General features: G+C 38.3%; 3 protein-coding genes across 3 annotated transcripts; 1 reads left to right on the forward strand and 2 right to left on the reverse strand.

Moving 5' to 3' along the window:
• Positions 1-8,733: 8,733 nt before the first annotated feature.
• Positions 8,734-24,334, reverse strand: LOC132552965 (cell division cycle protein 27 homolog). Its single transcript, XM_060217166.1, has 19 exons — positions 24,299-24,334; positions 22,648-22,723; positions 21,461-21,611; positions 19,983-20,111; positions 19,589-19,686; positions 18,298-18,473; positions 17,709-17,846; positions 17,464-17,492; positions 17,032-17,074; positions 15,414-15,462; positions 15,058-15,165; positions 14,352-14,524; positions 13,815-13,967; positions 13,044-13,124; positions 11,329-11,456; positions 10,508-10,625; positions 9,915-10,043; positions 9,090-9,164; positions 8,734-8,853 (listed from the first exon to the last, which is right to left on the reverse strand). Exons 1-19 carry the CDS (start codon positions 24,332-24,334, stop codon positions 8,734-8,736), a joined length of 2,010 nt encoding a protein of 669 aa, XP_060073149.1.
• Positions 24,335-38,126: 13,792 nt separating this feature from the next.
• On the reverse strand, positions 38,127-38,708 carry LOC132552966 (uncharacterized). Its single transcript, XM_060217167.1, has one exon. It carries the CDS (start codon positions 38,667-38,669, stop codon positions 38,127-38,129), a length of 543 nt encoding a protein of 180 aa, XP_060073150.1. The 5' UTR covers positions 38,670-38,708.
• Positions 38,709-42,920: 4,212 nt separating this feature from the next.
• On the forward strand, positions 42,921-51,040 carry LOC132552967 (uncharacterized). The gene is made up of 5 exons (XM_060217168.1): positions 42,921-43,031; positions 43,712-43,996; positions 47,824-47,956; positions 50,230-50,438; positions 50,775-51,040. The coding sequence occupies exons 1-5, from the start codon at positions 42,921-42,923 to the stop codon at positions 51,033-51,035; spliced, it is 999 nt and encodes a 332-aa protein (XP_060073151.1). The 3' UTR covers positions 51,036-51,040.
• The last annotated feature ends 11,857 nt before the right edge of the window (positions 51,041-62,897 follow it).

Consider the following 62,897-nt stretch of genomic DNA (forward strand, 5'->3'; position numbering starts at 1 on the left):
GTACTTACTTCTACTAATGCCTTATTGGTGGTACTTACTTCTACTAATGCCTTATTGGTGGTACTTACTTCTACTTATGCCTTACTAATGCATTATTAATGGGTTCTTGTTTCCTTATTGTAGGGTATGAACTACAGTCTTTGTTGATAAGTTAACATGACAACAGATACTTATTGGTGAGTACTTTTGATAATTGATAACAATATTGACCTGGTGGGACTTCTAACATGTCTGACTAGTTGGTTTATCCTGTTTGAACTGCAACCAAACTTCTTTTACAAAAACTTGTTAAGAGCTCTTCCTTCACATGTAAACATCACAGGTTTTCATATTTTTAAAGATTTTTACATTTTCTTCAGTGGGTAAATCCAATTATGTCATAAAATAATTTCCTTCTGTCATTCGAATAAAATTGTTGAAAATAGCTACTTTAAGATTGTAGGAGACTGTAGTCATGGACAGTACAGTGTGATAATCATTGTTGATGCAGATAAAGGATTATTCCATGTCATGTTTCTTTATACTTGTTTTTGATTAAGAAATCAAAGTTACACCTACATGTTTGTTAACATATCACATGTTCAGTAATCTGGAACAAATATTATTTTAATGAGAAACAAAGAACATGCATACTATTAACATATCTTAACTTCTGTATCTTGTACAGGATTTACCATGCTACATATACAAACAAAATGGCAGTCACTTAGTTAGTATATATGGATCAATCCAACAGACTCCTTAGCACTGTTTACTGTATACAATCTATTTTGAGGGTTATCGTTCTTGAAATATTACGTCACAGTTAATAATGTAAATTTGCCCGCCCTAGAAGTACTTTAGGTGTCAAAATTTTATGGTAAAATTGTCCTGATGAAGCCCGACTTGTAGGGCGAAACCGGTAGACGAACTACCTTAATAAAAATTGAAGAACCCGCCTGGAGTCTGTTGGATTGATCCATATATACCTAAGCTCACCCCTTCTTATCAATCCCCTGCATACCTTCGGGTATCCAGGCGAAAGGCGAAATACCTTAATGCCTCCATTGACTTCACAACGGTGTTGGCTCTAAATATCGTTTATAATATACAAACAAAATGGCAGTCACTTTGAACTTTAACAAGAATGTTTCATTTGGACAGTTACACTCATCCTGAGACACACTCACCTATACAGTTTCAAGAGCAGTGAAGTTTTTTAAATTGTATATTGTCAACCCCCAAGGATCAGTTAAAGAGCTAGTGCTCAGCCACCATAACTCTTTAATGTTTAACGCTGAACTTTTTATGGTACATTTTCAATATGTTTGACGTAGCAATGAATTTGTATTTAACTTTTTTGTATATATTTTTTATCAAAGCTCAGTCAATCAGAGAAAAGAGTAGTGATCTGTGATCATTCAATAAATGAACAACAAAGTACAAACACACGGTTTATAACTTTTTTAATTTCCATCAGCATGTTATCTCTTACCCCAATAAATAACTGGTTACATGTGATCAGTACACACATACATCCATACAACTACACACATGTGATCAGAATAACTACACACATACATTCCTACCTATACACATGTGATCTGTATAACTATACACATACATTCCTACCACTACACATGTGATCTGTATAACTACACACATTCATTCCTACCACTATACATGTGATCTGTATAACTACACACATACATTCCTACCACTACACATGTGATCTGTATAACTACACACATACATTCCTACCACTACACATGTGATCTATATAACTAGACATTCATTTGCCCAAATAATATACTAACAACCCCATCCATACGACAACACATTATCAGAGTAGTCCTACTGTCAAACTGGTGATGAATGTTTGTGTGGTGGCTGGTGATAAATTCCTGAACTGTTTTAGCATGAGGTTTAATGCCCTTTACAGCATGAAATATTTATCTCTGGTTTCAGAATGAGTTCTAGGAGGCTCTTCCCAAAGAATATTTAGCATCAACAGGACACCACAGGTTCCCGTAGGTGTTTTTACTGCATCTCGCTACTAAAGCATTAAAACAGATTCATAATAGATTCATCATAAATTTAAAAAAACATACTTGGAAGCTGTTATGGTTGTTTATGTTGAATTACTCTACAATACTATATACACTAAACCTCACTGATTGTTGTTTGAGAATAATTTTTAGTGCCATTTATGGCAACTTTCAAAGTATGTCAAGGTGAAAAAACAAACAGATCATGTAAGAGTTATTCAAACAACCAATAGGCTAACAAATATACCACGAGGCCTTATTTTCCAACTAAAAATAACTTGAAAAAAACTAAAATATCTCACACAGGAATGTCATAGTCCTCTTGTATTTAGTACATGTATCATTATTTAAGGAATTTGAAAGAGTTATCAAATGTGACCTTTGACCCTTTAACCTTGAGTGATGACTTATTTAATGTGATAGGGTGTAAAACTTGACATCATGATATGGGGTAAATATAATCACATCCATCAAGAGCCTCTCAAGATATGACAGAATGGGTCATGATGTGACACAACATGAGCCAATGGACAGACACAGGTAACATTATATGGGACACCAGCATGTAACAGCATCCCTCACAAAACTTTCTTATCAAGGAGTGGTGGTCACCTTAAATCTGTCCAAAAGCAATCACATTAGAGTTCTAATTGATAAAAGACTGCACGCAAAGTTTCATTAAAATTTGTTCATATCAACTCAAGTTTGTATCATATTCACAAGGTCCAATGGAAATAAAACTGCAAAGGCCCTCCCAGACATGGCCATTACATCAAACAAGTCCCTACCCTCCCAGACATGGCCATTACATCAAACAAGTCCCTACCCTCCCAGACATGGCCATTACATCAAACAAGTCCCTACCCACCCAGACATGGCCATTGCATCACATACCCACCGCACACATGACAATTACATCAAACAAGTCCCTACCCTCCGCACACATGACAATTACATCAAACAAGTCCCTACCCACCGCACACATGACAATTACATCAAACAAGTCCCTACCCTCCCCACACATGACCATTACATCAAACAAGTCCCTACCCTCCGCACACATGACAATTACATCAAACAAGTCCCTACCCTCCGCACACATGACAATTACATCAAACAAGTCCCTACCCTCCGCACACATGACAATTACATCAAACAAGTCCCTACCCTCCCAGACATGGCCATTACATCAAACAAGTCCCTACCCACCGCACACATGACCATTACATCAAACAAGTCCCTACCCTCCCAGACATGGCCATTACATCAAACAAGTCCCTACCCTCCCAGACATGGCCATTACATCAAACAAGTCCCTACCCACCCAGACATGGCCATTGCATCAAACAAGTCCCTACCCACCGCACACATGACAATTACATCAAACAAGTCCCTACCCTCCGCACACATGACAATTACATCAAACAAGTCCCTACCCACCGCACACATGACAATTACATCAAACAAGTCCCTACCCTCCCCACACATGACCATTACATCAAACAAGTCCCTACCCTCCGCACACATGACAATTACATCAAACAAGTCCCTACCCTCCGCACACATGACAATTACATCAAACAAGTCCCTACCCTCCGCACACATGACAATTACATCAAACAAGTCCCTACCCTCCCCACACATGACAATTACATCAAACAAGTCCCTACCCTCCCCACACATGACCATTACATCAAACAAGTCCCTACCCTCCCCACACATGACCATTACATCAAACAAGTCCCTACCCTCCCAGACATGGCCATTACATCAAACAAGTCCCTACCCTCCACACAAATGACCATTACATGTACATCACACTGTACAATAGCTTCTGCATAACAAGTTACTCTCCCATCAACATAGAACAACCACCACACAACACACCACATTCTTATTGTAAGACAACCTCACACACAACCAGCATACCTTATGACTTCCACACAACACACCATTTTCACATTTTATGACAATCTACACACACTAACCAACATAGCTTATGACTTCCACACAACACACCATTTTCACAACGTATGACAATCTACACACACAAGCTACATACCATATAACTCTTGAAATAAAATACTATCATGTCGGACATTGTGGCACATCTACCCTTATGTTATATGGCCACACAACACACTCCTTCTACATACTCAAGACCACATGACATATCTGCTTTATCACTTGGAACTATTTGCACACATCACATGACAACAGCTAAGGTAATGTTTGACTTCCAATGTCAAATTAAAATCTCACACACTGTATTATTTAAACTATAATAAAATATTTGGCAAAGGTATGGTAGTGTCTCCCTGTAGGATCAGTAGAGCCATAACTGTCAATAGATGCTTCTCACAGTACACCTGGACACCACAGTACTGGAACTGTAGTGTCTCCATGTAGGACCAGTAGAGCCCTGTCAGTAGGTGCTGGTGTCAGACACCTGGACAACAACAGTACTGGTATCTAAGTGTCCTCTGTAGGACCAGTAGAGACTTGTCAGTAGGTGATGGTGTCAGACATTTGGACAAAAACAGTACTGGAACTGTAGTGTCTCCATGTAGGACCAGTAGAGCCCTGTCAGTAGGTGCTGGTGTCAGACACCTGGACAACAACAGTACTGGTATCTAAGTGTCCTCTGTAGGACCAGTAGAGACTTGTCAGTAGGTGATGGTGTCAGACACCTGGACAACAACAGTACTGGAACCGTAGTGTCTCCTTGTAGGACCAGTAGAGCCCTGTTAGCAGGTGCTGGTGTCAGACACTTGGACACCACAGTACTAGAACTGTAGTGTCTCCATGTAAGACCAGTAGAGCCCTGTCAGTAGGTGCTGGTGTCAGACACCTGGACAACAACAGTACTGGAACCGTAGTGTCTCCTTGTAGGACAAGTAGAGCCATGTCAGTAGGTGATGGTGTCAGACACCTGGACAACAACAGTACTGGAACCGTAGTGTCTCCATGTAGCACCAGTAGAGCCCTATCAGTAGGTGCTGGTGTCAGACACCTGAACAACAACAGAACTGGAACCGTAGTGTCTCCTTGTAGGACCAGTAGAGCCCTGTCAGTAGGTGACGGTGTCATACAACTGGACACCACTGTACTGGAACTGTAGTCTCTTTGTAGGACCAGTAGAGCCCTGTCAGTAGGTGATGGTGTCAGACACCTGGACAACAACAGTACTTGAACCGTAGTGTCTCCTTGTAGGACCAGTAGAGCCCTGTCAGTAGGTGATGGTGTCAGACACCTGGACAACAACAGTACTGGAACCATAGTGTCTCCATGTAGGACCAGTAGAGCCCTATCAGTAGGTGCTGGTGTCAGACACCTGGACAACAACAGTACTGGAACCGTAGTGTCTCCCTGTAGGACCAGTAGAGCCCTATCAGTAGGTGCTGGTGTCAGACACCTGGACACAACAGTACTGGAACCGTAGTGTCTCCTTGTAGGACCAGTAGAGCCCTGTAAGAAGATGCTGGTGTCAGACATCTGGACACCACAGTAATGGTATCTAAGTGTCCTCTCTAGGACCAGTAGAGTCTTGTCAGTAGGTGCTGGTGTAAAGACACCTATACAACAACAGTACTGGAACCGTAGTGTCTCTTTGTAGGACCAGTAGAGCCCTGTCAGTAGGTGCTGGTGTCAGACACCTGGACAACAACAGTACTGGTATCTAAGTGTCCTCTGTAGGACCAGTAGAGACTTGTCAGTAGGTGATGGTGTCAGACATTTGGACATAAACAGTACTGGAACTGTAGTGTCTCCATGTAGGACCAGTAGAGCCCTGTCAGTAGGTGCTGGTGTCAGACACCTGGACAACAACAGTACTGGAACCGTAATGTCTCCTTGTCGGACCAGTAGAGCCTTGTCAGTAGGTGGTGGTGTCTGACACCTGGACACCACAGTAATGGTTTCCACCTGTACTGTACTTGATTAACATGACTGACAACTGCTTCCTATAAATCTTACCACTCCTACTGACCCTGACAAGGCTAGACAGACCACTGCTCCAACTGACCTTCGCTAAGGCAGACTGACCACTGCTCCTATAGACCCTGACAATGCCAGTTTGATTTAAGCTCCTACAGACCTTACCAAGGCCAGATTGACCACTGCTACTACTGACCTCGCTAAGGCAGACTCACCACTGCTCCTACTGACCTTACCAAGGCCAGATTGACCACTGCTCCTACTGACCTCGCTAAGGCAGACTGACCACTGCTCCTACTGACCTTACCACGGCCAGATTGACCACTGCTCCTACTGACCTTACCAAGACCAGACTGACCACTGCTTCTATAGACCCTGAAAACGCAAGACTGACCACTGCTCCTTTCCAACATGACATGGCTAAACTGATGTTTGTTTCTGAAAACCCAGTAATGGATCCCTAGGATAAGTTCTGATTCTTCCTTACTGTTTTGCCACTGTTGGATCAGTTTTGGTGTACTGGTCAGGTATCTGTAATAGAAATAAAATTGGTAGGTTATAATCACGACAGCATGACCAATCAGATTGAAATTAACAAAAAGTTCTCTTTATGATTAAATTTCAATATTCTTGAATGTTTCCAAGATGGAATAAAAATAGCAAAATCAAAAACTACGAAAAACAAAGAAAACTAGAATCTAGTTCATTAAAATGTGTCAAATCTGCTCAAAGATCTCAAACAGTTGAATCATCAATGATTTTACAGCATTTTCACTCTTAGGTCAATTATCTTGAAACAAGAGATCCAAGATCCAAGACAGACTTTCATTCCCACCATTACTTGATCTTTATTTGTTCCTTTGACCTTTCCCTTCTCTCCTCTGTTTTTGCTCTTAATAATACAAAATCTGAAAATTCCTTCCTAGCGATAAAATATTCAAATGCCACCCGTCAGCAATTTTGTTTTTCTGATCAGCTCCAACAGACACAACTAAGGACAAAGAGGAACCTACAAATAAAATTTGAGAAAAATCCTCCAAAAGAAATAGTGATAACAAAAATTGTTTACGGAACGACAATCAACTGACCATGGACGAAAGGCCTTTAGAATAGTCCATCACCTGATGACCGTGGGCTAACAAAAGAAAGTGTACAGGTTCTCCGTCAGAATGTAGTTTCAATAGGTTATACTGTTTGAATCTTACCTGTAATTTTATCTGTTTAAACTCTTCAGTCAGGCCCTAAAGTGAAAAAAATCAACATATTGGTGAGAGGCTTTCTAAACATCAACATATTGGTGAGAGGCTTTCTAAACATCAACATCTTGATAAGAGGTTTTCTAAACATCAACATCTTGGTGAGAGGCTTTCTAAACATCAACATCTTGGTGAGAGGTTTTCTAAACATCAACATCTTGATAAGAGGTTTTCTAAACATCAACATCTTGGTGAGAGGCTTTCTAAACATCAACATATTGGTGAGAGGCTTTCTAAACATCAACATATTGGTGAGAGGCTTTCTAAACATCAACATATTGGTGAGAGGCTTTCTAAACATCAACATCTTGATAAGAGGTTTTCTAAACATCAACATCTTGGTGAGAGGTTTTCTAAACATCAACATCTTGGTGAGAGGTTTTCTAAACATCAACATCTTGATAAGAGGTTTTCTAAACATCAACATCTTGGTGAGAGGCTTTCTAAACATCAACATCTTGGTGAGAGGTTTTCTAAACATCAACATCTTGGTGAGAGGTTTTCTAAACATCAACATATTGGTGAGAGGCTTTCTAAACATCAACATATTGGTGAGAGGTTTTCTAAACATCAACATCTTGGTGAGAGGCTTTCTAAACATCAACATATTGGTGAGAGGCTTCAACATATTGGTGAGAGGTTTTCTAAACATCAACATATTGGTGAGAGGTTTTCTAAACATCAACATCTTGGTGAGAGGTTTTCTAAACATCAACATCTTGGTGAGAGGTTTTCTAAACATCAGCATATTGGTGAGAGGCTTTCTAAACATCAACATCTTGATAAGAGGTTTTCTAAACATCAACATCTTGGTGAGAGGTTTTCTAAACATCAACATCTTGGTGAGAGGTTTTCTAAACATCAGCATATTGGTGAGAGGTTTTCTAAACATCAACATCTTGGTGAGAGGTTTTCTAAACATCAACATCTTGGTGAGAGGTTTTCTAAACATCAACATCTTGGTGAGAGGTTTTCTAAACATCAACAAATTGGTGAGAGAATTTCTAAACATCAACATCTTGGTTGAGAGGTTTTCTAAACATCAACATTGGTGAGAGAATTTCTAAACATCAACATCTTGGTGAGAGGTTTTCTAAACATCAACATATTGGTGAGAGGTTTTCTAAACATCAACATATTGGTGAGAGGTTTTCTAAACATCAACATATTGGTGAGAGGTTTTCTAAACATCAACATTGGTGAGAGGTTTTCTAAACATCAACATATTGGTCTAAACATCAACATCTTGGTGCGTGGTTTTCTAATATCAACATATTGGTGAGAGGTTTTCTAAACATCAACATATTGGTGAGAGGTTTTCTAAACATCAACATATTGGTGAGAGGGGAGAGGTTTTCTAAACATCAATATCTTGGTGAGAGGTTTTCTAAACATCAACATATTGGTGAGAGGTTTTCTAAACATCAACATATTGGTGAGAGGTTTTCTAAACATCAACATCTTGGCGAGAGGTTTTCCAAACATCAACATATTGGTGAGAGGTTTTCTAAACATCAACATTGGTGAAAGAAGATAAAATCCAAGTCCATGTCTTTTGGCTGTTTCATGAGGAAGTCCATGGCCCAGGAAAAATTCATTAATGCTAAATCAGAGTTACCTAATTTCTTGTGTACCTGTAATACAGAGTATTATTAACGTCAAACTATGTGTCAATCAGACTGAATTTCATAGTAAAATTCAACATGCTGTTATATCATTTGTCAACAAGATATTTCAATAAATCCATTGAAACAAAGAGGTAAAATTAACAAATTTTTTCTGCATTTTCAAGATGTCTACTTCAGATTTTCCCCCAGGTTTTATAAAAACGATCCTCAGAATCACAACTACTGTCCACTACACTACTTACCTTGCCTATTAAGAAATACACAAGAGATTCTTTTGGAACAATTTGTTTCAGCTCCTCTAGTTCTTGAAGAGCTTCCTGTTAAAACAATTCAATATCATAAGTTACAAAACACAACAGCTTCCTGTTAAAACAATTCAACATCATAAGTTACAACACACAGGTGCTACTAGTTATTTTTTAAGCGTGAAATATTATTTGTTTGCTGGGTTTATCACCATGTGAACAAGTAATTTTGATTCAGGATCTTATTGCAGTAACTGGTTGCTTTGTCACTGAAAGACAAACTGAAGGTCCTCCACATGCTTTCCAAAGCAATTAGGATAAGGTGTCTTACCCAAACCAAGCCACTGGTGGCCTTTACCTGAGAAACACAAACTTGCCCTAGGTTGAAACCAAGTCTCTGGTGGTCTTCACCTGAGAAACACAGACTTGCCCTAGGTTGAAACCAAGTCTCTGGTGGTCTTCACCTGAGAAACACAGACATGCCCTAGGTTGAAACCAAGTCTCTGTTGGTCTTCACCTGAGAAACACAGACTTGCCCTAGGTTGAAACCAAGTCTCTGGTGGTCTTCACCTGAGAAACACATATCTGCTCTAGGTTGGAACGAGGGAGTTAGCAAAGACTGGTCTGTTTCAGTTTCTCAAAACAAAAAACTACTGTTGGTAGGTAGTGTTGAACCACGAACCTCAGATCTTCACCCGAGGTTGCATTCACCATTGCTCTCACCACCGGAGCTATCACAACCCTATTGAAATTGATAGATAAAATTTAAGTTCAATTAAACATGACACATACAAAATGTGTAGTATACAAAAGAAAACTTACTTTGTGTCTTTCACTGGCAAATAAGATAGATGCCCGATGGAATTTACAGAGTGGATTGCTAGGGTCGGTTTCTATGGCTTTATTTAGTGTCACCAGGGCACTCTCTGATTTCTGCTGAGAATGCTGCACCTGTAAACACAGATTTACAGTTCACAAGTCAAAATGATCACTTCAGATACATTAATATATATATATATTGTTGGGTGCGGGGGATGGGGGAGAACTTGTAAGATTAAGAATGCTTGACCAATCAAATTGGTCCATGATTTTCTACTAATGGTCCACCATGACATTTCTTTATTGAAGTTGGTAGAGTTGTTAATGTCAGTTCTGGACAGTGGATAAGGACAGATGAAAAGATTTTATAAAAAGAAAATTATGTGAAGGGCATTTTTCAATTTTATTTTGTATAGTTACAGTATATACCAAAAGACTAGAGGTAACAGAAAAATTTTGAGAAAGAGAAAGAAAAATATGTTTCTACATATTTCATTAACCAACTCTAATTCAGCTGGTCAAAGAGATCAGGATTCTCGAAATGACCGAGGTCGCTGTCAACAGGGAGACAAATCAGCCCTGTGTTTGCCACTCACCACTCCTATATGACAGAGGAGAGCAGGACTTTGTGGGTTGATCAGGAGAGCTTTCCGGTAGTGAACCTCAGCAAGTGTGAACTTCTCTTGTTTGAAATAGATCATACCAACGCCGTACCTGTCAGAAGAACACAAAGTAAATGTATGTCATTCAATGATGAGTACATAGAGGATTCCAACCTTTTCTCTGTATGGTAAACATTTTTATTCATTTAGTTTGCATTGAAATGAAAGATTTCACAGTTGAAATATGAGTGAAAATAATGATTTTTGATATTTCCAGTTATTTTGGACCAATCAGATCTGTCACACTATTTGCATTTAAAATATCATTCCAATATGGTGCATTGCAGAGTTCAAGAACAGCAACTCAATATTAAAGTAATCATACCACTCAATGAAAAAATCTTGGTAATTCAACAACAAAAAAATATCCTCTCTATACTTTATTTTAGAACTTTGTTGACAAACAGCTGATTAAAAGTTGAACAAGAGGCCCAAGGGTCTTAACAGCCAACTGACTGAAAAGAGGCAAAATAGGCCCAAAACGAATTGCTCAACTACACTACAGTTTACACAGAAGACATTGTTGGTTTAATCATCGCATTTTCTGCAAACTTGAAATCATAAAAGTTTAAAACTGGTCTTTATACCAATAATTTCTGTATAAATAAATAAATTTTTCATTCTTTCTAATATTCCATGGTTCTAACCTACAGCTTTTGTTTTCAGGTTTCAAATGAAATATCAAACCACTCTTATCTGATCCTATGACAGAAATTCTCTCATCCATGAACCGTAAAGCAACAAAATATACCCACCATGCATTGTAGTGACGAGAATTGACTCTTATTGCATTTCTGAAACATGACATGGCTTTATCAAGTTCCTCTGTGAACACATACTCGTGGCCAAGTAAAGTGTAGGCATAGGCGAAGCTAGGATCAACCTGTAAACATGTCAAAGTCAGCATGAATAACGACAACAAAAGACAAAGCTAGGATCAACCTGTAAACATGTCAAAGTCAGCATGAATATTGACAACAAAGACAAAGCTAGGATCATCCTGTAAACACGTCAAAATCAGCATGAATAAAGACAACAAAGACAAAGCTAGGATCAACCTGTAAACACGTCAAATTGTCATGAATAACGACAACAAAGAAAACGCTAGGATCAACCTGTAAACACGTCAAAGTCAGCATGAATAAAGACAACAAAGACAAAGCTAGGATCATCCTGTAAACATGTCAAAAGTCAGCATGAATAAAGACAACAAAGACAAAGCTAGGATCATCCTGTAAACACGTCAAAGTCAGCATGAATAAAGACAACAAAGACAATGCTAGGATCAACCTGTAAACACGTCAAAGTCAGCATGAATAACAACAACAAAAGACAAAAGACAAAGCAAAGTCAGCATGAATAACAACAACAAAGACAAAGCATCAACCTGTAAACATGTCACAAAGTCAAAGACAAAGCTGAATCCTGTAAACATGTCAAAAGTCAGCATGAATAAAGACAACAAAGACAAAGCTAGGATCATCCTGTAAACACGTCAAAGTCAGCATGAATAAAGACAACAAAGACAATGCTAGGATCAACCTGTAAACACGTCAAAGTCAGCATGAATAACAACAACAAAAGACAAAGCTAGGATCAACCTGTAAACACGTCAAAGTCAGCATGAATAACAACAACAAAGACAAAGCTAGGATCAACCTGTAAACATGTCACAAGTCAGCATGAATAAAGACAACAAAGACAAAGCTAGGATCATCCTGTAAACATGTCAAAAGTCAGCATGAATAACGACAACAAAGACAATGCTAGGATCAACCTGTAAACACGTCAAAGTCAGCATGAATAAAGACAACAAAGACAAAGCTAGGATCAACCTGTAAACACGTCAAAGTTCAGCATGAATATTGACAACAAAGACAAAGCTAGGATCATCCTGTAAACATGTCAAAGTCAGCATGAATATTGAGAACAAAAGACAAAGCTAGGATCATCCTGTAAACATGTCAAAGTCAGCATGAATATTGACAACAAAAGACAAAGCTAGGATCATCCTGTAAACATGTCAAAAGTCAGCATGAATAACGACAACAAAGACAAAGCTAGGATCAACCTGTAAACACGTCAAAGTTCAGCATGAATATTGACAACAAAGACAAAGCTAGGATCATCCTGTAAACATGTCAAAGTCAGCATGAATATTGACAACAAAAGACAAAGCTAGGATCATCCTGTAAACACGTCAAAGTCAGCATGAATATTGACAACAAAAGACAAAGCTAGGATCATCCTGTAAACACGTCAAAGTCAGCATGAATATTGACAACAAAAGACAAAGCTAGGATCAACCTGTAAACACTCATTTAATTTAAAGGCATGGCAAGACAAATCACAAAGTTTGATGTCTATGACAAATAATAAATACCATGCTGGATAAATTTGAATCTATGATTTTCTGCTTTATCGAGAGATTTGCTAGTGACAGACCAGAAACATTGAATCTAGTTTTTACCTGTATCGCTCGTTGGAAGAACTTTATGGCAGTGTCATGTTCCCGCTGTAGACTGAAACAATTCCCCATGGCACACCAGGCCTGTAATTAAAGCACATATCAGTTACTCTATAATTTGGGAACTTTTCCAATAAAAGACATTTTCCAAGTTTCATTACACTTGATATAGCGATGACAAAATTTTTTCAATGCCTTCAGTTGTAAAGTGAACCTTTCACAGCTAGTTTATAAGACTAATACTCTACCAATTGAGATATTGAGAATTTTTCATGAAGTTCTGGGTTTGATTTCAAATTCCTTAATATTGTTATAAACATTTAAGGTTGTTTATATCTCCCTAGTGAATGCCAGTGCTTGTACATGCATTTGTGGGAGGATACTTCATGTCTGTGTAAGCCTTCTGGTGATAGTGCATGACTGATGCTGTGTGTGAAGTGCTTTGACAATCACATTCTGCCGAAAGCCTCCAGCAGGACATAACACCAGGTAACATTATGTCGACAACTGCCAAACCAGTTGATATGCAACCTCAAAGCTGAGGATTAAGCAAGGACTAGTAATTACTCCTTTAACAGACACTAGTATGTCTTGGCCATGTTTTGCCCAGACAAGAACCAAAAGCTTTCATCACAGGAGCGATCAACTGAATGTTAAAAGCAACAAAGTCTTTATGGTAACTGGCAATAATCTGAAATGCACTTTAAAATACTTTAGTCCTAGTATTTAACTCTTTGTTTTCAAATCTGGCAAGCTGCATTATCTTTTGTATACCTGTGGAGCAGATTTATCCATGTCGGAGAGTTCCTGAGCAAGAGTAGATAACTCTACATCCTTCTGTAAATGCCATAAGGTAGTACTGTGTATTTCAAGGCCATCTAAATGATAGGGTTCTAGTGACCGCACCTCAGAAAAAACTCGTTCAGCCTGAAACATGCATATAATATATTGATATTGTGAGAGAGAAATAAAAGAGATAGACTTGAAATAAACAAAAACTGAGAGCTGACAATAAGAAGACAATAAAGATGGTGTAAAACTAATCAACTGACTTGACGAGTGGAAAATTTTGAATAGGCACCAACCAGAAATAATTCAAATGTATTTGACAAGGGGGGATAATCTGTGGTTATCTTATGGTAGTCATCAAATATTTAATTAACAAGGTAATTGATCTTGTTTGACAAAAGGAGGTACTTTTGTGTTTTTGCTTCTGATAATATGATGTTACACGTGATCAAGTTCCCCTTATCAATGCTGTGATATCAATGCTGTGTGGCTGTTTAAGGGGTACAGAGTCAGACAACTTACCTTCTGATACTGGGCAAGCTCAAAATAGGCACGCCCCACTTTACATAGGACATAACCAGTATTGTAGTGGTGAAGCGGAAGGTCCTGAAAGTACTCTATGGCCTTCCTACAATCATACTGACTTAACGCCTGATAGGCTCGCCCCATACTCTGTAGGAGGTTCAGCATTCCACCTACAAAATCCAAGGGTTCCATCATTAAGATATACTCAAAACACCACTAAAAGTACCATTCATGTTGTAAAAACATGTAGTAAGCACACACACTGGATATCACCACTCATGTTCTGGACATTATAAGCAGAATTTGACTATTGCATCAGAGGTTCCACAACAAGTGATTGCTGTAAACATTTCTCGCACAAGGCAGCAATTTTTCAAAAATTACACTTTCGGTTGTACCAACTGTTTTTTGTAACTTTAGAAAAATAATTAACAAGGGTAAAAGATATATATATATAAAAAAAAGGACTTGCTTTTTGCTTGTACAAAGCATTTTTTGTAAATTTATAAAAATAATTCACGAGGGCAATGTAGACATATAATTAATTACAAATATATCAAGTAATTAACAAATTAATTATCTTATTTTATCACGTAAAAACTGAGTAATTGCAAAAACAACCACAAACTGTGTGTTGTACATTTCAATTTCAGTGAGTGCAAGAATATTATGTGTCCCATGGTCATCCTGTCTCTATACTTACACAGCGACTGATGTTGTATATGAAGAATCTGTGTTTGTGATGGCGCGTCAGACTGTAGAGGTTTGGTACCTGTGTCACTTGTCAGATCTGTTTTACCGAGGCCAAGACCTGGTATCAAACACAGCAGAAAACACAAGGTTTATTGATAACTCAAACGTGGAATCATCTTCAGAAATACAAACCTAGTTGAAAACAAATGATCTCTTGAGATTTCCCACAGAATGTTTTACTGTATCAGATCATCATGATGCAGAACAAGCCATACTACTTTACCAACACTGAAATGTTCTTCATTAGATAGAAACAGATTAAAAAGCATGACATATTTTGTATACCGTTAAGTCAAAAAGATCTACCTATATTTTTCTTTGGATTTCTTCCTGTTCCTCTTGGACTTTTGTTCTCCTGTAAACAATAAACATTACAATACACAGATTTACATAAACAAGACAGATTTGTTCACGAGCATTGAACATTACAATACAACAGATTTACATAAACAGGACAGATTTGTTCACGAGCATTGAACATTACAATACAACAGATTTACATAAACAGGACAGATTTGTTCACGAGCATTGAACATTACAATACAACAGATTTACATAAACAGGACAGATTTGTTCACGAGCATTGAACATTACAATACAACAGATTTACATAAACAGGACAGATTTGTTCATACATATTGAACATTACAATACAACAGATTTACATAAACAGGACAGATTTGTTCACGAGCATTGAACATTACAATACAACAGATTTACATAAACAGGACAGATTTGTTCACGAGCATTGAACATTACAATACAACAGATTTACATAAACAGGACAGATTTGTTCACGAGCATTGAACATTACAATACAACAGATTTACATAAACAGGACAGATTTGTTCACAAGCATTGAACATTACAATACAACAGATTTACATAAACAGGACAGATTTGTTCACGAGCATTGAACATTACAATACAACAGATTTACACAAACAGGACAGATTTGTTCACGAGCATATTGAACATTACAATACAACAGATTTACATAAACAGGACAGATTTGTTCACGAGCATTGAACATTACAATACAACAGATTTACATAAACAGGACAGATTTGTTCATACACATTAAACATTACAATACATTACAATACAACAGATTTACATAAACAGGACAGATTTGTTCATACTCATTAAACATTACAATACAACAGATTTACATAAACAGGACAGATTTGTTCATACACATTAAACATTACAATACAACAGATTTACATAAACAGGACAGATTTGTTCATACACATTAAACATTACAATACAACAGATTTACATAAACAGGACAGATTTGTTCATACACATTAAACATTACAATACAACAGATTTACATAAACAGAACAGATTTATCCACACATAGTTACCTACTATTAAAATTTTTAACTACTCTCATTCCTCCCAATAGGGGATTCAACTTTCACTTAAGTAACTAAATGTAAACGTAACAAGAGTATACGAAAATGTAGAAACCTACCAGTTCCCCTTCTGACTACCAGTAGTATCTATTTTTAGATGTGCCATCATGTGGAAACAAAATCAACCTCATTTATAATTCACTATATAAACAGTACAGCCAGAGAACTTACATACATTTAAATCAAAGTGCAAAGAGTAGCGTAGATCATTTTGTAAAAAATAATTTGGTAATTGTGATATCAATAGTTAACTAGCAGTAACAGAGCTGATAAATTTAACAGCTGTTTCTTCGTCTAATTTCATCTTTTTTGGTTGGAAGATTGCTTCCCCAAATACTGAACTAGTAAACAGAGACTTACATTATACAGTTTTAGTGTCTGGTCTTCAATTGTGAAGACAAAGCACGACTAAAATAATTTTCTCCGGTTTTGACAGCATATGATTAAATATACGTGTGGCAAAAGAGACACATTATATAGATCTTAAATGTGTATATTCTTACCTTCACTGTCCGTTTCCGTGCTGCAGGAGGATTGTTCTGTATTCTGTGAAGCAATGAAGCGGAGAAAATCAAATGATGATTATCCTCAACAGACGTATTTACAAAAATCTTCTTTTAAATGTATTTTTTCTCTTGGTACTGGATCCTGTTTAGTTACACTGCAGTTTTATCTCTTTGTTCAATAAAGATATTAAATTTACATAAGATAATTTTTCTGCAAAAAATACACCCTCCGGTACAAAATGGAACCTTTGAAAGAATCCAGAGGTAGTTCTGTAGAAGAGGATTCCTGGGTAACTTAATGCAATTGTTAAAAGATATTGTGTACCTCAATGTGAATAGCTTTTTTGATAGTTCTGGAACACCAATTGGCAAAAACGTTTATTTTGCATTTTGAAGTGAAATACTCGGAATATCTGACTTGTATCTTACCCTGTTTGCTGACTTCTTCGCGTCACAGGCTAAAAAGCAAAAAACAAAACAAAAACATTAAGTGTTAATACTAAGAATTGATATGCAATATTTGAAAACACAAAATTCACCAAATCCCAATAAATCATATTAAGTCTTATAAAGTTAATAGTTCTTTGAACAATTAAGTCTTTTTTTTACAAATTATTAAAACAGTATATGTATCTACTATACATGTGTATATTTGTGAAGGTGACAGTATCTACCTTTTTACTTGGTGCACGACTCTCCAGAGTGTTACTATCCGTCAGTGCTGGTGATGGAGTGACAAACATAAGTTGAGACGGAGAGTCAAGGTTTGCAAAACTTGGTGTAAATGGTGTTCCTTGACCCTGGAACGGCGTCTATCAATAACAAAACCTTACTTAGTGAGATTGATACCGATTTCATCATACAGGAATACTTTCACAGCATTGTAACATTTTGCCAACAGGGAGAAAACATACAAGGCAGGCTGAAAATTAATGATAAAGATAAAATATACTTTTTTTGTGTATACTAGAGTGAAAATATTCAACAGCGAATGAAAATTAGCAGTTTCCTGTTGAGTTAAAACAAATCTGTGGAAAAAGTTTTGCCGTGTGCAGTATTAATATAGAGTCATAAAAATCAAAACAATTGTATATGTAGGCATAGGGGATACAGGAATTCTGTATCTAAATATTTATTTACACACTGTAGAATTCACATGTCATCTGTAAAGTGGACAGCATACTCGGCCATATATTTACTAAACCTCTCTGAAAATGTTTGTTATGCAAGAAACGTACTGGGACTGGGATAAGGGGCACCTACCTGACTTTTGGACTCGCAGAGCGTGTGTTGCTGAAGAGTATCTGGTGTTTTTAGGAACTCCATCATGTCGAGACGTCCCCAGTTAGGACTACACATGTGTTTAACCATCTGAGGTACTGGTGTGATCTGGGAGTGAGGTGGCGCCTTAAACACTTGACATGGTTCAGTCTTATCACCTGTTTGGAAAAGTCAGGAAATATACTGTCAGAAAAACTTGCCACAGTTATACTACAATAATCCCATTTGCCTCCTTTGCATATGATAAATATGGTAATAAGTCATAGATTTACATTTTTATCTTTCAAACTCTGCTATAATGTAAACCGTAACAAAAGCTTGATGCTAACACCATGAAATGGCAGATTATTTTCTAGACTAAATGTAATTTTCAATGAAGCTATTTTCGATGATTTTAATTAAACCTTGAAAATAGCTAAAAATCTCAGATTGGTTTTGTTGTCTCATATGTCAATTTGTAATGTGGTACCATTGAGAACATCAACCTACATTTATTGACATTTCTTTGTTTATAAATTTATTTATTTACAAGAGATTATTTCTGACCTGATTTTCTATACACTGTCCTTACCTAATTCACACGGCTGTTCACAGGACGACAAGTTCATCACATACAGCCCTTACCTAATTCACACGGCTGTTCACAGGACGACAATTTCAGGGGATTTATTAAGAGAATATTACACACAGCCCTTACCTAATTCACAAGGCTTTCACAGGACGACAAGTTCATCACACACAGCCCTTACCTAATTCACACGGCTGTTCAAAGGACGACAATTTCAGGGGATTTATTCAGAGAATATTACACACAGCCCTTACCTAATTCACCAGGCTTTCACAGGACGACAAGTTCATCACATACAGCCCTTACCTAATTCACACGGCTGTTCACAGGACGACAATTTCAGGGGATTTATTAAGAGAATATTACACACAGCCCTTACCTAATTCACAAGGCTTTCACAGGACGACAAGTTCATCACACACAGCCCTTACCTAATTCACACGGCTGTTCAAAGGACGACAATTTCAGGGGATTTATTCAGAGAATATTACACACAGCTTACCTTACCTAATTCACAAGGCTGTTCAAAGGACGACAAGTTCATCACACACAGCCCTTACCTAATTCACACAGCTGTTCAAAGGACGACAATTTCATCACACACAGCCCTTACCTAATTCACAACGACAATTTCATCACACACAGCCCTTACCTAATTCACAAGGCTGTTCAAAGGACGACAAGTTCATCACACACAGCCCTTACCTAATTCACACAGCTGTTCAAAGGATGACCACATGAGGGGATTTAGTTTGAGACTTTTCTTGAAGCATTCTATAGCTTTCTGTTGTCGTTCAGTTTTACTGGAAAACAGAAACAAAACCTTAAAATATCCAAAAGTCAAACATTTATTCACAACCTTATTTAATCTCTCATCCACTTCTGCTTTACTAAACTCTAAGGAAGCAACTCTTGAAATGCAAAAAGGTGAATTCTACCACATCTCAATCATTACAAATTTACTTTCTATTTCATGAAATTTGCAAGTTAAATGTCCATAGCTACTTTACTAATATATACAAAAAGAAGAGAAATATTTACAAGTGAAATATGAAATGCTCTATCAAACATGTGACATATGTATACACCATTCACACACCTGTAAACATGCCCTAATAAGGAGAACACATGACAAGCTATTCCACTGAACTCTGCCTCTAATTCATCACAGGATTTGGTTTTACTTTGGAATATATTACCAACTAACACCTCTTCTGCCTCAGGTAATCTACAACACAAATAAAACATCCTTATAAAACACATTAAAGAATCATTTTCTCAAAGACATTTCTGCCGCTGTAGTCTACAAAATGTTGCCATTCAAACAAATAGCTTTTGATGCAATTTTTAAAATAATTCTGATTTGGTAATATCTGTCCAATGGCAAAAGCTTTGACTTCTATAATCATCTGATCAGGAAAATACACAGGAGTTTTTATAATGTTGAGAACAAGGCACAACACTACAAGGTAATTCAACAGTGATGAATGACAAAGCACCAAGCTGTATGGTATCTAAACTGGGGGACAAGTCCACTCCTGTAGTAATATCATTAACTTACTTGTTGAGGTCTACACAGCACCGGGCTAGGAGGTATTTACACTGGGGGACAAGTCCACTCCTGTAGTAATATCATTAACTTACTCGTTGAGGTCTACACAGCACTGGGCTAGGAGGTATTTACACTGGGGGACAAGTCCACTCCTGTAGTAATATCATTAACTTACTCATTGAGGTCTACACAGCACTGGGCTAGGAGGTATTTACACTGGGGGACAAGTCCACTCCTGTAGTAATATCATTAACTTACTCGTTGAGGTCTACACAGCACCGGGCTAGGAGGTATTTACACTGGGGGACAAGTCCACTCCTGTAGTAATATCATTAACTTACTCATTGAGGTCTACACAGCACTGGGCTAGGAGGTATTTACACTGGGGGACAAGTCCACTCCTGTAGTAATATCATTAACTTACTTGTTGAGGTCTACACAGCACCGGGCTAGGAGGTATTTACACTGGGGGACAAGTCCACTCCTGTAGTAATATCATTAACTTACTTGTTGAGGTCTACACAGCACCGGGCTAGGAGGTATTTACACTGGGGGACAAGTCCACTCCTGTAGTAATATCATTAACTTACTTGTTGAGGTCTACACAGTCTACACAGCACCGTTGAGGCTACACAGCAGGAGGTATTTACACTGGGGGACAAGTCCACTCCTGTAGTAATATCATTAACTTACTCGTTGAGGTCTACACAGCACCGGGCTAGGAGGTATTTACACTGGGGGACAAGTCCACTCCTGTAGTAATATCATTAACTTACTCCTTGAGGTCTACACAGCACTGGGCTAGGAGGTATTTACACTGGGGGACAAGTCCACTCCTGTAGTAATATCATTAACTTACTTGTTGAGGTCTACACAGCACCGGGCTAGGAGGTATTTACACTGGGGGACAAGTCCACTCCTGTAGTAATATCATTAACTTACTTGTTGAGGTCTACACAGCACCGGGCTAGGAGGTATTTACACTGGGGGACAAGTCCACTCCTGTAGTAATATCATTAACTTACTTGTTGAGGTCTACACAGCACCGGGCTAGGAGGTATTTACACTGGGGAGTTGGACATCCTCTCTTCTGTAATAACATGTACGCCTGTACTGACTTTCCCATTCTGTAGTAACAGGTGGCAAGTAAAAACAGGGCTTCATCCGATGTCTTGACTGCAAGATACAAAGATATACACATACTGATCAAGTAAAACAGACCCTAGATCTATCAGTGAAAAGTGATGGATGATTCTAGTTAATCAAGGTCCTTCAATGTTTCATAGTCTGTCACCATCTTAAATATCTTCAAGGTCTCATAGTCTGTCACCATCTTAAATATCTTCAATGTCTCATATTAAGTCCTAAGCCAAGAATATTTCAACCATTGCCACAAGCCACAAGTCTTTCTGCAATTGACATTGACACCCTCAGCCACAAGTGTTTCCACTACTGACACTGACTCACCCTCAGCCACAAGTGTTTCCGCTACTGACACTGACTCACCATGGCCATTGGCCACAAATCTTTCTGTCATGACTTACCATGATTCTTTCCAACTTCAACACTGCTCTCAGCCACAAGTCTTTCACCAATGATAGACTTACCCTTGGCCACAAGTCTTTCTACCACTGACACTGACTTCCCCTGAACCTCGACCGCAAGTCTTTCTACTACTGACACTGACTTCCCCTGAACCTCGGTCGCAAGTCTTTCTACCACTGACACTGACTTCCCCTGAACCTTGACTGCAAGTCTTTCTACCATTGACACCGACATCCTCTGAACCTCGACTGCATGTCTTTCTACCACTGATACTGCCTTCCCCTGAACCTCAGTCTGAAGTCTTTCTACTACTGACACTGCCTTCCCCTGAACCTCGACCGCAAGTCTTTCTACCACTGACACTGCCTTCCCATGAACCTCGTCGCAAGTCCTTCTACCACTGACATCGACTTCCCCTGAACCTCAGCCACAAGTCTTTCTACCACTGACACTGACTTCCCCTGAACCTCGGCCACAAGTCTTTCTACCACTGACACTGACTTCCCCTGAACCTCAACCGCAAGTCTTTCTACCATTGACATTGACTTCCCCTCAGCCACAAATCTTTCTGCTATTGTAACCGACTTCCCCTTGGCCACAATCTCTCTGCCATTTTCACACTTACTCTTGGCCTTAAATCTCTTCAGTTTCTTTTATGCTGACTTACCCTCAGCCACAAGTCTCTCCGCCAAGAAGGTTGCATCTTTGTAACAGTAGTTATTTAACGCATCCCATATAGCAGTCTGTAAAGAAGCATACATATATACATTTACAAACGAGATATGTCAATGGCCTTATTCCCTGATCGATGAACACCTCAAGATAAGTTAATCACTAAAACATCATTACAAATTCATTTTTTAGTGATAAATTTTCCCCTATAAAGCATTTCTTAAGTTAACTGAAGCATTATCTTTACCAGAGGCTAGTTCAACATTCAAAGAGACGGCATCAAAGTCATTTCTTTTATAGGGTTTTTCAGGTTAGTCTAGATTATCATTTTCAAAATTTTGACGAGTTTTCATACTGAGAGATATTAAAAAGATTCCTGAAAATGTTGGTTTCATGATTAATCACTGTATATCATACCTGCGATATGATAGTCAATCTAACTCACATAAAAACACATTCTTGATGAACACCCAAACAAGAATCAAACCTTGGTCCTCAGCATTCATCTTTTGGTATACCAACTGAGCCAAAGAAGCATGCTGTGTTAGCTTATCGCATATTTAACACAGCATAAAAGCCACACCACCCCATCAGCCGAGTGACAGAGACTATTTAATACTATGCACAAGTTACACCAACCCGTCAGCTAAGTGACGGAGACTATTTAATACTATGCACAAGTTACACCAACCCGTCAGCTAAGTGACGGAGACTATTTAATACTATGCACAAGTTACGCCACCCCATCAGCCGAGTGACAGAGACTGCATTTAATACTATGCACAAGTTACACCAACCTGTCAGCTGAGTGACAGACTGTAGTTAAAACTATGCACAAGTCACAACAACACAACAACTGAGTGACAGAGACTGTATTTTTAAGACTACATACAAGCAATATCTACCTGCCAGCTAAGTGAAAGAGACCATATTTAACATCAAGTACAAATCACAACAACCTGTCAGTGTAGTGACACAGACTATGTCAAAGTCACACCTACATGCCAACAGGTAACCAAAATTACAACAGAATCCTCCTCCCCTCCCTCAACAAAGATTTTTCGACTCTGCTAAGGTCTAAATCCTTAAATATTTATTTAACCCCCTACCTCCCCCCCCCCCCCCCCCCCCCCATCATCTTCCCTAGAAAGTTGGAGTCTTCCAGTGTGATGAAGTCAGAAATGAAATTATTAAACATGGAATCCTCCATGTTTATGGTGAATGGATTCATGTGGAATTTAAAGATAAATATGTGTCGATATTATTGTTGTACTGGAAATCATGACAACACAGTCTACAATAATGGCCAATGCAGAGTTGCAGACATGGCTACCATAGACACGTCCAGAAGTCACTCGTGATAATAGTATCAATCACACCTGAACATCAGTGATAACTCTAAAATAATGTATGAAATTAAGACTCAGCATTTTTTCCTTCGGGTCTAATTTCGAGAGAACCCCAATACTCGTTTCCTGGTCATTACAAGACAGGTTGTGTCAAAAAGAGGCATTAGCGTTATAATGTTTATAAGAAAGTGGGGCGATATTAGATTTCGTGGAACATAAACTCCATAAAAGAATAAATGTGGAATCTCTATGAATCAAAAATAATCCAGTTAACATCCATAGTTTTGCGTACATCACCTGTATCACTGGTTCTTGTAACAACATTGCCGCCATGAAAAATGCAATGTCCTCGTTTAAAGCTGTGATGTCACATGATCAACAAAGGCCGATAACTCGGTACATACACAACATTTTACTGGCTGCTAGCTAATTCAGTTTCCAATGTAACAGAACGCAACTTCTACAGAAAAAAAAGAAAAGTGCATAATTGGTACTGGATTCAATTTATAGTGGAAATATGTTGCTGACAGATTTATCACTGCATCGATTCTGTCATGATATATTGTTTTATCTTAAAAAATAAAATTGTGTATCCACAGAGACGTATATAACACATGTGTTATATATGTCTCTGGTATCCATAACAAATGCTCAATAGATCCACGTTTGAAAAGTTTAGGGAACATGACATTTGTACGTTATAAGTTTGTACAATGGTTGATAATCAGTAACGCATTAATCCCGTTTAAATACCAGCGAGCGAGGACCTCAGTCTTTTTTCTTATATATATAGTGAAATTGGTAAATTCTCCGTGTCCAGAAAACATATAAAAACTGAAATAATTAAACAGAGAAAAAGGAATTTAAAAAGAATTTATAAAAAAAAACTTGTTTATTCATATATTATTACTAACACCTGGTAGTCCGGAGTGTCATTAAACCAAGGGTAATTTCACCATTACTTGTGTTTTTATAATTTCATGTAACGAGAGAAAAGGTGTCTTTTCTAAATAAATGATCACAATATTATGAAGTGAATACTTGTAAATAATCATCTATTGAAAAAATAATGCTTTTTGGCACTTAACAAGAAAATATGTAAGAAAATAAATTTGAATCACAAAACATGTAATGAAATACCATTTGATATCTGATATGTGTTATTTTGATATTGTGATATCTCATCTGTGACGTATGATAGGGCGTCCATGATATTATGTGTTATTTTGATATTGTTTGATATCATCTGTAACGTATGATAGGGCGTTCCTGATACTATTGTGTTGTTTTGATATTGTTAGATATCACGTGGGACGTATGATCGGGCGTCCATGATACTATTGTGTCGTTTTGATATTGTTAGATATCATGTGGGACGTATGATAGGGCGTCCATGATACTATTGTGTTGTTTTGATATTGTTAGATATCATGTGGGACGTATGATAGGGCGTCCATGATACTATTGTGTTGTTTTGATATTGTTAGATATCATGTGGAACGTATGATAGGGCGTCCATGATATTATGTGTTATTTTGATATTGTTAGATATCATGTGGGACGTATGATACTATTGTGTCGTTTTGATATTGTTAGATATCACGTGGGACGTATGATCGGGCGTCCCTGATATTATGTGTTATTTTGATATCATATGTGATATGTTGTAGGGCGTTCCTGATATCATTGTGTTATTTTGATTTAATATTGTTAGATATATCAATATCAGTTCAATTTTGAACCTCACCTGATTTAACTTTATAGAAATGATCGAGCCTCTTTATTTAGATTTAGAACCCCAAATCAAAAATTTTCCTTATGGACATGAAGATGGAATAAAGTTCTATATAATTAGTATTACACAAAAGTAACATTGGATCGTGTATCTTCCATTATTAATGCTGTACATCTTCTGTTTTACGACCTCTAGTTACACACGTTTACGTGTTGCATGAGGTTGCTTGAGTGAAGGAATTAAATCTTGAGCCAACACTCATGATTCGCCTATTTGAAGTAACCTTTATATTATAAATACACAAATTATTATTAACTAGAGATCGACGGATTGTAGCAGATTAATACATCATTCTGGGTTATAAATTACATATTTCAATCTTAAACGAAAGAAAGTCGCATGCCAAATATCATGGTTTCAAAGATCGAGTTTAAGTGATCTGAACCGCTGGTGTTTTACATGTAAAGTAACCTTTATCTACATCAAACGTTGTAAAATCCATAGGTAGTATTATGAAACTTATTGTGTCCATCAGAAATGTAAACACAGTTGAATTATGTCACAGATGTGGCCAAACGTATGAAGATGTGTATACTCATATAGTCTTACAGTATAATTTTACTGAAGAAATTCGAGATCAATTATGGTGTCAAATGATCAGTATCAGTGATCATGTGTTTAGCGTTTATTTACATGATTACTCAGAGTTTGACCTATTCCATATCTTGATTGGTGGAGAAGTAATGTATGAATTGAATTTAAAAGAAATATCACAGTTTTACCTTAATTCAGTCCATTATGTTTCAAAAATGCTTAAGCATATTATGGCTAAAATGTATATGATACAAATTACATCTAAAGAATTATCATTAAGTACAATATATATATATATATATATATATATATATATATATATATAAGTAATGTAATTATGATACATCTTATATGTTACTTTTGTATTTTGTAACTATCTAATCATTATTATACTTATGTTATAATGATCACTGTATTGCAAAAATGATGTACCTCAATGCTCCGATGTGATTTTGGAACGACTTAATTACTATAATTATCCTAATGTTATAATATCTTGGTAATAATTTTGATTTGCATGCCAATTCAGCGTTCTCTTTCACTAAATTAATGTTGTTCTTTTTGTGAAATCTTCTTAAAGGAGGAAATAAAGAGAATAATAATAATAATATTATACAACTCTAAATTTTCATCTGTGACACGTATATCATGAATGCCACAAAGCGCAATTCGTGTTCAGAGACTTGAAAATCACGTGCACGGCGCGTTGTGACGTTAGCGTAGACACCCTGTATGCTAATCCTACAACATCTTATATATATGCATACACAAAACTGTTCAAACAGAAGAACTGAATCACCAAAATACGTAATTTGAACAAGTGACATACATGTGTACATACATTTTATTTATTAATTTTAAGTTTCGTTTCAGCCATAAAAGCAAATTTGGTGGTTTAAACCAGAATTTTTGACGCATTTTATTTGGTAATTATTTTAAAACAGTGTAAATGCGCGACACTGGCAAGCGTATGAAATTTAGTCACATGATCACATTGTCGAATGAAAATCGTCATAGATAATGACAACAGAAAATAAAAAAGCGTTTTCGCGGGAGAGTGTGCACTGTCATTCAGAAGATAAAGACCGACCTTGTCAGAGGTGTAAGTAAATGCTCTACTGTTTAATGTCCGATGCTAAGTAAAACTATAGGTATTTAGTCTCGTGTACATGTACCGACTGTTTATTGTTGTTAATGCTGATATGTTACCTTTTTATTGAAAATATAAGTTGAACTAAAGTTAATTCCCTCCACCTCTCTCTCTCTGTAAGTATATATCCAAATATTTCATCTTGATTTTATAAAATTGTAACATTTCTTTTGGGCAAAGGCTTCATGTTAATTTGAAAACTTGTGCCCGATCCTATATTGTACATTGGTCCTAATGAAATAGGTTTGTATCAAATGTGAACACATACACCACTACACGACACACCTATTAATAAAATAGACTCTACCCTAAACCACGCAACTGACTTTGACATTACCTAAGTTAGTGAAATGTACTCTACTAATCCCTAAAATTCTCCTACAATACATGTATGCTACCGTAGGGCTTCTGATCCATGGGCAATATACGCGGCACATAGCACGTGAAAAATGCGCGCCAAAATGTACTCGGAACACTCATGTATTTTACTTTCGGAATGAAATTTCCCCAAAATGTTTGGAGAGCAAAGAAGGTACCAGCCTCATCTGTCAGTACAAGGTTTGTATCAGTAAATCAAATGACATAACAGAAAAAAACCCATTAATATTGCTCACAAATATGTTATCACTTTACTCAGCCACTCTCTGACTCTTCATACTTGTATCATAACACATGTAATATCAAGATATGGTACACACTTGATATTTGGCCATTTATACTGCAGATAAGACAGCATTTCATTTTCTTTCTTTCCAATTTTGACATCTTTTTTAGAGTTGGGGGGATTCCAACATTGTGAACCCCATTGACTTTCAAAACAAATATGGACACTGTGAACAGTTTATACTGTTCCTTGTCACAAACTCTTACAAGAAATAAAAACGCTGTTATATGAGCAACTATTCGCCTAATTCTCCTATTCCCAAAGAGCTGAAATATCATCAAATAAGTGACAGCCTAATGGGAACACTAGTATTGGAATGGCACTTTTTTATGGCAGGAATCGTAAAACATAAACAATCAATGAGCTGACTAGAAATAATTGGAACCCTGGAATGACACTTTTTATGGCAGGAATCGTAAAACATAAACAATCAATGAGCTGACTAGAAATAATTGGAACCCTGGAATGACACTTTTTATGGCAGGAATAATACAGTCCTGTAAAAAGTAAACAACAACCAATGAACTGACTAGAAATAAGTTACCAATAGAACATAACTTCTAAACAATAAAACGTAAACAACAATCAAACAGTTAACTAGTATTGGCAATTTGGTATTACATCATTACTTGTATTAACTTAAGCAAATTAAAGGCATCACTTATTCTCCTTTCTATAGAATCTTTGTAATCACAACTTCGCGCTAATAATTACTAATCGGTATCATCATGAACACAAAGCAACATTTGCAAGTTATTATTCTGTAATATTCACCTATCAACTTTCTGAGTTATTATTCACCTATGCTCTTTCTGAGTTATTATTCACACATGCTCTTTCTGAGTTATTATTCACACATGCACTTTCTGAGTTATTATTCACCTATGCACTTTCTGAGTTATTATTCACCTATGCACTTTCTGAGTTATTATTCACCTATGCACTTTCTGAGTTATCATTCACACATGCACTTTCTGAGTTATTATTCACCTATGCACTTTCTGAGTTATTATTCACCTATACACTTTCTGAGTTATTATTCACATATGCACTTTCTGAGTTATTATTCACCTATGCACTTTCTGAGTTATTATTCACCTATGCACTTTCTGAGTTATTATTCACCTATGCACTTTCTGAGTTATTATTCACATATGCACTTTGCAAGTTATTATTCATATATGCATGCATGGCTACTATTCTCAAGACCAGTAGATTACTCTACAGTAGACTATGTAACATTTTCTCTATAATTTCAATCATCGCAGTGATAGTACCATGGCCACTTACTAGCAACTGGTGCTGTTACCATAGCGTCTTAATGTTTTGATTCAGAAAAATAAACAAATCGACCTTATCAGAATGAAGACAACTTCTCTTCTTTGAAACTAACTCTCCGGCAAGAGAAAAAACTCACTGCTGACACTACTTGCTTGAACACACCGTATTTTTTCTTTGCTATGACTGAAATTCTAGGGAAGAAAACTTCATTTCTCTGCCACCATTCAAGGACTGTAGAGGTTTGGTTACCTTCTTGTATGACAGTTGCTAAGTATCTCTAAAGTTCTGCTTGGATTACATCAGACTGATCAAGTTCCATATCTGCAGACTTAATTTTTTATGAGGAGTTTCATTTGCTACCTCATCTACTTTTACCTCCTGTTGTACAACTTCCTCATTTCTTTGACCTAATCAGGAGGAAGAACTGGCAGTGAGGGAAGAATGGTCCATATCCGTGTTGTCCTGTCTTAACTTTAACCGTATTCAGCATACTTCTGAGCAGCTCTTCAGCTTCTGGTATGAGGCATGAATTCAAAGCCCTTGGTGTACGGGCTTAGTATACACCCTAACAGTACTAAATCCATATCATCTTCTGATCGCCTTTCTAGATCTTTCAACATACTGGATTTCAAAGATTTTGTAACTACAGGACCATCCTCTTCTTTAAGCACAATTTAGAGTTTTGCAATTACTGGCAGAATCATGTTAATTGTTGGTACTTTTCAGTGCTCCAGATAGCCTGCGTGAATGCGTTTTCACGCACAATATTTCTAATTTCACGCTAGGAAAAAAATAAGATTTGCGTCATTAACCCGTGCGAAATCCGGACTCTGCGTCAATGTCCGGCTCCAATATTACGTAGTTAGAAAACTCAATAATCTAAGTCAAACAGACACTTATCAAGTAAACGAAACTCGTAACAAGCGCTTTCTTGATCGTGATTATAAACCAGTCGCATAGCAAATATGGCGCTGTCAAAAATGTTTACAAATTCAGTGTTACCCTAATATGGAAAAACCCATACACTTGATGAAGGCAGGGGTGAAAAAACCCCTCAATTTATAAAGGTAGGAGTGAAAACCCCACATGTCAAAAAGTTATCTGGAGCACTGCTTTTTCCGCACAGACTACCTCTGTGGCTTTGTGGAAAGGCTGTAAAAGTTTGACTAATTTTTCAGCAAGAGTTGTTTCCTCAAATGAAAAAAGGCAGTTTTGCATAATTGTTCTTGCAGTTTTTGGAACAGTCTCATCAGTGGCTACTGCCATTAAAGGTGGCATCTGCTCAAGTAATCTCTCAAGCATAAACAAAGAGGAATTCCACTGGGTCTGAACATCTGCTATTAGTTTATGGCCTATACCTTTACAGGGTTTTCCATAAGAGCCGGTCGCCGGCCAATATGACCGGCTTCTTTGATCATTTGCCCGCCTACAACAATCCAGTTCCGTAATAATGTTCCGTACACGACTACACGTACACGGCAGGCCACCCCCAACTCGCGGCGTTGCGGCTCGGGTCGGCTTGCTTCACCAGCCTCCTACTTTCACTACACAACCTACAATTAACAAAATTATGGAAAACCCTGCCTTTAGTCAGGAGAAGTTTTTGTTTCTCCATCAGTTTGTCATTCACACTAGAGGAAGTATGTAGTAAAGTAACAAGCCTCCTACCTTTCTGAAGCAATTTCGCAGTGTCTTTGGATTCAACAAGAGAGTTTTTAACATTAAGATTTATCTTGTGACCGACACAGCCAAATCTTTGCATGTTCAGAAGCTGAAACACCTTTTTTCATTTGCTGCGTTGTCTGTGGTACCTACACAATGAGGCAAGCCCCACTTGATTTTGGTTGCTTCTACAGATTCAGCAATTTTTTCGGAAGTATGTGACCCAACCATTTTGATTGTATTCAGTGCAGCTGACTTAAGTTTCCAATCATTCTGGATGTAATGGATGAATGTAGTATTGTAACTTTCAGTTGCTGAGCTCGTCAAGCCATCATGTGTGATACCAACTCCTACACAATCTCATCCTTTAGCCTTTGTTCAACTTGTTACTTTCTGTCTTCAAGGGATGCTAATACTGATTATCAGCCTGGAATAATGTACCTGTAAAATAATTCAACAAATTATCAACCACAATTTTTTTACACAATAAGAAGACAAATTATTTTTTAACATGAAATAATTTTGGAGTAATGATGAAGCACTATCTGGATAGTGATATTATTGATATCATTGATTGGTTTAAAATTAATATGTGTTGACTGTTGCTCTGTTAAATTGTCTGCAATGAAGCTATGTCTGTAACTTAATGGTCTGCACAGGACAAAAGAGTATTGTGATAATGTGATATGATCTACAGTTCAACTGTTTTCATACACATTTTTAAATGTTTGAATTAAAAACCTATTTATAATGAGTGAAGACTACCAACAGGAATTAAGCAATTTGAAAAAAATAAACCAGATGAATGAGATGACTTGTGAGTAAAAACAGTAGAAAACATGGACTATATGAAAACCAGATACCAGCATCCATTCTATTTCCATCCAACACAAATATTTTACCTTGGTTCCAAGGCCATCACAAAGTCCTTGAAATATTCATTGTCAACCAGGTTTGGTGGGAGAATCTTTCCAACAACGAGTTTAAAGAGAGTTTCATCAATTTTATTCTTTCTTTCAACCCATAGTTTACTGACTTTGGTGGCAAAAATAGTTCGCAAAGTTGGTTGGATGTCGATGGCGCTGCTACTGCTCTTTATGCTGCTATTGTGAACAGAGGGTTTAGGTCCATTGTGCGCTGCTGGTGTGTGTTCATTTGATATATGACTTTTGAAATAAGTTGTGTTGCCTAGAAAATACACAATTAATAGAATTTCATATATATGAAGCCAATCGCAAAACAAAATCTTAGTTTAGCGTTTTGATGATTTACTACCGTTTACAAAGACTATTTGTAGAGTGATACTTTCAAGAAACTTGTATTGAAACACATGTACAAAGTGTGGTACGACTTTGCCAAAATGATTTGTGTAGTTCACGAGTGTTATATTGGTGAAATAATTTCTCCTGTTTAAAACCCGTCACTTTCTGGGGAATGAAATAGTGCACCTTAATAAGCCTACAAATGTCCATGGTGTTTGAAATTAACAGTGAACTGTAAAATCATACGAATCAGTCTGAACTGTAAATGTATATGGTTTGGTTTAGTTTGACCTCTGAAGGTATCATTTGTTGAACTTTTATGAGGCAACATTTTCCAAACTAGAGAATCACAACAGGGATGCATTTAGCCAGGGACATCTATAGTCCCTGATTTAGCATATTAAAGTAGTATAAAGTAATACTGATGTTGAAATTTTAAGTTTATTCTGCCTAACTCTGGGCAAACAAATTTTCCTAAAAAAAATCAAAACTAGGTCATGTCCGAGTCAGTAGTGTAATTTCGACGTATTATTATTATAAATCATTGTATCTGTCATATACACATAGTAAAAGGATATTATGCAAGTGGCTGGACAGTTTCTCTCATACCTAGCGGAAACACCACATTGCAACACTAAATTGGGGGGAAAAAAATCATAAAATTAACTCTGTTGTGTTGCTGTTACATTTTCATTATCCTGCAAACTCAAATGCTAAAATTCAAACTCTACAAAGTAGATCAAGTATGATCGTAACAAACATTAGCCATGATTAGACATGTCACATTACTGTGATATGTAATTATAAAATAACTGCATCACAATAACGGCGGAAAAGTAGCAATAGTATTTAAAAAATAAAATAAAACATGTATCAACGATTAAAAGGTTTTTTATACTACGAAATTAACTCTGGTACTTTACCTGTGTTTTTGTACGATTTGCAGCACAGATGGCAAACAGCTGATGTCAAGTTCTTTTTAGATACTTGCAAATTTTCGTTTATCTTAAAAAATCCAAACTCTTTCCACACATCGGATTTTGTTTTCACACAAGGATGATTATGTATCTCACATTGTTTTTCACTAGGCACATTTTTCCTGTCTACATTTAGAACATACGAGACATCTGCCATTTTGATTTCTATGAGATATAAGTTAAGAGTAACTTCCCTTTATTTAGGTGCGTTCGATTATCGATTCTTGGAAAATTAATATCGATCATCGAAATTGACAGCTTTTTCTAGCCGTGAATAGATGTTAACCGATTAACGGAACATCACTAGCACTAGGTAGGGTTACAACTGGTCCTTCCATTAATTGGTACAAACTGATGCCTCAGGAGGTTCGAGGTGTCCTCTGTATCACCCACATTTAGACTCTATTTCTCTTAGTAGGCCACATTTTTGTCCCAGACCCACCCCTCAGACCTTGGGGGGGGGGGGGGGGGGAGACCTTCCATCAATAGGAACTTGGTTCCCCTACACTCAATAATTCTTCTGATCAAATTTAAATGAATTCTAGAGGTGCTTTTATTGCAACTTGAAAGATGACATTACTGTAAATATTTTTATTACTTTTCAAGAATGGAATCAAAATATTGTAAATTGAAAGTTTTCCTGATTAAAAAAAAATTCCATACATTGATTTATTCAAATTCATTAGTTTTACTCAATAACTCTGTATGCTGCATACAATCATAGTTCCATTGTCCTCTCTAACACCTGTACTGTTAACAGGCATGCACTACCCTACTAATAACTGCACTGGTGTATTGGTCCCGCTAACAAATTGGGAACTGTGATTATTTTTAGTATGCTACACATCTATTAGTTTTACAAAATGTAATTGATAAAGAAAAGTTACTATTGATCTTGAAGTAGCAAATCCTTTCCAAATTTATTCTCTGGTTAGTTTGCTTTTCAAATTGGAAAATCATTTCAAAATTTACTGCAAAATGATTTAGTAAATTCAGGGCAGACAGCAACTGTGTTTTTTTTATCAAATTTTCATCAAAAAGGAACAATTTCAGAAAGGGAGTATTTATATTAAATTCCTAAAATTTAGGCCATTTTTAGTGTTTATAGCTTTATTGTCAGATAGCCCCTTTAGACTTTACTCTTTAGTCCCTTAGGTTCAGACCCTGTAGACCCTATTCCTTTGTCCCCTGGAGATTCGGACCATGTAGACCCTACTCCTTTGTCCCCTAGTATCAGACCCTTTAGACCCTATTCCTTGGTCCCCATTAGTCCAACCCTTTAGATCCTACTTCCTCAGTCTCCTAGAAAATAGAACCCTTTAGACGCTACTCCTTTGTCCCCTTGGGAGTCGGACCCTGTAGACCCTACTCCTTTGTCCCGTAGCATCAGACCCTTTAGACTCTATTCCTTGGTCCCCTTTAGTCCAACACTTTAGATCCTACTTCCTCAGTCTCCTAGAATAGGACACTTTAGACCCTACTCCTTTTTCCCTTGGAGAGTCGGACCCTGTAGACCCTAATCCTTTGTCCCCTAGAGTCGGACCCTTTAGACCCTATTCCTCAGTCCCCAATAGTCAGACTCTTTAGACCCTACTTCCTCAGTCCCCTAGAATCAGACCCTTTAGACCCTACTCCTTTGTCCCCTGTAAAGTCAGACCCTTTAGACCCTATTCTTCAGTCCCTTAGAATCGAACCCTTTAGACCCTACGCCTTTGTCCCCTAGAGTCAGACACTTAAGACCCTATTCCTCAGGCCCCAATAATCAGACCCTTTAGACCCTACTTTCTCTGTTTCTAGAGTTCGACTCTTTTGCCCTACTTCTCTGTCCCCTGCAGTCAGCCATGGATTTGTACCAAGTTAAGGTATGTTTGATTAATTCAGTAATAATGATGAATGTTAAATAGTGTTATTTTGTAGAAAAATTATTTTGTGTATTCATTTGTGTATGATTTTTGTGAGATTTGTTTTGTCAACAGTAATCACAATGGTGGTGCAGCATCACCAATTTTACCAAAACCGATGGGAATACAGTGTTTTTGTTGATAATCTGAAGTATGAATTTCTCTCAGAATAATATCTTGCAGGTGGATCCTGGGATGAGCTGACCTGGCATGGCTGAATTTAGCTGTTATAGGTAATGGTGATGATTTCAGGGATTGATATAGTTATGGCTGTAATGGTGATTGGTTTCATGGAGATGATGAAGATTGCAGGGATTAATGAAGATGATACTGGGGATTTACAAAATGCTGACTGTACCGTGCTGGATCTGTTTTAGCTGATTACCTCGCATGGCTGCCCTGGATTGGAGGAAGGATCGGAGGATTGTGGCTGTAGCTGCAGCTCCTATACAAAATTGGTTTCCCTTTACACAAGACTTTTCCTCAATTTCTCTTATTAGGCCATATCTTTGTCCCAGACCAGCCTCAGAGGCCTTTGGGGCCAGGACCCACTATCAATACAAACTTGGTTCCCCTACACTCATGAATTCTTCTGACAAAATTTAAATCAATTCTAGAGATGCATTTAGTAAAACTTGAAAGATGACATTACTGTTAATATTTTTTATTACTTTTCAAGAATGAGTTCAAAATATTGTACATTTAAATTTTACTTGATTTTCCTTGTCCATTTCAACTTGTTGCTGATAAAGCCTACCAAAGAAATTTTGTGCTTGGAAAAAAAATTTTTAATCCAAATCAATCTTTAAAAAAAATTAAACATTGATTCATTCAAATTTCTATTAGTTTTACAAAATGTGATTGATAAAGAAAAGTTACTATTGATCTTGAATATTAAGTGTTAAGTGTAGCAAATCCTTTCCAAAGGAGTATGTATGATTTGGGTCAAATTTGGCCCCCTCTTCAAATTTGATGAAATACCTATATTGAGAAAGGATAGTAACGTAATTAATGAATTGGGGGATTTTAGCATGTTTTCTTTCTCGGCGCATGCGTAGCGGCACTTAAAATATAGGTGTCACACCAGTATTTTTTAAGAGAAAAATGACACAAAGCATTACAAAAAGATTCTGTAACTTTTAATTATCATACAAATATGCTGCTTAATATTGATGTAATTAAATCACTTATGGAAGTTATCAACTAATGGGTTTTGCTAGCAAAGGCTTAAATTAAACTTTTAATATATTTACATTTGGTACCTTAGCAACGAATTATATCACATAGCAACGGCATGGCTATAAGATTTATTACTGGTAACAACATTTTCTATCGTCCGAACTTGTGAAATGAAAACAAATCATAGCATATGTGACATAATTATATGGACTAACTTTTTTTACAAAGGTATTATAATGCAAACATTTGGGAAGTGACAATAATTTCCCTAGCAACAGAATGTGTCGCATAGCAACAACAATAACTTATATTGATAACAACATTTTCTTTCCAGTTTCAAGATTTTTCTTCTGCTGTACTTAATGAAAACAAAATATTTCTCATGTTTTCAGTAGCTAAACTTTCTAATAAAGGTATCACAATATAGATATTAGAGTATTGATCAAAGTTGGTGCCCTAGCAAAGTATTCTTACACATGGCAAGAATATGACCTAAACTGTTATTTTTTTAGGTCATCTGACCCGAAGGGTCCGATGACCTATAGTCATCATGCTTCGTCCGTCGTCGTCCGCCGTGTGCCGTGCGTCGTCCGTAAACTTTTCATTCAAACGACTTCTTCTCAAATACTAGAAGGTCTAGGGGGCTAATACTTGGCACAGAGGATACTGGCATGGAGCTCTACCAAGTTTGTTAAAATGAATGACCTTGACCCACTTTAAAGGTCACAGGGGTCAAATATGTTAAAATCTTTAAACAACTTCTTCTCAATAACCAAAAGGCTCAGATTGATGTTATTGGGCCTGTGTCATGCTGGGATGAAGGGCTATCAAGTTTGTTTAAATGAATGACCTTGAACAACTTTCAAGGTCACAGGGGTCAAATATGTCAAAATCTTTAAATAACTTCTTCTCAAATACTAGAAGGCCTAGGGGGCTAATACTTGGCCCATAGCATGCTATGGAGCCCTACAAACAAATTAATGACCTTGGCCCACTTTCAAGGTTCAAATATGTTAAAATATACAAAGGACTTCATCTCAATAAGCAAAAGTCTATGAGTGCCGATATTGGGTCTGTAGCATGCTGGGAGGAAAGGCTACCAAGTTTATTCAAATGAATGACCTCAACCCACTTTCAAGGTCACAGGGGTATATGTTAAAATATACAAACGACTTCTTCTCAACAAGCAAAAGTCCATGAGTGCTGATATTGGGCCTGTAAGATGCTTGGAGGAGAGGCTACCAAGTTTGTTCAAATGAATGACCTCAACCCACTTTCTAGGTTTGGCTTGCTTTTTGTCAGATGACCGTTAAGGCCCATGGGCCTCTTGTTTTATATTGTTTCAATGTTTTTTATTGTACGTTATTTAATGAAAACAGATCATTATCACTTTACATGAACTAACCTTTTCATACGAAATATGTATAATATAAACATTTTGATACAGATCAAAGTTAGTACCCTAGCAACAGAGTCTATCACATAGCATACCTGTAATTGTTAACATATTCTTTTCATAGCAAGAACATCACCTGAAGCTGTTATCGGTTTCTATTTTGCTTCATACGTCTGCACTGGTGCTTTTGAAAGCAAAGCATATTCGAAGCATATAATCAATGTATACCTTTGGTTTTGTTCACAGAATTTAACAAACATGAAAATGAACAAGTGATAAGCGACTTCAAATTATATCTACTTTAAATACATATAGTGTTACAGTTTATTCCTCTGTATACTCCTCATCCGTGTCGGAATCTGTTGTTGGAATGTCAGCTGCATCAGCCAAAGACTTTGTTGAAATAGTCACTGCCCCAGATGATTTGCCTTGGAAGCGTTCATATCCTAGAAACCACAATGCACTTGCAATGTGGGCACAGCAACCGACCACTCTTGAGCCTACTTTACAAGTGCAGTACCAACCTTTGATGGGATCATCAGAGAGTGAGTCATACTCAATCCACAAAGAATGTGCTCTGCTGTTACAGTGTCGAGACTGTATTTTTAACTTGATCAGATTAGGGTTTTCTGAGAAGACCAGCAACTCATACAGTCCATCTTCAACACAGTGCTCCTTTGTATAACTTGGAGCCTGTTTAAGTTGATAAACTCCCATGGTGATGTTTCGTAAGTCATCCATGGAAAGTTTAGGGAAGTCCATCAAGTCTTCTGCTTCCAGCTTTTGATAAACAGTTCTCTTATTTAGTAAGTTGTTGCTTTCCAAAAATGCCTTCACTGTATTTGGTTCCTTGGACTTTGCAAGCATTGCCCTGCAATGTGCTTCTGATGTTGCGTCAGTTTTCACAAGTGGTTCTTTTCTGGTGAAATATTGGAAGACTCCTATACACTCGTGCCGTACATGTCCCGCATATCATGTCATTGCTACTCACGTCCCTGCCAACACATCGCTCCACATATCTTTTAAAGGCCACGCCAGGTGGGATATGCCTTCTGGAATTTGGTTTACACCTTTTGAAGCACAAGCAACATGGGATGTCTTTTGGCATCTGGAAAGAAATATTTGATAAGTATATTAATACTTTATACCAACCATATGAATCACGGTAACGTAGAAAAGTATAAAAAGAATATGTAAACATAAAAGTGACAACTTTTTATGTGGAACTCAAAAGAATGTGTGTTCTATACATTGTATAAGAAATTAAAAGTTGTAAACATAGATATTATATTCATATTTAAATTACATAACATATTTTTGTCATAATTGATCAATAATTACACATTATTTAGTGAATATGTTGTTAAGTTTTTTACACTGAAATTAAGAAAAAATAATAAAAAGGAACAGGCACCAGCACAACTGTAACTCACACAAATGTCGATAAATGTTTGTGAAATATGGATTGTCAACAAGATTTGAACTCACAGTTTAATTAATATTACAAATGTTATTTTCTTAATGTGAAAAAAATAAAATGTTGCTAAGCACTTTCAAGAACAGACTACATGGTTGCATTTTAAATTAAATTAAGAATAGGTATTTTTTTATTTGAAATCAAAATAAATAAGAGTTGTCAACAGGATTTGAAGTCAGAGCTTAATTAATTACACAAATAGTTTTAATTAATGTTAAAAATAATAATGTGTTGCAAAGTTCTCGCTAGAAAATATGTATTATAGTTTTGTATCTTAAATTGAATATAAAAAAAATAAAATCAATGGTCATCAGGATTGGAACCCATAATTGGCTGTTTCCAAGACAATGAGTATAAATAGATGCGCTCTTTCATTTCTATTTTTCCTTAGTTAATAAAACGAATATTTTTCAGACAGAAAGAAGACATTTTCAGTGGACTTCAACAAGACACACAGTCTCTGTTGAAGTTTATAATGAATTACTCTTGAATTTATTGTGATCTCGCCTTCAGTCCAGACGACACTTCACAGTTTGTTCGGCGATCAACATCAACAACATTCAAGCTGGGCTTGGCAGCACAGAATAATACTGTTTCAGAACTTTAAAAAGTATTGAGATACCTTTAAATAGATTTTATTGTTAATAAATGACATTTGAATTAATTTTTTAACAAACATCACACAAAGTTAGTGGATTTTTTGCCGTCTACCTGTATTGGGGCATCTGTCAACCAGACGTAAAACTGATGATGCAATCAAGTGCTGCAGACGTCCGATGAATAAAAAAACTATTCATTTTTTATATCACATCAGTTAAAAATTTTTGCTAACAAGAACAAATCTTACCTTTCTTGGTTGTGAAAAATTAAGGAATTGTTGGTTTTAACTCCATCATTTGAGTGTTTCTGCTGCAGTAAACAAAAATATCGATAGCGGCGAAGTCCGTTTTCCGTGTTCCGGACCATATATTACACGCGATCTTGCATCAAAATGCCGAAAAATAATTTTAAAAATTAATTTTTTAATATGAGCGCAGTCTTGAACAAGTTTTTCCTTTTAACACAATGACTTTATTAAAATTTTTATTTTGTAGCATCAATATGAAACTTGTTCCAAGCCTGCGCTCATGGTAAACTTCAGTAAAATGTACCCTCGAAATGGGGGAAATCACCGATTTTCGTGTTTTTTGTCAATTTTCAAACAGCTATATTAAAAAATTAGTGATATTTTTTAAATCTTGAAAACAATTCTAGAATCATGGACACTTCCATTATTAAATGTCTTCACTCTTTTGATTTTCTGAGACAGTTTTTCTCAGTAAAATATTGGGGGTACATAGGTACCCAAACCATACATACTCCTTTACTCATGTAAATAATGACTGTGTCCATGATAATTCTGATTGTGTCCATGATAACACAGAATCTGTCCATGAAATACTATTGAATCTTTCTATGAAATATTGCTCAATCTGTCCTTGATAATACTGAATCTGTTTAAATTTTATTGCTGAATTTATCCATGAAATAAAACTTAATCTGTGCATAAAACACTACTAAATTTGCCCATGAAATGATACTAAATATATGAGATTATGTTGAACTTTAATGTGTACTATCTACTCTCCCTGTTATGTCTGATTTAAATATTGTAAGACCTCTTGTTACATGCGTATGTGTGTCAGAGAGTAATAAAAAATCTTGAATCTTGAATCATTAACAATCGAGTGGTCAGTCAGACGATCGTTATGTACCCGTCACGCCCAGCTAAGCATCAATACCTATTTATAGCTACAGCTAGTTTCGGTGAATACGAGGAAACGTTTACGTAGGAGGAAGTTTTTAGTTTTTGTTCCCTTCCTCGGCCAGCAGCTGAACCAGTCTTAAAGGTAAGGCGATAACATTCAAACATCTGAAGATAAATGAATGTGTATTTCCCCCCGTAGTAATGTTTGTGTGTTCACGCCTTGGAAACGGTCGTTGATGGGAGTTAAAGGTCTACAACGGCTAAACAAGTGCAAATGGCAAGTTCTGGTGTTTCGCAATTCGTGTCCACTATCCCTCACTACAATTACACAGTGTCGAATATTAGTAAAATATACTATTCGATTCTGCATTTTGAACCAGTGCTGTATGATACAAAGACACAACGTCTTCATTTTGTTTATGGAAACCTTCACGCTTGGGGTTTCAACTAGGCTATCCCTAACATAGATTTGACGTTCCATTAAAAATAGGGTCATTTCGCAATGCCTATTTTCGAGCTAGATCACTCGGACGTTTTACGAAAGGAAGGAGGGATTTAGCTCCAAATCTTTGTGAGTAGATTTACTTTTATTTTAAAAAGTTGACAATATTTATTTATAAATTTGACCATATATTGAAAATGAAAGGGACATACCCGTTTTATTGTTAATGAGTGCTTAAAGTCTACCAATTCTCATCAGAGATGCCCAACAGGTGAGAATTTGGAATCCTGCAATTATTACACAACCAGAATTTGGTTTTTTGTACGGTGTCAAAAATTCCAAAACCTGACTTGATACCAACACTTTGGTTCCTGAAAATACCTTATCCAGTAACCGGTGTCATATAATATTTGTATCCCCCATCAGAAAAGGATCTGGATCACTTTTCCCTCATCAGAAAAGGACCCGGGGATCGCTTTTACCCCATAACAAAAGGAACCCCCCCCCCCCCCCTATAGTATTTTGATCCCCCTTGTGAATTTTATTTTAAACTTTATAGCTTTATAAATAAAATGAGATATGATAGGTAACTGTGTCTTGGACTTGGTCACCGATAAAAATGTATATTAAACACAGCTTTTACATAAAATGATGACCTCAATCAATTTGTAATGGAATTTATCCACAGGTAACTTTAAGTGATCACTCGGTATACCTGCCATGTGCACATGGGTGCTCACTCAGGTTTGACCCCTCCACCCTTAATCCTCTTATGTAATTGACTGGTTGGCCAGGTATAATTAACAACTTCACAGCTAACATAACACCTATCATCATATTTTCACTATCACCTTATATATATGAATATATGCATTGTTAATATAGCTTCTCTTAAGGGGATCAAAATACTATAGGGGGGATCATTGTCTGATGGCCAGAATAATGATCCGGATCCTTTCTAATGGGGGATCCAAATATGATATGACACCGGCATGCAACATTGACCTTTGCATTTGACTTGGTACCCATAGACTTTGACCTCAGATTGTGACCCTGCAGGGCTCTCACACCCCATTTTGGGACTTGGGCCCGGGGCCCTTAGAATTGGGAAAAATAATGGTGTTTTCCTTAGAATTGGGAAAACTTGGGGTCTAAATTGGGAAAAAAGATACTATTTTGCATTGGGAATGGGGCAGAATATTGGCCCCAAATCTGGCAGATCGAGAGCCCTGCCCTGTATCCTGCATCCTTGTCCTTAGGGTATATGTGAACTTGTACCTACAACCAGGATCAATCCAGTTTCTGTGTATTTATAGACTATGACCTGTTAACTGGAAACACTGACCCATTGACTTTGTGACCCATTGACCTAGTGAGCTTGTCCTTGTAATATTTGTGTGACCTTTGGCTTTATCTTGACTATTTATTCAGGTGGCCTAATTAGCTAGGAAGATGGACAAGCTCCCTACTGTCGCAAAAGTGATCATTGTGCTGGTGCTCATAGCTGTGGTGCTGATCTGTATACTAGTACCAATGAGTTTCAGCTATCTGGAGTACTATGAGGTAAGGGTGTCCTCTCTGTTATGTTAACATTAGTGGGGGCAGGGGGGAGGGTGGATCTGGAGTATTATGAGGTATGTGTTTCATACTAATTGTATTTAATGTAAAACAGAAGATTTGTCAGAAATCATGAAAACTAATATAAGTTTGATCTGACTTAAGTGTACACTTCTCTCTTCGATGTTATTTTATGTAAATATATTCAAGGTTTGTTTTATTCAACGTTCAAGTTGTCTATTAGATTTCAGTTTTGTTTTAAACAAAATAAATAAATCCAACAATGATTAAATTTTAAACACAGTTTTATTAGCTGACAAGGTGAACCTTAACCGATGCTTCTTCTCATCACCTCATGTTCACTTATGCTCCATGATTGTGTATCGCTTGGAAAATTGCAAAATCTCAAAATCCCCAACCTTGAAACATGTTTGTTTTGTTTTTGTTATTTCATATTTTTCTGAAGGAAAAATTTGAAAATTGTGAAAATAAATGATAATATTTTTTGCATTGTGGTAGAACAGGTCACATGACTCGTGGTTGGTGTATTTAGTTAAATCTCATTTTATGTAGATTTATCTGCCTTTCATTGCTCAGTGAAATATCAGCTTTATTATCTCCCTTTATCAACATCAGAAATATTACCTACCATCCTGTCGGTAATTATGGACATCTTTGTTCCACAGTATGGATTTTTGCGGCAGAAATCCACTGGTACAGTGAGTGTAGATGAAGTTTTTACTACAGGACGTTTCTACACCGGACCAGATGTTGAATTTAAAATCTTTCAAGCCGATGCCCATTCTCTAGAACTTGAGGATATCACTGTGTTTACAGCAGACAAGCTAGAGGTTGAGGTGACTGTTTATTTTCAGTATTTCCTAAGAAAAGAAGACTTAACACTGCTCCATGCCGCCTATGACCTTTATTATGAAGATGTCATGAAGTCCAGTGCGACTGATGCTGTTAAGGTATGAATAAGGAATGAGATATCTGAACAACATCAAGTGACCACAGCCATAATGACAGAATTTTTTTATTTGTGACATTCCATCCTCGGGATGTTTGCTCACTGTTTAGGTGTTGATGAGGATCACTGAACACTTTTCCTCACTGTTTAGGTGTTGATGATGATGACTGAACACTTTTCCTCACTGTTTAGGTGTTGATGAGGATCACTGAACACTTTTCCTCACTGTTTAGGTGTTGATGATGATGACTGAACACTTTTCCTCACTGTTTAGGTGTTGATGACTGAACACTTTTCCTCACTGTTTAGGTGTTGATGATGATGACTGAACACTTTTCCTCACTGTTTAGGTGTTGATGATGATGACTGAACACTTTTCCTCACTGTTTAGGTGTTGATGAGGATCACTGAACACTTTTCCTCACTGTTTAGGTGTTGATGACTGAACACTTTTCCTCACTGTTTAGGTGATGATGATGATGACTGAACACTTTTCCTCACTGTTTAGGTGTTGAATAAGGATCACTGAACACTTTTCCTCACTGTTTAGGTGTTGATGATGATGACTGAACACTTTTCCTCACTGTTTAGGTGTTGATGATGATGACTGAACACTTTTCCTCACTGTTTAGGTGTTGATGATGATGACTGAACACTTTTCCTCACTGTTTAGGTGTGTTGATGATGATGACTGAACACTTTTCCTCACTGTTTAGGTGTTGATGATGATGACTGAACACTTTTCCTCACTGTTTAGGTGTTGATGACAGAACACTTTTCCTCACTGTTTAGGTGTTGATGACTGAACACTTTTCCTCACTGTTTAGGTGTTGATGATGATGACTGAACACTTTTCCTCACTGTTTAGGTGTTGATGATGATGACTGAACACTTTTCCTCACTGTTTAGGTGTTGATGATGATGACTGAACACTTTTCCTCACTGTTTAGGTGTTGATGATGATGACTGAACACTTTTCCTCACTGTTTAGGTGTTGATGATGATGACTGAACACTTTTCCTCACTGTTTAGGTGCTGATGATGATGACTGAACACTTTTCCTCACTGTTTAGGTGTTGATGATGATGACTGAACACTTTTCCTCACTGTTTAGGTGTTGATGATGATGACTGAACACTTTTCCTCACTGTTTAGGTGTTGATGATGACTGAACACTTTTCCTCACTGTTTAGGTGTTGATGATGATGACTGAACACTTTTCCTCACTGTTTAGGTGATGATGATGACTGAACACTTTTCCTCACTGTTTAGGTGTTGATGACTGAACACTTTTCCTCACTATTTAGGTGTTGAGGACTGAACACTTTTCCTCACTGTTTAGGTGTTGATGATGATGACTGAACACTTTTCCTCACTGTTTAGGTGATGATGATGACTGCACACTTTTCCTCACTGTTTAGGTGTTGATGATGATGACTGAACACTTTTCCTCACTGTTTAGGTGTTGATGATGATGACTGAACACTTTTCCTCACTGTTTAGGTGTTGATGATGATGACTGAACACTTTTCCTCACTGTTTAGGTGTTGATGACTGAACACTTTTCCTCACTATTTAGGTGTTGAGGACTGAACACTTTTCCTCACTGTTTAGGAACACTTTTCCTCACTGTTTTGATGATGATGACTGAACACTTTTCCTCATTGTTTAGGTGTTGATGATGATGACTGAACACTTTTCCTCACTGTTTAGGTGTTGATGATGATGACTGAACACTTTTCCTCACTGTTGAGGTGATGATGATGATGACTGAACACTTTTCCTCACTGTTTAGGTGTTGATGATGATGACTGAACACTTTTCCTCACTGTTTAGGTGATGATGATGACTGCACACTTTTCCTCACTGTTTAGGTGATGATGATGACTGCACACTTTTCCTCACTGTTTAGGTGTTGATGATGATGACTGAACACTTTTCCTCACTGTTTAGGTGTTGATGATGATGACTGAACACTTTTCCTCACTGTTTAGGTGTTGATGATGATGACTGAACACTTTTCCTCACTGTTTAGGTGTTGATGACTGAACACTTTTCCTCACTGTTTAGGTGTTGATGATGACTGAACACTTTTCCTCACTGTTTAGGTGTTGATGATGATGACTGAACACTTTTCCTCACTGTTTAGGTGTTGATGATGATGACTGAACACTTTTCCTCACTGTTTAGGTGTTGATGATGATGACTGAACACTTTTCCTCACTGTTTAGGTGTTGATGATGATGACTGAACACTTTTCCTCACTGTTTAGGTGTTGATGATGATGACTGAACACTTTTCCTCACTGTTTAGGTGTTGATGATGATGACTGAACACTTTTCCTCACTGTTTAGGTGTTGATGATGATGACTGAACACTTTTCCTCACTGTTTAGGTGATGATGATGACTGCACACTTTTCCTCACTGTTTAGGTGTTGATGATGATGACTGAACACTTTTCCTCACTGTTTAGGTGTTGATGATGATGATTGAACACTTTTCCTCACTGTTTAGGTGTTGATGATGATGACTGAACACTTTTCCTCACTGTTTAGGTGTTGATGATGATGACTGAACACTTTTCCTCACTGTTTAGGTGTTGATGATGATGACTGAACACTTTTCCTCACTGTTTAGGTGTTGATGATGATGACTGAACACTTTTCCTCACTGTTTAGGTGTTGATGATGATGACTGAACACTTTTCCTCACTGTTTAGGTGTTGATGATGATGACTGAACACTTTTCCTCACTGTTTAGGTGTTGATGATGATGACTGAACACTTTTCCTCACTGTTTAGGTGTTGATGATGATGACTGAACACTTTTCCTCACTGTTTAGGTGTTGATGATGATGACTGAACACTTTTCCTCACTGTTTAGGCGTTGATGATGATGACTGAACACTTTTCCTCACTGTTAATGTATTGATGATGACTGAACACTTTTCCTCACTGTTTAGGCGTTGATGATGATGACTGAACACTTTTCCTCACTGTTTAGGTGTTGATGATGATGACTGAACACTTTTCCTCACTGTTTAGGTGTTGATGACTGAACACTTGTCCTCACCGTTTAGGTGATGATTTTAATGTCAACATAATCAACTGATTTTCTTAATGTTTAAGTTTCAGACTAATTTCTTAAATTTTTTTTGTTTGGTCTTGTATTTACAATGTTTTTTAAAACCTTTGATCATTTTTACGTTTTAAAAATAGACTGACTTGAAAACTGATTTGTTTCTATTCATTAAACTATAGATTGTCATTCAAACCACAACTTTTTTCATTTTCATGTAGTATTGTGAACGTTTAAAGCATTTAAATCGAATAGTTGAGAAATACAGAATCTGAAAACTTACCATTCATCGAGTCACAGTTGGAGTACCCCACTCACTATGATATGTCTAATATCCTTGTCTGAGTCGACCAGATGCTTGATCATGTATTGATGTGTACAGACGATAAATATCTTGTTGAGCAAGACTAATGATAAACAAGTATCTTTAATTAGAGCATAATGACAAGTCTTTAGGTGTTCCAAGGCAAGTTGTATTGATAGAAAAAATAGGGAATGTGAAAACCTGACTGGGAAAAAGGGCTGGTTACTATGGAGGTTTTAACTTAGAGGTTGAGGCAGAGGATATCAGGTGAGTTTACAATACTGACTGATCAATCGTTAATTTGGTCCTTTCAATGTGTTATTGTTTATCAGATATGTATTAAAATGACTCCAGCAACCAAATTTTTTCATTTTGTAACAAAAAACCATGCCAGTTTTATTTCATTCATACGCAACAAAAAAATAATAATATGTTTCTACTACAGGGGGCTACGACAACATTTAATACAAGACAAATGATAAGTGATCGGAAGGTGTTGGAGGAAACCATTTTTACAGCTGTCAGAGAGAGACTGGGTGGCACTTGCTGCAGACAGGACTGCTCCTCATTTGCTTACGGTAAGTACTGTATCACTGCTGTAAGTACTGTATCATCCCTGTAAGTACTGTATAACCCCTGTAAGTACTGTATCATCCCTGTAAGTACTGTATCACCCCTGTAAGTACTGGATCACCCATGTAAGTACTGTATCACTGCTGTAAGTACTGTATCACCCCTGTAAGGATCACCCCTGTAAGTACTGTATTACCCCTGTTAGTACTTGATCACCCCATTAAGGATCACCCCTGTAAGTACTGTATCACTGCTGTAAGTACTTGATCACCCCTGTAAGTACTGTATCACTGCTGTAAGTACTTGATCACCCCTGTAAGTACTGTATCACCCCTGTAAGTACTGTATCACTGCTGTAAGTACTGTATCACCCCTGTAAGTACTGTATTACCCCTGTTAGTACTTGATCACCCCTGTAAGTACTTGATCACCCTTGTAAGTACTGTATTACCCCTGTCAGTACTGTATCACCTCTGTAAGTACTGTATCACCCCTGTAAGTACTGTATCACCCCTGTAAGTACAGGATCACCCCTGTAAGTACTGTATCACCCCTGTAAGTACAGGATCACCCCTGTAAGTACTGTATCACCCCTGTAAGGATCACCCCTGTAAGTAGTACTGGATCACCCATGTAAGTACTGTATAAACCCTGTTAGTACTTGATCACCCTTGTAAGTACTGTATCACCACTGGAAGTACTTGATCACCCCTGTAAGTACTGTATCACCCCTGTAAGGATCACCCCTGTAAGTACTGTATCACTGCTGTAAGTACTGGATCACCCCTGTAAGTACTTGATCACCCCTGTAAGTACTGTATCACTGTTGTAAGTACTGTATCACCCCTGTAAGTACAGGATCACCCCTGTAAGGATCACCCCTGTAAGTACTGTATCACCCCTGTAAGTACTGGATCACCCCTGTAAGTACTGTATCACCCCTGTAAGTACTGGATCACCCCTGTAAGTACTGTATTACCCCTGTTAGTACTTGATCACCCCATTAAGGATCACCCCTGTAAGTACTGTATCACTGCTGTAAGTACTGGATCACCCCTGTAAGTACTGTATCACTGCTGTAAGTACTTGATCACCCCTGTAAGTACTGTATCACTGCTGTAAGTACTTGATCACCCATGTAAGTACTGTATAAACCCTGTAAGTACTTGATCACCCTTGTAAGTACTGTATCACCCCTATAAGGATCACCCCTGTAAGTACTGTATCACTGCTGTAAGTACTGGATCACCCATGTAAGTACTGTATAAACCCTGTAAGTACTTGATCACCCTTGTAAGTACTGTATCACCCCTGTAAGTACAGGATCACCCCTGTAAGGATCACCCCTGTAAGTACTGTATTACCCCTGTTAGTACTTGATCACCCCATTAAGGATCACCCCTGTCAGTACTGTATCACTGCTGTAAGTACTTGATCACCCCTGTAAGTACTGTATCACCCCTGTTAGTACTTGATCACCCCTGTAAGTACTGTATCACTGCTGTAAGTACTGTATCACTGCTGTAAGTACTGTATCACCCCTGTAAGTACTGTATCACCCCTGTAAGTACTGTATCACCCCTGTAAGTACTGTATCACCCCTGTAAGTAGTACTGTAAGGATCACCCCTGTAAGTACTGTATCATCCCTGTAAGTACTGTATCACCCCTGTTAGTACTTGATCACCCCATTAAGGATCACCCCTGTAAGTACTGTATCACTGCTGTAAGTACTGGATCACCCCTGTAAGTACTGTATCACTGCTGTAAGTACTGGATCACCCCTGTAAGTACTGTATCACTGCTGTAAGTACTGGATCACCCCTGTAAGTACTGTATCACCCCTGTTAGTACTGGATCACCCCTGTTAGTACTGGATCACCCCTGTAAGTACTGTATCACCCCTGTTAGTACTGTATCACCCCTGTTAGTACTGGATCACCCCTGTTAGTACTGTATCACCCCTGTAAGTACTGTATCACCCCTGTAAGTACTGTATCACCCATGTAAGTACTATTTAACCCAATGAGTATTTTATCATCTGAAATGTTGACCAGTAAGATAAGAGATTATTTTTAGGAGATTCTGGCTTTCAATAAGGGAGGTGAACCCTGAACAATCCCCTCTCCATACCCCCTACCCCCCAACCCCACCCCCCAACCCCACCCCCCAACCCCACCCCCCAACCCCAACCCCCATTCCCACCACCCCTGATACTTGACTTATTTCTCCAATAGTGTGCTTTATTGACTATAAATAACTAACTTATTTCCCCACAGCGTGCCCTGCTGGTTGTAAGCCCTACAGTACTTGTGAGACCAGTGACAAAGGACTGTATGCAGATGTGCGTTATTTCCAGTTAGGAAGTGTGACTATCTCCAGTTCTGTGAATGAACGCTTCATGCAGTCACTGCTTCTACAGGAGGAAGCGGAGACAGAGATACTGAAACAGGAAGCTCAGGTCATCAGGAAAAACACTACAGCCATTGTAAGTATAGAGGTCAGAGTTCATAACAATTATTGAAGCATAGAGATCAACTGTCAAGATCACAGGTCATCACATTAAATTAAAAAGAGGTCACAGTTTAGTATGTCATGACAGCAGTTCAAAGTGCAAAGGTCATACATATAGGTGGTCATAGCCATTGCAAATACTGAAGTCATAGGTCATTAATAGGTACAGAAAGCAGAGGTCAAGACATTTTAATTATAGAGATCACAGTTCCTCTCATTCATAAGTTCAAATGTCAAAGGTCCTCACTTTTGTAACATAATTTTTTATCATATCGTTCTAAGCTATGTAGATCTTCGACTTTATTTTTAGGTACAGAGAACTGAGAATGAGGCTGTAGAAATTCAGGCACAGGGCACAGCAGAGGCAGCCTATATCCAGTCAGTCTCAAACTCCAATTATACTGCCATCATAGAAACAGCAAGAAGTGAGGGTCTGAAGGCTGTATTCAATAGGCTGAGCATCACAGATCAGCAATATAAAAGCAGTTTCGACTATTTAAGAACCCTGCGAGGACTTACCCACACCCATCTGACTGTTGACTTCCAGCAGCTCATCACTGGCAACTTCTAAATGGATGGAGACTGTAGATACTCTTTTTGATAAGTTTTTTCAACTGGGTAACACCATCAATTCTAATTAATTTTAAAAAACTACTGCTAATGTAAATTTGGAAAATATGTCAGGGAAATTAGTTTGTTCTAAAGCAAGACAAATATTTATACACTAAAAATTTCACTTGTTCAATTCTAACAAGGGGAGACAACTCATTTAAAACGATACCTTAGGATATTGATTCAATATATGGTAGGTAAATTTGCTGCAGTAAAGGGAGGGAACTCATTCTAGCAATCTGTCTGTCAATCTTGCACAGTTTCAATTTTTTTCTTCCAATGGAGGCAGACAGTGTTCATCCTTTTTAGGACAGTTAACAGCATTTGTTCGAAAAAAATACACAATTATTAAGGAGCCAAAAGAGTTCTAAACAAGGGAAATAACTCTTTCTTACTGAAGAATTATCAATGGTTTTGATTCTGAGGTTCATAAACAACTTGGTTTTTATTAAGAAAGGGTGATACTTTAAATCCAAGCAAAGGGAGCAGTGAATCTGCTGGTTGTTGGGGCTTGTAAAATTTAACTCTATCAATACTCATCAGTTGTTTTACAAAACAAAACAATGAACAGGCATAAATGTTGGTGTGATATCATGTTTGTGATATAATGATGTTATGGTTATTCCATTGTATATTTGTATAATATTTATATAGGTTTTCATGTAGCTTATGTTTATATATCTATTTTTCTTTTCTTGTTTTCTACTTTATTAAGAAATGTTGTTATTCACCAAATTAAAATTATTCTGTTTTATGTAAGAGATTTTATGCAAATTGTAGAATTCTTGTCCATTTAATTGTAAACATCCATCAGAAGTGCTGATTAATTTGAAGGAATACATTTGTCATAATGCATGCTCTCTCAAGCACATCAACCATGTGATCAAATTTCCATCCGTCAATTTTTAGTGGAAATCGGAGAAAACTATCAGTGTTTATAATGACATACTGCGACAGAAATTTTTTTTATGATCTTTACTCATTAGTTAAGAATTGAAAATCAAAATATTCTTGAAAGAAAAACAAGTCTCTAATCTAACTGAGGATAACTCAAGAGATAGATATTGTATTACAAATTCTTAGAGATTCAGTAAATAAACAATCAAATGTATCGTTTTTAGTTCATCTGTCCAAAAGGGCCAAGTGAGCTTATGCCATGGTGTTGACCCATTTTCCTTTGTTAGGGCTTCTATCATGAAAGGCCATTCTATTGAATCGAAAGCTTTCGAGAAGTCGAGGAATAATAAAGCACCATTTGTCTTAATTTCTTCTGTATATTCTATCATATCTTGGATTTGCCTTATATTAAAACCAATGTTTCTATTTTCTATATAACCAGTTTGATCTGAGTGTATAATATCAGGCAGAACAGATTGGAGTCTTTGTGCTAAAGCTCTTGCTGCTATTTTATAATCGACATTGAGAATTGTAATAGGCCTCCAATTGTCTAAAGATAGTGGGTCAACTTTTTTGAAAATCAGAGATAAGAGTCCTTGTTTCTGTGTAGTTGACATTTCTTCATGTCCATAACCACTATTGAGTGAATCAAGTACCATGTCACTAACCTCATTCCAGAAAGTTCTGTAAAATTCTACAGTTAATCCATCTAGGCCGGGGCTTTTATTTAATTTCATTTCAAACACTGCTTTTTTACATTCTTCTTTAATTTACCGTCGCATCTTTCTTTTCGTGATGCGTTGAGAAGTTTTCTAGTGCGAGTTTACTGAATGTACTCTTTTATCTCATTTTCATTTAGGTTTTTGGATTGATACAAGTTTTCATAATATTGTCTTTCTAACTCTAGTATTTCTGTTTGACTTGTAACTACTTTCCCATTTTTGTCTTTTAATTGAGTTATGTTCTTCATACTCTGCTTTTTTGTTTCTAGTCCAAGAAAGTATTTGGTGTTTTTTTCTCCTTTTTCTAGCCATTCTGCCCTAGCTCTGATTTGAGCCCCCCTTGCTTTGTATTCATAAGCATCCTCAATTTCTTTCTGTAGTTCAGTCAATTTTGAACTATCTGCTTCGCTCAAAGATTTTTTCAAGTTTTGAAGTGTTTTCTTCATTTCTACAATCTCATTTTTTCTTTTTATTGCCAGGTCCCTGAAAAAAAAAGAAATTTACATTTACTCCTTTTGATCTTTGTGACAGAAAATGTTATAAAGAACAATTTGTAGCCTGGAAGTTATATTGGATTTCAAGATAAAACCTTTTCAGTGCAATTTCTGGGAAAATTACAATACTGTCAATCGCTTTTTCCTTGAATCATGCAATAGCATTTCTGTGTATGGATAAGGAATATTTTAAGGTTAACTGTCATTCTGTGATATGGCTAAGTTGATGAATATCTTCTTCATTTCACAATCAATTGTCCTTGGAATGTTAAGCTCATATTAAACATTATTAAAATTTTGTTTAAATCTTGTTTGTGTTTTGATTCTGGTTCTTCGTGAATTCAGTTATACATGAATTCTTAACTTAAACTTGATTATTAAAGAAGACTTGAAATGACAACAGAAAGAGTTTTAAATACCCAGGTAATTTTTTGTGTGGGAAAATCCTTTTTGAACATTTCATTTTTAGGTCTCCTTACCATAGGTCATGGCCATATATAGTGATCATTGCGTATCCATCGTTATGCGTGAACTTTTTCTTGTGATAACTTAAGAAAATTTGAGCCAATTTTAATGAAACATAGTATGCAGCTTTCTATCTATAAGATCGTAGATGAGACTGAAAAGGGGAATGATTCAATAATCATTTACAGAGTTATGGCCCTTTATAGTTTTATAACCATTGCACTTACAGTCCAATAACTTGAGAAAATAGGAACACATTTGATATGAAGCCATATATCAGTAAGATGTCAGAGGAGTTTGAAAAAAGGATTGAATTGATTTACAGAGTGTCTATTGGTGAACTGTAGGTGTGTCATACAGGGTCACACTGTAGACTATTGGTGAACTGTAGGTGTGTCATACAGGGTCACACTGTAGACTATTGGTGAACTGTAGGTGTGTCATACAGGGTCACACTGTAGACTATTGGTGAACTGTTGGTATGTCATTTAGGGTCACACTGTAGACTATTGGTGAACTGTAGGTGTGTCATACAGGGTCACACTGTAGACTATTGGTGAACTGTAGGTGTGTCATACAGGGTCACACTGTAGACTATTGGTGAACTGTAGGTGTGTCATACAGGGTCACACTGTAGACTATGGGTGAACTGTAGGTATGTCATAGAGGGCCACACTAGACTATGGGTGGACTGTAGGTGTGTCATACAGGGTCACACTGTAGGCTATTGGTGAACTGTAGGTGTGTCATACAGGGTCACACTGTAGACTATTGGTGAACTGTAGGTGTGTCATACAGGGTCACACTGTAGACTATGGGTGAACTGTAGATGTGTCATACAGGGTCACACTGTAGGCTTTTGGTGAACTGTAGGTGTGTCATACAGGGTCACACTGTAGACTATGGGTGAACTGTAGGTGTGTCATACAGGGTCACACTGTAGGCTATTGGTGAACTGTAGGTGTGTCATACAGGGTCACACTGTAGGCTATTGGTGAACTGTAGGTGTGTCATACAGGGTAACACTATTGGTGAACTGTAGGTGTGTCATACAGGGTCACACTGTAGACTATTGGTGAACTGTAGGTGTGTCATACAGGGTCACACTGTAGACTATTGGTGAACTGTAGGTGTGTCATACAGGGTCACACTGTAGACAATGGGTGAATTGTAGGTGTGTCAAACAGTGTCACACTGTAGACTATAGGTGAACTGTAGGTGTGTCATACAGGGTCACACTATTGGTGAACTGTAGGTGTGTCATACAGGGTCACATTGTAGACTATGGTTGAATTGTAGGTATGTCATACAGGGTCACACTGTAGACTATGAGTGAACTGTAGGTATGTCATACAGGGTCACACTGTAGACTATAGGTGAACTGTATGTGTGTCATACAGGGTCACATTGTAGACTATGGTTGAATTGTAGGTATGTCATACAGGGTCACACTGTAGACTATGGTTGAATTGTAGGTATGTCATACAGGGTCAAACTGTAGACTATAGGTGAACTGTATGTGTGTCATACAGGGTCACACTGTAGACTATGAGTGAACTGTAGGTGTGTCATACAGGGTCACACTGTAGGCTATTGGTGAACTGTAGGTGTGTCATACAGGGTCAAACTAGACTATGGGTGAATTGTAGGTGTGTCATACAGGGTCACACTGTAGACTTTTGCTGAACTGTAGGTGTGTCATACAGGGTCACACTGTAGACTATGGGTGAACTGTAGGTGTGTCATACAGGGTCACACTGTAGACTATTGGTGAACTGTAGGTGTGTCATACAGAGTCACACTATTGGTGAACTGTAGGTGTGTCATACAGGGTCAGACTATTGGTGAACTGTAGGTGTGTCATACAGAGTCACACTATTGGTGAACTGTAGGTGTGTCATACAGGGTCAAACTGTAGACTATTGGTGAACTGTAGGTGTGTCATACAGGGTCAGACTAATGGTGAACTGTAGGTGTGTCATACAGGGTCACACTGTAGACTATTGGTGAACTGTAGGTGTGTCATACAGGGTCAGACTATTGGTGAACTGTAGGTGTGTCATACAGAGTCACACTATTGGTGAACTGTAGGTGTGTCATACAGGGTCACACTGTAGACTATGGGTGAACTGTAGATGTGTCATACAGGGTCACACTGTAGGCTATTGGTGAACTGTAGGTGTGTCATACAGGGTCACACTGTAGACTATGGGTGAACTGTAGGTATGTCATAGAGGGTCACACTAGACTATGGGTGGACTGTAGGTGTGTCATACAGGGTCACACTGTAGGCTATTGGTGAACTGTAGGTGTGTCATACAGGGTCACACTGTAGGCTATTGGTGTCACACTGTAGGCTATTGGTGAACTGTAGGTGTGTCATACAGGGTCACACTGTAGACTATTGGTGAACTGTAGGTGTGTCATACAGGGTCACACACTATTGGTGAACTGTAGGTGGTGTGTCATACAGGGTCACTCTGTAGTCTATTGGTGAACTGTAGGTGTGTCATACAGGGTCACACTGTAGACTATTGGTGAACTGTAGGAGTGTCATACAGGGTCACACTATTGGTGAACTGTAGGTGTGTCATACAGGGTCACATTGTAGACTATGGTTGAATTGTAGGTATGTCATACAGGGTCACACTGTAGACTATGTGTGAACTGTAGGTATGTCATACAGGGTCACACTGTAGACTATAGGTGAACTGTATGTGTGTCATACAGGGTCACACTGTAGTCTATGAGTGAACTGTAGGTGTGTCATACAGGGTCAAACTAGACTATGGGTGAATTGTAGGTGTGTCATACAGGGTCACACTGTAGACTATTGGTGAACTGTAGGTGTGTCATACAGGGTCACACTGTAGACTATTGGTGAACTGTAGGTGTGTCATACAGGGTCACACTGTAGGCTATTGGTGAACTGTAGGTGTGTCATACAGGGTCACACTGTAGACTATGGGTGAACTAGGTATGTCATAGAGGGTCACACTAGACTATGGGTGAATTGTAGGTGTGTCATACAGGGTCACACTGTAGACTATTGGTGAACTGTAGGTGTGTCATACAGGGTCACACTGTAGACTATTGGTGAACTGTAGGTGTGTCATACAGGGTCACACTGTAGACTATTGGTGAACTGTAGGTGTGTCATACAGGGTCACACTATTGGTGAACTGTAGGTGTGTCATACAGGGTCAAAAGGTACTGTAGGTGTGTCATACAGGGTCACACTATTGGTGAACTGTAGGTGTGTCATACAGGGTCACACTGTAGACTATTGGTGAACTGTAGGTGTGTCATACAGGGTCACACTGTAGACTAAGCTGTAGGTGTGTCATACAGGGTATTGGTGAACTGTAGGTGTGTCATACAGGGTCACACTGTAGACTATGGGTGAACTGTAGGTGTGTCATACAGGGTCACACTGTAGACTATTGGTGAACTGTAGGTGTGTCATACAGAGTCACACTATTGGTGAACTGTAGGTGTGTCATACAGGGTCAAACTGTAGACTATTGGTGAACTGTAGGTGTGTCATACAGGGTCAGACTAATGGTGAACTGTAGGTGTGTCATACAGGGTCAGACTAATGGTGAACTGTAGGTGTGTCATACAGGGTCACACTATTGGTGAACTGTAGGTGTGTCATACAGGGTCAAACTGTAGACTATTGGTGAACTGTAGGTGTGTCATTCAGGGTCAGACTAATGGTGAACTGTAGGTGTGTCATACAGGGTCAGACTAATGGTGAACTGTAGGTGTGTCATACAGGGTCAAACTATAGACTATTGGTGAACTGTAGGTGTGTCATACAGGGTCAGACTAATGGTGAACTGTAGGTGTGTCATACAGGGTCAGACTAATGGTGAACTGTAGGTGTGTCATACAGGGTCAGACTAATGGTGAACTGTAGGTGTGTCATACAGAGTCACACTATTGGTGAACTGTAGGTGTGTCATACAGAGTCACACTAATGGTGAACTGTAGGTGTGTCATACAGGGTCAAACTGTAGACTATTGGTGAACTGTAGGTGTGTCATACAGGGTCAGACTATTGGTGAACTGTAGGTGTGTCATACAGGGTCAGACTAATGGTGAACTGTAGGTGTGTCATACAGGGTCAGACTAATGGTGAACTGTAGGTGTGTCATACAGGGTCAGACTAATGGTGAACTGTAGGTGTGTCATACAGAGTCACACTATTGGTGAACTGTAGGTGTGTCATACAGAGTCACACTAATGGTGAACTGTAGGTGTGTCATACAGGGTCAAACTGTAGACTATTGGTGAACTGTAGGTGTGTCATACAGGGTCAGACTAATGGTGAACTGTAGGTGTGTCATACAGGGTCAGACTAATGGTGAACTGTAGGTGTGTCATACAGGGTCAGACTAATGGTGAACTGTAGGTGTGTCATACAGAGTCACACTATTGGTGAACTGTAGGTGTGTCATACAGAGTCACACTAATGGTGAACTGTAGGTGTGTCATACAGAGTCACACTAATGGTGAACTGTAGGTGTGTCATACAGGGTCACAAGGGGGAAAACATGGAACCAACTACAAGTCCGGCAGAGCACTGGCTATCGTCAGCGAGACAAAATCTACAGGTAAGATAAGCCAGATCCGGTTAATGGACAACATTTCAGACAAACACCAAATACCGTCGATGAGACGAAAATAGGAATAGGCGGAGTTGTATAGGCGAAAACTCTTTAACTAACCAGTGAATACAGCTGATGAGAGCCTAAGGTGACAAATCCAAACCGACCCTTAAATTCAATCTGGATTGCTTACTGATAATATCTGTCAATTTGAAAACTTCTTCCGATAATTCTCAGTTTCAAAACTTTTTTCGATAACTCTCAGTTTGAAAACTTCTTTCGATAACTCTCAGTTTGAAAACTTCTTTCGATAATTCTCAGTTTGAAAACTTCTTTCGATAACTCTCAGTTTGAAAACTTCTTTCGATAATTCTCAGTTTGAAAACTTCTTTCGATAATTCTCAGTTTGAAAACTTCTTCTGATAATTCTGAATTTGAAAACTTCTTCCGATAACTCTCAGTTTCAAAACTTCTTTCGATAATTCTAAATTTGAAAACTTCTTTCGATAATTCTCAGTTTGAAAACTTGTTTCGTAAAGAACACATAACTGTGACGGACGTAATTTCGTGTTTAAAACTTATTACATTTCCTTTTGATAAAATTATACCCATTGAACATTGGCCATTATCATACCGAAATGTATATGTATATTTATAAGCATTTATCAACAAGAGGATTAACATTAAACGGGTCGATGAATTTGAATGTACATTGTTTACGAATTTGTCACCCGCTGGAACAACGACTGTTAAGAAATGTCGTTTCTGATTTAACGCAAGCTTATAGTATTACCTAGTCACGTGGCTCTCTAGTTAAGGCTGGTTACCTGTGTGTTACCTGTTTTATTTGTTATGTGTTTCCTGTGTGAGTTATACAGGTACTAAGTGAGAGTTACTGCTTGTACTGAAAAATGAGATGAATACCGTGTAGGGATGTCGTCTGTCGGTGTACAAAGCGCGGGAAGCGGCAGACAAGCCAGGTATGTATGCGTACATTTATATACTCTCTGTAACTTTATCCATGTACGCCATAACTTTGAATAGCACCGGACATTTAAGCTTTACAAACCAAGATAAAACTAGTACAAATCACTTCACAGCAGGGCCTAGAACGTTCAAGTCCCCTTCTCATTACCAGAACAGCAATCCCCTTTGCACCGTCCAATAATTTCCGCACCCTTGTCCCTCGCTACAACCAGAACAGTTATTCTCTCCCTTTTAGCCATCCAGTATGTTTTTCTTTTCCCGTTTCCGTCCTCGCCACCAAAACATTGATCTTCTCCCTCATATACCCCTCCAATATTTTATCGTCTTCTCGTCCCTCCCTACCACTATGAACACTTATCCACTCCCTTGTGTCCCCCCACCCACCCTGGATACTTTTATTATTTTCTGTCCTCTTTTTCCTTTTCCACCACCACAACAAAAACTATCATCCATTTGTAACTTTATCGCCCCTCCCCACTTCCCGCCATCAGGACTGATATGCTACTTTACATGCGATATTTACACCCCCCCTACAGTCCCTGGGTGTCACCACACACCCCTATCCTTAGACCACCGTTTCATACGTCCTTCCTTATAAGACACCATCCCCTGGGGGTCACCGCCCACCCCTATCCTCGAGCCATTCATTCAATTGTCCTTCCTTATAGGACACCATCCCCTGGGGGTCACCGCCCACCCCTATCCTCGAGCCATTCATTCATTTGTCCTTCCTTATAGGACACCATCCCCTGGGGGTCACCGCCCACCCCAATCCTCGAGCCATTCATTCATTTGTTCTTCTCTATAGAACACCATCCCCTGGGGGTCACCGCCCACCCCTATCCTCGAGCCATTCATTCATTTGTTCTTCTCTATAGAACACCATCCCCTGGGGGTCACCGCCCACCCCTATCCTCGAGCCATTCATTCATTTGTTCTTCTCTATAGAACACCATCCCCTGGGGGTCACCGCCCACCCCTACACATTCATTCATTTGTTCTTCTCTGGGGGTCACCGCCCACCCCTATCCTCGAGCCATTCATTCAATTGTTCTTCTCTATAGAACACCATCCCTGGGGGTCACCGCCCACCCCAGCCCCTATCCTCGAGCCATTCATTCATTTGTTCTTCTCTATAGAACACCATCCCCTGGGGGTCACCGCCCACCCCAATCCTCGAGCCATTCATTCATTTGTTCTTCTCTATAGGACACCATCCCCTGGGGGTCACCGCCCACCCCTATCCTCGAGCCATTCATTCATTTGTTCTTCTCTATAGGACACCATCCCCTGGGGGTCACCGCCCACCCCTATCCTCTAGCCATTCATTCATTTGTTCTTCCTATAGGACACCATCCCCATCCTCGAGCCATTCATTCATTTGTTCTTCTCTATAGAACACCATCCCCTGGGGGTCACCGCCCACCCCTATCCTCGAGCCATTCATTCATTTGTTCTTCTCTATAGAACACCATCCCCTGGGGGTCACCGCCCACCCCTATCCTCGAGCCATTCATTCATTTGTTCTTCTCTATAGAACACCATCCCCTGGGGGTCACCGCCCACCCCTATCCTCGAGCCATTCATTCATTTGTTCTTCTCTATAGAACACCATCCCCTGGGGGTCACCGCCCACCCCTATCCTCGAGCCATTCATTCATTTGTTCTTCTCTATAGAACACCATCCTCTAGGGGTCACCACCCACCCCTATCCTCGAGCCATTCATTCATTTGTTCTTCTCTATAGAACACCATCCCCTGGGGGTCACCGCCCACCCCAATCCTCGAGCCATTCATTCATTTGTTCTTCTCTATAGAACACCATCCCCTGGGGGTCACCAGCCGCCCCTATCCTCGAGCCATTTATTCATTTGTTCTTCTCTATAGAACACCATCCCCTGGGGGTCACCGCCCACCCCTATCCTCGAGCCATTCATTCATTTGTTCTTCTCTATAGAACACCATCCCCTGGGGGTCACCACCCACCCCTATCCTCAAGCCATTCATTCATTTGTTCTTCTCTATAGAACACCATCCCCTGGGGGTCACCGCCCACCCCTATCCTCGAGCCATTCATTCATTTGTTCTTCTCTATAGAACACCATCCTCTAGGGGTCACCACCCACCCCTATCCTCGAGCCATTCATTCATTTGTTCTTCTCTATAGAACACCATCCCCTGGGGGTCACCGCCCACCCCTATCCTCGAGCCATTCATTCATTTGTTCTTCTCTATAGAACACCATCCTCTAGGGGTCACCACCCACCCCTATCCTCGAGCCATTCATTCATTTGTTCTTCTCTATAGAACACCATCCTCTAGGGGTCACCACCCACCCCTATCCTCGAGCCATTCATTCATTTGTTCTTCTCTATAGGACACCATCCCCTGGGGGTTACCGCCCACCCCTATCCTCGAGCCATTCATTCATTTGTTCTTCTCTATAGAACACCATCCCCTGGGGGTCACCACCCACCCCTATCCTCGAGCCATTCATTCATTTGTTCTTCTCTATAGAACACCATCCCCTGGGGGTCACCGCCCACCCCTATCCTCGAGCCATTCATTCATTTGTTCTTCTCTATAGAACACCATCCCCTGGGGGTCACCGCCCACCCCTATCCTCGAGCCATTCATTCATTTGTTCTTCTCTATAGAACACCATCCCCTGGGGGTCACCGCCCACCCCTATCCTCGAGCCATTCATTCATTTGTTCTTCTCTATAGAACACCACCCCCTCAAGCCATTCATTCATTTGTTCTTCTCTATAGAACACCATCCTCGATCCTCGAGCCATTCATTCATTTGTTCTTCTCTATCACCATTCAAGCCATTCATTCATTTGTTCTTCTCTATAGAACACCATCCCCTGGGGGTCACCGCCCACCCCTATCCTCGAGCCATTCATTCATTTGTTCTTCTCTATAGAACACCATCCCCTGGGGGTCACCGCCCACCCCAATCCTCGAGCCATTCATTCATTTGTTCTCTAAAGAACACCATCCCCTGGGGGTCACCGCCCACCCCTATCCTCGAGCCATTCATTCAATTGTTCTTCTCTATAGAACACCATCCTCTGGGGGTCACCACCCACCCCTATCCTCGAGCCATTCATTCATTTGTTCTTCTCTATAGAACACCATCCCCTGGGGGTCACCGCCCACCCCTATCCTCGAGCCATTCATTCATTTGTTCTTCTCTATAGAACACCATCCCCTGGGGGTCACCGCCAACCCCAATCCTCGAGCCATTCATTCATTTGTTCTTCTCTATAGAAAACCATCCCCTGGGGGTCACCAGCCACCCCTATCCTCGAGCCATTCATTCATTTGTTCTTCTCTATAGAAAACCATCCCCTGGGGGTCACCACCCACCACTATCCTCAAGCCATTCATTCATTTGTTCTTCTCTATAGAACACCATCCTCTGGGGGTCACCACCCACCACTATCCTCAAGCCATTCATTCATTTGTTCTTCTCTATAGAAAACCATATCCTGGGGGTCAACATCCTCGAGACACCCAATCATTTGTCCTTCCCTACGGAGCACGAAGATATGGCCATGTCTCAGTTTACGGTTACACAGAGGAAGACGGTAATGCTCGACACCACGGAATGTAGATATCCTATTACATATGTCCT

This window comes from Ylistrum balloti, unplaced genomic scaffold, assembly GCF_031769215.1.
Source record: "Ylistrum balloti isolate Yb309-2 unplaced genomic scaffold, AGI_CSIRO_Ybal_v1 Utg370290, whole genome shotgun sequence".
Lineage (NCBI taxonomy): Eukaryota > Metazoa > Mollusca > Bivalvia > Pectinida > Pectinidae > Ylistrum > Ylistrum balloti.

Coding starts and splice junctions, on each gene's coding strand:
- LOC132552966 (XM_060217167.1), bottom strand. CDS start 38,669: ATGCTTGCAAAGTCCAAGGAACCAAATACAGTGAAGGCATTTTTGGAA.
- LOC132552965 (XM_060217166.1), bottom strand. CDS start 24,334: ATGGCGGCAATGTTGTTACAAGAACCAGTGATACAG. Junction 15,463..17,031: donor CACGGAAACGGACAGTGAAG/GTAAGAATATAC, acceptor TATTGTTTACAG/GAGAACAAAAGTCCAAGAGG. Junction 8,854..9,089: donor TGTATTTCTTAATAGGCAAG/GTAAGTAGTGTA, acceptor TCTGTATTACAG/GTACACAAGAAATTAGGTAA.
- LOC132552967 (XM_060217168.1), top strand. CDS start 42,921: ATGGACAAGCTCCCTACTGTCGCAAAAGTGATCATTGTGCTGGTGCTC. Junction 43,997..47,823: donor GTGCGACTGATGCTGTTAAG/GTATGAATAAGG, acceptor TTTCTACTACAG/GGGGCTACGACAACATTTAA. Junction 50,439..50,774: donor GGAAAAACACTACAGCCATT/GTAAGTATAGAG, acceptor CTTTATTTTTAG/GTACAGAGAACTGAGAATGA.